Consider the following 72089-nt stretch of genomic DNA (forward strand, 5'->3'; position numbering starts at 1 on the left):
TAGAGTTTGGTTTTTGTTCGTCGAGAGAGGACTTTGCTTCTCAATTTCCTACTACGAAGTAGCACCTGTTGGCAAGGGTTATCCTGCGTTGGATTTCCAGGCTGACGTTGTTGGCGGTTTTAATACTGGTTCCTAAATAGACGAAATTATCTACAACTTCAAAGTTATGACTGTCAACAGTGACGTGAGTGCCAAGTCGCTAGTGCGACGACTGTTTGTTTGATGACAGGAGATATTTCGTCTTGCCTTCGTTCACTGCCAGATCCATTTCTTTTAATTCCTTGTCCAGTCTGGAGAAAGCAGAACTAACGGCGAGGGTGTTGAGGCCGATGATATCAATATCATCGGCATACGCCAGCAGTTGTACACTCTTATAGAAGATGATGCCTTCTCTGTTGATTTCTGCAGCTCGAACTATTTTCTCCAGAAGCAGGTTGAAAAAGTCGCACGATAGGGAATCGCCTTGTCTGAAACCTCGTTTGGTATCGAACGGCTCGGAGAGCTCCTTCCCGATTCTGACGGAGCTTTTCGTGTTGCTCAACGTCAGCTTACACAGCCGTATTAGCTTTGCGGGGATACCAAATTAAGACATCGCGGCATAAAGGCAGCTCCTTTTCGTGCTGTCGAAAGCAGCTTTGAAATCGACGAATAGGTGGCGAGTGTCGATTCTCCTTTCACGGGTATTTTCCAAGATTTGGCCCATGGTGAATATCTGGTCGGTTGTTGATTTACCAGGTCTGAAGCCACACTGATAAGGTCCAATCAGTTTGTTGACGGTGGGCTTTAATCTTTCACATAATACGCTCGATAGAACCTTGTACGCGATGTTGAGAAGGCTAATCCCACGGTAGTTGGCGCAAATTGTGGGGTCTCCTTTTTTATGGATTGGGCAGAGCACACTTAAATTCCAATCGTTGGGCATACTTTCGTCCGACCATATTTTGCAAAGAAGCTGATGCATGCACCTTATCAGCTCTTCGCCGCCGTGTTTGAATAGCTCGGCCGGCAATCCGTCGGCCTCTGCCGCTTTGTTGTTCTTCAGGCGGGCAAATGCTATTCGAACTTCTTCATGGCCGGGTAATGGAACGTCTGCTCCATCGTCATCGATTGGGGAATCGGGTTCGCCTTCTCTTGGTGTTATGCGTTCACTGCCATTCAACAGGCTGGAGAAGTGTTCCCTCCATTATCTAAGTATGCTCTGGGCATCGGTGGCTAGATCACCTTTCTGGGTTCTACGGGAGTGTGCTCCGGTCTTGAAACCTTCTGTAAGCCGCCGCATTTTTTCGTAGAATTTTCGAGCATTACCCTGTCGGCCAGCTTATCAAGCTGTTCATACTCACGCATTTCGGCCTTGAATTGAAATGCCGTCCCACAGTTCCCTTATACCGAGATGTTGACGAGTGCTCTCAGAGAGCAGGAGTGCAAGCCGAGCAGAGAATCGTTCGGCTGTCTGTTGTGATTGCAGCTTCTCGACGTCGATCCTTCCTTGCGTTTGTTGGCGAGCGTTTTTTGTTGCACAGAGGCGGGTGCGAATCTTAGCTGCAACAAGATAGTGTACTTTCAAATTAAGCAAAAAAAAATTTCGATGTTTTTAATCCAAGTTACCAGACTACTACCTTAACTCGGCTATAACCGCTTAAGCGGTTTCTACGCCAGTAAAGAAGAACAAGAATGGTGAATAAACGACTAAGGAACCTGGACGGCAAAGCCCCTAAGATAATGGCATATGCAGACGACTTTGCCTTCTTAATAACGGTCTACAGACCATTAACAGTATTATGACCACCACTCTCAATACAGTCCGGAATTGGACATCGGAAGCGGATCTGGAGTTGAGCGCGAAGAAAACGGATCTGCTTGTCTTAACAAGAAAACACAAAATTCCTTTATGGAGGTTTCCTTCGATATAGGGGTCACTACTCTCTCTCAAGGACAGCACCAAGTACCTTGGGGTAGCGCTGTGGAAGAAAGAGTGAGAAAGGCTAGCAATGCTACCCGTGTAGGCAAATGCTCGGCACAACCTGGTAGCTCTCTCCCTCTCTCATGCACTGGTGCTACATAGCTATTTTAATACCAATTCTGCTCTACGGTGTACGGAAATCCACCTACCGGAAGCCAATAGTAAGGAGCTCGCTACGCTGTGCATAACGGGAGCTTTAAGAACAACTCCAACGGCGGCTCTTGAACTGGTACAAACCTTCAAACATAGCTCAGTAGATAATGGCGGTTTGGCAAACACCGACTACAGGAACCCACTTTTCAACTGGGAAAGAAGGTTTAAAGTAAAGAAAAGCCGAAGCTAATATACCATTTATAAGTGCATTTCTTTTAAGTGTTCAGTTTGTATGGAGGCTATATGCTATAGTTATCCGATCTGCAAAATTTTTCGCAGATTATATTGTTACCTTAAGCAGTAATCCATGCCAAATTTTGTGAAGATACCTCATCAAATGCAAAAGTTTTCCTTACGGGCCCTTGATTCCGATCGTTCGGTTTGTATGGCAGCTACATGCTATAGTGAGTCGATCTGAACAATTTCTTCGGAGATTACATTTTTGCCTTAGAAAATAATCTATACCAAATTTCGTGAATACATCTTGTCAAAAGTTTTCCATACAAGAACTTGATTCCGATCGTTAAGTATGTATGGTGGTCTGATATCGGCAGTTCCGACAAATAAGAAGTTTCTTGAAAAGAAAATGATGTTTGCAAAATTTCGAAAGATATCTTAAAAATTGAGAGATTAGTTCGTATATATAAAAATCTAAATCTACTCAGCTCAACATACTGATCAATTGATATACTTTATAGAGTCTCCGACGCTTCCTTCTGGGTGTTACGAACTTCGTGACAAGCTTAATATACCCTGTTCAGGCTATAAAAAGATGATTGGCGTAAAGGTACGTCAGCTACGCGCAACACTCTAAACAATTATACGGATGGCTCGAAAATAGAGGATAAGTTGGCGCGGAGATATACCGTCCAGAGTTAGGCCTAAAGCAGCCTTTTATGTTACCGGACCACTGCAGTATATTTCAAGCTAAGGTCTTTGCCATTTCGAAAGCCGTGGAGCTGGCCTCTAATGCACCTGATATCAATTCCAGAGTCAACATCTACGTAAACAGCCAAGCAGCAATGAAGGCAGTAACCTCGTATCGCATATCGGTCAGAAGTTTCTAGAGAAGCAGGACAGCAGTGGAAAGTGTTGTCAGCTGGGTGTCAGGTCAGAAAGGCATCGAGGGCAATGAAATAGTAAACGAGATTGATGCACCTCTAACACCCGAAAATGTGATCAACATTGGTGAACCCATGCATAGTCTATACAACGATCTGGATGGAAGAATGGTAAAGAAAATCTAAATGCAATGGAACGGATACAAAACTGTAAACGTTATGTGCAGAACGGTAGATCGGAAGTACACAACTGGGCGTTTTTCTTGAACTGTTTTGTATCTACATTATGATATTTTTGAAAATATTATTTCACTTTGTGTTATACATATATTTCCTAAATACTTCACTCATACTATCGAAATCATATGCCGCAATGAAGATATTTTTTTGCCTTGTATCTGTTTTGTTATACATATCTCGCTTCCAATTGATTGAATAAAAAATATCATTTCAAAAATTTTATAGCAAATTTAATGCTTTATCTATTTGTTTGTATCTGTTTTGTTATACATATCTCGCTTCCAATTGATTGAATAAAAAATATCATTTCAAAGATTTTATGGCAAATTTAATGTTTTACAAAATGGTATCCTACGGTTTTTCCGTGAACTTAACCGTTTAAAATATATCAATATTTGAATCTTGATTTTTTTAAGCAAATTAGTTGCTTCTTTTGGATTTTAAAACTAATTGAAAAACATAATTTAAAATTGCAACGTTCATAGTCCATATTGTACTCTATATATTGTTGCTCTACAATAATGGTCTACATACTTACCACGTTCATTGTCCGTTGAGCCGATGTATGGAGAGGAGGCATGGTTTTTAACAGATTTTATCATTAATCATACTCTCGCAACATGTTGCTATAGAATATAATAGTTTTGTTTGTTCATTTTTTTTAATAGTACCCCCTAGTTGGTTGCTAAGCTTTGATTGCGTGTATTCCGTTGGCCTGTACACTAAATATCACAACTTTATGTAAATATGTATCGTCACCTGAAATGCAAAATAACGTAACATCACTTTTCGTACGTTTACAGGAGAAGAAAAAACCGTATAAAAAGAAACCCACTTGAGATATTGAAACAAAATTTTCAAATCTGAATCAACATGAAACTATAAGTATATTTAAAAAAGAATTTAAAAAATAAAGCAAATTTTATAGTAGGTGTCTTACATTATTTTGAATTTTAATTTGACGTATGATCAATGAATTTATATATAAACTAGCTGACCCCGCAGCCGTTTTCCTGCGTGAAATTACATATATATGTGTTTTGAAATGAAAAGAAAGTTAAATTTATCATTTCTTTTATTTTCAATGTAACGCAGTTTGATAAACAACATTTTTTGGTTTCTGTTCCGGTGCGTAAATGTACAGAGAAGATATTTTTCCAACTCAAGCAGCAGCTCAAAATTTATGCCATACACTTCTAGCGACTATCCTTGCGTCCTGATGATTGTCATCTCAAATGCTATTTTTACTGGAAACGGAATCCGTTTGAACTGAAATGGCAAATCGTGAGAACTCAAACAAATTCGTAGAATCAAGCATTCTGCCCCCTTGTATTCGATAGCTGCGTCACAATCAGTCGGGTTCCATTACACAGTTTCGGCGCTTGTAGATTGCGAAGCATAATAACGACAGATCAAACTTTGAGATGCAAATGATGCGGTGGCATACCAAACAATTGTCCCGGAATTTGAGTTTGAATCTTCCAGTTTAAGTCATCAACATCGGTATTTTGGACAGCTATCATTGCACGTGCACTCACGGAATCGTAGTTAAGATAATTTGGCCAATGTTCGGATAAACATTCGTGATGAGTTCATCTTTCGTGAATCGATAAACGGCAGATGGAATAGATATCAAACCACCGGAAGTATCAACCGGAATTTATCCATATTCAATTTTTAGATGTAAAATGTCTTCGGTAATTTCATTTTTGTTCGTATCCCATAATAGACGCGGATTTGAAGGCTGGTATGTCGAAATGATTATCGTGAAAAGTGTGCGAACTTCATTTGCTTTCCAGTGATTAGCATTTTCCAGCAATTGTAATTGCTGGTTTGCTTCTCAATAAGTTGCACACACCGTATCATTCACAGTACGCAATGACACAAATGATGTTGAACCGCGTACATTTATCAATAGCAACTGAAGGTAGAAATAGTCGTCGTTTTTGGGTGGATTGTGTAAATTCATCTTAATGCATTAGTTGATAACACACCTGGATGTCCATTTACTGGTTGGCCTTGTGTAATTATTTCTTCAACGATGCATTCCATGCATAATACCCAGGTATTTCCGAATCTCCTCGCAAACGGATCACTGACGAAAGTTGAGCAAAAACTCGTAAATGTTAATTTTGTTGCTGGCGTGTTGGCGTGCTGGCGTGGAGTGTTTCCATTGGCTGTACTGTATTCCCTGGGTTGAAATACACTCTTTGGACATTCTCCAAATTAACTGCGAGACGCACAACAGTCGGAAAACGTTCATGAATTGCAAAATAGTGCAGTTAACGTATCAACCGTATCGTTCAAGACCAATAACTACCATGTTGCTTCCTTTGGTGACGTACTTACAAACGTATTTTATTGATTACAGCAAACTGCAACACTCAACATTGATATGCGCTTTACATATGAATTAGACAATAAAATACTTCGATATTCACTCTTCTAAATTAAAAGCTGAATATTCTGCCATTCTCGTCTAGTCAGCAACGCCGATAAAGGGGATATCCATCATTTCTAGTTTGTGTTTCCGAAGCACGTGGATAGTGTTGGTGCATTTATTGTCAGACATACAAATCGAAGTGGGATTGTCCGCAAGGCCCATGAACCATAATGGTTTTCATCACTTCGTATAATACTGGATCTTTCTCTGGATCAGGAATTTCAGCAGAAATGATTTCATCAATTTGATCTGGTGTAACCACCATCCAAAAAGGAATGTGTGCGTGGGGCAAACCTCTCTTTTGCCACTCAACAGAGTACATACATCTAGCATCTAATAGCACCATATATACGTTGCTTCTAGATAAAGTTCATCGAAGCTGTTGCTTGAAAAGTCTTGATGTGACATCGTGACGATCGCTTGCTGATTGACCGCGATCCATAATACCGCACGTATGCCATCGCATCTTGGGAGTACTCGGTCAAGTGCCTTGCGCTGCTAATGTATGTTGATGCCAAAAAGAACTCCGACCGATATTTCAAATTTCAATCTGTAATTGATCACTTTGTGTGCAACACACATAACATTTTCACTGAATAATTTTAAAAAATTTTTGAAGCAAACGACAAATTTGAACGATTCAAATAATTGAAAAACAAAACAAAAAAAATTGAAAAAAAAAATTTGTATGGAAAAAATTAACTTTTTAGAATCGTCCAATTTTCCGACTTTTCCTCACGAAAAGCATTTCGTTTTTTTATTTCTAAACCTTCCCCGTTCCACACAGAGCATTCTCTGAAAATTTCATTAAGATTGGTTCAGTCGTTCCCTTAGCGTTACTAATAAACAAACAATCATTCGTTTGTATAGGAAAAAGAAAAGGGCTGTTTTTAGGGGTTTTCCGGCAATTATTCGGATTTTTCTTGCCGTAAAAACCATTCTTGAGCCCCAACGAACATTTTAAAAAAAGAATTGGCAAAATTGGTTTTTGAGTTATGCGCTTACCAACACATTTTGCGATTCATTTTTATGTATATATGTATGTATGTATAAGATTAAAAATTTGAATATTAATATTTTTTATTTTAATTTTGAATAAAAACAATTGCAAGTTTTTCATATTTCATGATATTTTTATTATTAATGGGTATATAAGTACTAAAAAAATTAAATCATTTAAGCCAAAAAATTAAGATAATATTTAATTATTATTTATTAAAAAATTAATTATTCAAAAGATATATTATCATTAAAGTAAGGACAGTTTGCTGGAATGAAAGCTTTTAGCCCCTGCAGATGTTCCAATTTCTGCTTGGTTATCGTTAAATATCGTTAAACCAAAGAACATTGAACATACCAATAAAAGTAAACATAAACAATAAATCAAGGTTAACTTCGTTATAAAAAAAAAATAACAAAAATAATCTGTTATCTTTACATGAGTGATGATATGTTATTTTGTTAAACGAAATGAAGCACTTGATGACAAGTTTTTTTGAATTTGCAGTATAACTTGGGTTTTTCTAATCTTGAAGCTTAACATTTGGGACACATATGTAATATGATGTGGTGAATCGTAATCAATAAATAATAAATATAATAATTTTGAATTTTTTGATGATACGTTATTTTGCATTTTAGGTGACGTACATACTTTCCATAAGACACCGCATTAATTTGTTTGAGAACACACTAAGCTAAATTTTTAAATTAATTTTAATTTTGTCATTACTGGTACTGCATTGTATTCAGTCGATGAAAAATACGATTAGTTTAAACTTTTGCATTTATATTTACTAGTGATCAGTGGCGAAGTTTAACATACACAGCAATTTTTGAACATTGTAAAAAAGTGGAATGGTCATTGGCTCACATGGATTCCTTAGATAAATAATGTTTTTCTTCGCCCAACCAGTTTGTGGACGCGAAGGCAACGAGGAACGGTGAAGAGATAGGAGGGTCTTTCTCGGGTAGCACGCTTTGTTTTCTTGTTCGTAGCAATTTCTTTCAACCGCAACGGGCTTAGTTCATATATCATTTTATTTAAAAATTAAATAATGAATGTTTTGTGAAACAAAGAAAAAATATAGCGAAAAAGTACGGGTATTTAATACTTATCGAAAGGTTAGGAAATTCCACACAGTTTTGAAGCTGTTTTCTCGCATTCATCAGTTTTGCCATGTTAGTGGAAAAAGGTAATCAAAATATTTTATTTATAATTTTAAACCACAATAGAATACTTTCAGAACTGGAGTGTTTTCGTCCGTGTGTGACGACATGGCTAGCCAGCGTTGCCGTTGTCTCTTAATTCTAACTGAACTGAACTGAACTGAACTTGAACTATATATGCCCATGTCGTCGTATAATTCATATATTTAACTCGTACAGCTCATGCGCAAATGACCACAAATCTTCCGCAGAACTTCTCGAAAACTCGTAACGTCGACTTATCAGATGTTGACATCGTCCATGCATCTGCACCACATAGCAGGATGAGAATATTGAATGACACTTAAAGTTTGGTCTTTTAGTCGAGAGAGGACTTTATTTCTCAATTGCCTACTCAGTCCAAAGTAGCACCTGTTGGAGAGAATTAACCTGCATTGGATTTCGAAGCTGATATTGTTGTTGGTGTTAAAATTGGTTCCAAGATAGACGAAAGTATCTACGACTTCGAAGTTATGATTGTCAACAATGGAATCGAAAAAAACGGGCGTTAGCGATACGAGCGCCGATAAGGGCAAGAGCAAGCGGAATGGTTCGTGGGAAGATGTTTTGTGCGTTGGTTTTCAAGATGAAAAATGTTGAGGTGGAGGCCGCGAAGGGGCTGTCGGAGTTTGCCTCAAAATACGAGACACTCCTAATGGGCTGGAAGCGATTACACCGGTGACGACGAACTCCACGGGTTCTAGACCAGGGGGTCCATACGACGAAAATGTCGTCCTGGAGGGTACGGCTAAAATGATGTCCGCTTCCCTGAGGCAGGTAGGTGCTACATCAAGTGGTTCTCCTTCCGGGTGCAACCGCACAGCCCCATTGCTGGCAGCTTCTGATATATGGGTTTCGACCACAGAGTGGCTGAGTGTAGGGCCAAATCGCATGTCTGTCGGAGGTGCAGTCAGAAAGGCCACAGAGTTGCTGGTGCGTCAATGCACCCCATTGCTGCAACTGGGCATTTAACATTAGACCAGTTGGGCATCTAATGATGTCAGCTGTTCATCCGATCCTGTGACATGATGGGAAGAATTGTTCAGTTAAACTGCCAGAGTTGTTATGCCGTAATGTATAAGTTGGGGAGCCCTACGTCACCAATGTTGTGGTTCGGGATCTTCCCGGATAAGCTAGTATATTTACGCTACGGCAGGATGTAAATGCCTATGCGACCACATTCCCCGCGTTAGCTCCTGAAGCCGTTCCACCATAACACTTTCCAGCAGTTTTCCAAGTACTGGAAGGAGACTGATTCCCAACCCCCGAGGTTCGCTCCTTATCTTATCAGGGCACTTCAAGAGAGAAACAACCCTAGCACTTTTCCACTCGTGTAGAAGAGAGAGAGGGACATCTAGGGGCAAGAAGCTTCTAGATGATAGCATCAGGTATAGATAGCAAGACCTTTGGGACAATATGAGTACATTCGGGATGTTGAGGTTGTTGACGATAACCCAGACTTCAGATTATGCCTGAGTGTGGGTTTTCTGCTTACGGGGCATGGGCCTCTGAAAGCATTTTTGCAAGAAAGGCACCTAACTGACAGGTCGGGTTGTTTTTGTGGGTGTGTGTGAGGACTGGGTGCATATAGTTGCAGAATGGCCGATGCACTCGGATATTAGGGCTCTGGGTGGTATGGGGATTAGCTGGATTAATGGAAATTTAGATGTGAGCGGTGTAGTGACCACTAGTCGGAATGTCGAACAGTTAGGGTCGTTTGTACGAGAGTCATTTAAGCGGTGAAGGCTTAAAAGGGAATTATGGTCAGAAGTAACTAAAAATGCCTGGCATTTTCAGGGTGCTGAACAACCATTTTCTTGAAAGTGCTTCGTAGTCGAACATCTTTTGTTAGATTTCTGGTGTTTTGAAACACCCACATAGACGATTGTTATTTACTCTAAGGCTTGTACACGTAAATTCACTATTCAGCATATTTCACGATTTCATAATCGTATTTCGATGCACTGTTAAAGTATTGTATTATCGACACGAGCCTTTTTTTGAGCGAATGACAAACTGCGTGGGGCTCAACATAAACAATTATTTACAGGCAAATGTGCGTACATGATTGATTGTATGTTGGTACAAATCCTATAGTTGTCGCTATCGCTTGACAGGTTACATGACGATCTTGCAATATTAGTTCGCGCACAGGATCAATAGTTTGTGGAACAACACGACCTTCACTAAATTCGTCTTGGAGTGATCTAGGACCTCGATTGAATTGACCATATCATCGATAAATACTGGCCCTTGATGCAGCTTTAAAAATTGAATTAAGTTCAACTATGTTCACCAATTTTTGACCGAGATGAATATTTTGAGTTACTGTAAACGAAATATAAAAGGCAATCTACTTAATGACTTATTTTAGTATTAGTAGTTAAATGGCGAGTAAGTTAAACCTTCGCCCAACTTGACCGATTTTGACCGTCCACGTACTGCTCTAAAAAATTAACTTTTTGTTAAATCTTCTGAGCTTATTTATTTTTTAAAACCCAACAGAAAAACAATTAAATTTCTATGTAAAAAATTATTGTCGGAGTTGCGAGGTACGTAGCGTTTGAACTTGTGAGTTGTTTATAGTTTCTGTATTAAAAAAAGTCATCAAAGTAGAAAAAATCACTGCAAGTCAAGAGAGTTGAGATTTTAAGAAAAATCGATGAAGGTATTTATGGAAATCGATTGGCATTCCATTATACGAGTAATGTTTCTTAGACGGCCATCTAAAAATTAAAGAAAAAACGTCATACAATTTTGGAGGCAGTGCCAAACACACATGAATTTGCAATTAAGAAAACTTTTCCCGTTCTTCGGCACCTGGCCCGAAAAATAGCTATGAATAGAATCATATTTATGTTGTGTGCAAACGCAGCTGGTTTGCTAAGTTGCAACATTGATAATTGGTAATTTCGTCAATTCACGTTGCTTCAAGGGGTGCAAAAACGCATTGGAATATGCAAACTCGCAAAAATCTTGGATAAATTCAGGGCTATTCATCCGCTGGTTCCAACATTCGTTTATTAAGTAGATAAATTTGCTCTCCATCCATGGATATAAATCCATGTTTGGTGTGGGATTCGTGGTGGCAGAGAAACTCCGTCGCCGAGTACTATCATTCACTCCGGTGAATGAACATCTAGCCACAATCCACATCAAAGCGAGGTTCTTCAACATATCGCTGATTTGCGCCCACGCCCCGACAGAATAGAAGGACGATGTGACCAAAGATGCCTTTTATGAGTGCTTGGAGCGCACTTATTAGAGCTGCCCCCGCCACGATGTCAAAATCGTGCTTGGCGACTTTAACGCCAGGGTGGGCAAAGAAGGTATCTTTGGCACTGCGGTCGGTAAATTCAGCCTCAACGAGAAACATCCCCAAATGGGTTCAGGCCGATCGACTTCGCCGGGGCCCGAAATATGGTTTTCTGTAGTACTAGATTCCAGCATAAGAAGATTCATCAAGCTACCTGGCTGTCTTGGGATCGTAAAACTACCGACCAGATCGATCATGTGCACAAACTGATTGGACCTTGTCAGTGTGGCCTTAGACTTGGCAAATCAACAATCGACCAGATATTCACCATGCGCCAAATCTTGGAAAAGACCAGTCAAAGGAGAATCGATACACACCACCTCTTCGTCGATTTCAAAGCTGCTTTCGACAGCACGAAAAGGATCTGCCTTTATGCCGCGATGTCTGATTTTGGTATCCCCGCAAAACTAATACGGCTATGTAAGCTGACGTTGAGTAACACCAAAAGCTCCATCAGAATCGGGAAGGACCTCTCCGAGCGATTCCCTATCATGCGACTTCTTCAACCTGCTTCTGGAGAAAATAGTTCGAGCTGCAGAACTAAATAGAGAAGGTACCATCTTCTATAAGAGTGTACAGCTGCTGACGTATGCCGATAATATTAATATCTTCGACCTCAACACCCGCGCTGTTAATTCTGCTTTCTCCAGACTGGACAAGGAAGCAAAACAAATGGGTCTGGCAGTGAACGAGGGCAAGACGAAATATTTACTGTCATCAAAAAAACAGTCGTCGCACTCGCGACTTGGCACTCACGTTACTGTTGACTGTCATAACTTTGAAGTTGTAAAGAATTTCGTCTATCTTGGAACCAGCGTAAACACCACCAACAATGTCAGCTTAAAATCCGCAGGAAACTTTTGCCAACAGGTGCTACTTCGGACTGAGTAAACAATTGAGAAGCAAAGTTCTCTCCCGACAAACAAAAACCAAACTATAAGTAACTCATAATTCCCGTCCTGCTATATGGTGTAGAGGCTTGGGCGATGTCAACAACTGATGAGTCGACGTTGCGAGTTTTCGAGAGAAAAGTTCTGCGAACGATTTATGGTCCTTTGCGCGTTTGCTACGGCGAATATCGCATTCGATGGAACGATGAGCTGTATGAGATATACGACGACATTGACATAAGAAGTTCAGCGAATTAAAAGACAGCGGCTACGCTGGATAGGTCATGTTGGCCGAATGGACGAAAACACTCCAGCTCTGAATATATTCGACGCAGTACCCGTCGGGGGAAGCAGAGCAAGAGGAAGACCTCCACTCCGTTGGAAGAACCAGGTGGAGAAGGGGCTACGCTTGGAATATCCAATTGGTGCTACGTAGCGAAAAGAAGAAACGACTGGCGCGCTGTTGTTAACTCGGCGCCAATTAAGAAGAAGAAAAGGAAGAAGAAAAGGGGAAACTGGGGTACCTTTGACTTTGGGGCACATTTGACTATGGCCTTTTCGAAGTCAAGCCAGTAAAATCAATCGCATTTATAAATTGGGAATGGTGAAGTAATTCATTTTATTCAATATGTTGAAGTTTACCAGTTAGTGTTTATACATTTTGGTGAAGCAAAAGTCAAATGTACCCCGTCTCTTTTGACTATGTAATGAATGCACTTTATGCAATTTAGTGTTGATATTCAGCAGGAAAATGGTACGCAATTACAAAAAAAGACTAATCGGTGTGCCATAAATGAAGATAATATTAGAAAGGCAATCGGATATCAGAAATGGGACTGAAACGCAAACTACAGCTGCCATCAAATACGGATTAAATAAAACAACTCTAATCATGCGTTTAAAACATAAGGCACCTTCTGGCAATCTTTCAGATTCGGGCAATGATAGCAGCTCTGATGATTATTTTAAATTTCAATCGAATTCACATCTCGCCAGACATTTAATAAGCAACAAGAAACCGATATTTGTGATTACGTCAAGAAATGTGCTTTTTATTCTTACGGCTTAACTTATCAAACTTTAAAAAAGTTTGCATATGATTACGCTAAAGCTAAAAATTTGGTTACTCCAACTGCCTGGGAAAAATCTAAAGAAACTGGAGACGATTGGCTTTACGGATTTCTTAAAAGAAAGTTTGGCAAAATTACGCGGTTTTACTAAATCAGCAGTGGAAAGTTTTTTCAAAAACCTTACTACGTTGTTTGACAAGTACTCATTTCAGCCAAAAGATATCTATAATTTGGACGAAACTGGTTTAACTACCGTGATGGAGCCTATTAAGTAAGATAGGCTTATACATTTAGTCGTATTTTTAGCCTGGTTGGAAATACACGTTAATGACTTTAAATAACATATTTCTTCTCTAGATTTGTGCTGCAAAAGGACAACGTTCTGTTTCTCAAGCATCTTCCGCTGAGCGCGGCAGCTTGGTTACAATCGTTGGCATATTTAACGCTTGCGGAAATCGTTATATATTTCCTCGTGTACGTTTCAGTGAAAGATTCGGAAGTGGATATACCCCGTGACAGGAGCACATTTGACAAAATGTTTTTTTTTTTTTTAAACTGTAAATTAAAGTGTAAAAGGGAGTCGCTGAAAAAAAAACTCCGGCAATATTATAAAGCTGAATAATTGCTCTAAAGCAGGTAACAACTTATTTTATGATAATTCAAACACATTTCGAGAAATTTTATTTCAAAAACAAGGTGTCAGTTTCCCCTAAATCCCTCAAGTTAGGATACCGGGCTAAACTGTTATTGAACATTATATCACAAGAAAACGTTCCGGTTGAGAATAATTTGAAATTACATTCAATTCGTGATGCCATATTGCTGATTAAATTAGTTTGGAATAAATTGCCAAGAACTGTGCTTTTAAAAGCTTGGAAAATATAAAACAGTGAGACGATGATCAATACGACAGCGAAGATGAAATTTAATTGCTTAATTTGATTGCAAGGAAACACTTCGAGAGGTACAATCGTTATTGTCCAAGGTGGGTGGCGTTGACGATAGCAGTGAAGAAATCGAAATTGGAATCGCCATCGAAATACGAAAGATGATGAAGATTTCGATGTGTCTGACAATGGAGTTGAAGAAACAGTTATCGAGGAAGATATGCAACAAGAGAAAGTGAGTTTTTCGGAAACAGTTGAATGCATCAATGTCTTGATAAAGGGGTATGAAAACAATAATGATGGAAATCAGAAGCTATTACACAAAAAAAAAAAGAAACAAACAAGTCTCGACCGCTTCTTTAAACCATCCCTTACAAATTAATATCTTCATTTGTATGTACATATGTACATACATACATATATTATGTTTAAAAGTACAAAATAAATTCAAGTTTTTGTTTTGTTACGAATAAAAGGGAGTTCTGCAAATAAATTGAACGTATTATATCACCAAATTATGCTTATTTTCGTGTTTTTTTTTTTTCAAAATCGAAAACTCTATGGAAAAGTTAATACTTTAGAAAAGTAAAACACCTTTAGGACTTTTTGGTTAACTTTTCATAAAATTTAACTGTGTAATAAAATTTACGTAAAAACATAAATACATACATATAAATTCACATTTATTTCAATGTTATAAAAAATATCTAAAATAATTATGTGGCAGTGCACACCCTGACCCTTACTTGCCTGCGATCGTTCAACTTTCTTCTTTCTAGCCGTTCTCACAGAAAACAAAAAGTAAAAAACGAAAGATATTGTTTGATTGTCAGATTTGTGTAAATATGCATAGATAAGGGAACATTTAATAAATATATAGTATATTCTTCTGAAATATATTAATTATCTCTGTAAGTAACACTAAATTGGCTTATTTAATTCCGCTGGTTTTAACAATAATCATCCTTTTTAATTCAAGAGATCAATTTTAAATATAAATTATGATTTCTCTGTCATACCATACAAATTGAAAACGCAAATCTAAATAGTCATGCGCATCCATAATTTATTTAATAACATTCGCTGTGTTTGTCTATAGCCTTTTCCCCATTTTGTTCATTGCGTGCGGTGTTTTCTTTTCGAAGAAATATTTATTTATGTTCCGTCTTAATTTTGTCTTATGAAAACTACAAATTAGTACTCAAAAAATTTTGGTTTAACATTTGCGCCTCTTCTATTCATTACTATTCTGTGCCTAATTACGCAGAGCTTGGTTGGTGTTTTTGATTTGTTTTTTGCGTCATCTGTCGGTTAATAGCCCTGTATTCGAGAATTTTTATATACTCTGGCAACATGTGGCATACGTTTTTAAAACAAATACTCTTTTTTTTATACTTTGGCAACATTTTGGACAAGTTGTTTTCTCTCACGGTTGTTAGTATCATCTATAACTCATTGAGACATATACAAATGCACTAGGTGAAAGGAAGACTTTAATTCCGGATGACTGTTATTGTTGTAACGGCAGAAAACATTCCTAAAGCAATTTCGAGGATTGGTGCCGAGCCGACAGTCCTTGTTACGACTGGTCCGTCCCTGTTACTTTGACCTGGCGCCATGGGAACGGTGACTGCATGCCCGTCCTCCGTTAGACAAAAACCTATAAAAAGGGTAACATGACAAAAATTGTTAACTTGTTAATTTTATATAGCTTATATCGGCAAATTTGTGAATTATTTTAATAAAATTTGAGAGCATATTTTTCTCATAACGGTGTGTAAAATGGATAAAATCGGATGAAAAGTTTGCCTACAACTAATATCAGCATTTTCACACAACTAGTTGACTATACTTCTTAATATATGTGTATATTGATGATGGTGAGGTATCTTAATATAGGATAAAGATGTTATTTTTTCTGTTAATAATATGTATCAATTTTAAAGATAGATAAAACCGGGTCAATACTATGCCTATCTCTCGCGGCTTTATATCGTTTATATTGGTCCATAAGTAAGATATCTTAGCAAAATTAACTGGACGCATAATATTGGATATGCTATAGTTTAATGCCGAAAGTATGTGAAATTGGTCCACAGTATGTGAAATTGGTCCACAAATATAACTACCAGGGTGATTTTGAAAACGTCAAATCCATTGGTAGTCAATGCGCAGTAACAGAAAAAAACGCGTTTCACAAATATGCTTGGCGTAGTCAGTTTGATACATTTTATTATTAATTTATACTAAACTTTGCATTAAATTCAAAGATTTTAACAAAAAAAAAATAATAATAATTATGATGACAAGAATATAATATATTTTCATTATTACTTGAATGAAATTTGAGTCGTGCCTTCGGTTCCCTTGTATTTGATAGCTGTGTCACAATCAGTCGGGTTCCATTAAACAGTTTCGGCGCATGAAGATTACGAAACATAATAATGGCAGATCCAGCTATGAGACGCACATGAGGCAGCATACCAAGCCTCTCCAAAGAATTTAGAAATTCCACTTGATAATTCACGGCTTCGTCTTCATTGTCAAGACGATCGATCGATTTGTATGAGCGCAAACCTCCCGCAATTTGGAAGCTAAAATTTCCATAAGTTACGATAATTTAGCCAATGTTTGGATAAACACTCGTGAAGAGTTTATCTCTCGTTGAAATGAATTGACAAAAGGCTGGTGGAATTAATATCAAACCACTGGAAGTATCAACCAAAATTTTCCCATTTCCAATTCTTAGCGAATAGCAATGTAATCGCTGGCATACTTCTAAAAAAGTCGAACACTCCTTACGTAAGTTGAGAAAAAACTCGTCCAAATGATCTGCGAGATGCGGAAAACGTTCATGAACTGCAAAAGTAAATATCTTTCAAACCGCTTCGTTGCAGCTCACACATCGATCTCATCTCAGTCAAGGCCAATAACCACCATATTGGTTTTCACCACTTCGTATAATTCTGAATCTATCTCTGGATCAAGAATTTCCGCAGAAATGATTTCATCAATTTCATTCACCATCCACCAACCAAAGAAGAATGTGTGCGTGCGGCAAACCTCTTTTTTGCCACTCAACAGAGTACATCCATCATCTAACAGCAACACATATACCTACATTACTCCATGATAAAGCCCATCAAACATGATAGCTGTTGTTTGAAAAATCGTGCTGTGACAAGGTGACGATCGCTTGCTAACTGACCGCGATCCATAATTCCGCACATATGACATCGCATTCTGTGAGTACTCGTGCATGTGCTTTGAGCTGCCAATATTAGCGCGATCTCCTCGTGGCATCGTAACAAATTTAACTCAGTAAACACACATAAAGTTTTCACTGAATAATTTTCAATAATTTACCTTTTCAAAAACCGAAATAAAGAAAGCAAACGACCAAAAGTGACAAATATTTCACAAATAACTAAATTGGAAAACAAAACAAAAAAAAAATTTTAAATCTGTATGCAAAAAAGTCATTTTTTGGAATTTTCCGATTTTTTTTGATGAAGAATATAAGGGATTTTTATTTCTAAACCTTCCCAGATCCACAACGAATAATCTCTAAAAATTTCATCAAGATTGGTTCAGCCTTAGCGTTACTAATAAACAAACATTCAATTTCATATACAAACGTTTGTATGGAAAAAAGAAAAAGTCTGTTTTTAGGGGTTTTCGGGCAATTATTCCAATTTTTTTAAACATTTTAAAAACATTTTAAAAAAGAATTGGCCAAATTGGTCCAGGCGTTGTTGAGTTATGCGCTTAGCAAGACATTTTGCGATTCATTTTTATGTTATAGATGAATTTATTTGATTCTAATTTCATCAAATTTTATCCTTATATGTTCTGAAAACAACAGTGATATAATTGTCGAAAAGGGTAAAAGTACGCAAAATATTATTATAACGCGAACACCATTGCCACAAAAAGAATATTTTGTATTTCAATTGCCAGTTCACTCACCGAATTTGCTTTCAGATCTTTCATCTTTTTATATATTTTTATTTAAGATTGTTTTTAACGGCTTTCCAGTTGTCTGCTTGTGATATGTTAGTCACAACTTTTTTTGCCTCTCCCTTTTTTGCCTTTCAGAATACCATTCTAATAAATTTTTTAACACACTTCCCAGTGACGTCCCATTAACTTACTCTAACAGCTCCATGTTGTAAACCTGGTTTTGATCGTCTTACATATTTTTTCTTTCGTCGAATCGTTTTTGTCTTTTATTTCTTTCGTAAGCTACTGCACTTTGACTTTTCTTTCCGTTTTTTTTTAGTGATTACACGGTGATTTTTTTAATTATTTATTGGAGAGTCTGGTCAGCTTCTGTTGTACAAGGATTACCGATTGCGCCAATTACGTGTCACGTCGCGGCAAGCGGGTAAAAATATTTGGTTGCAGCGAAGTAACGCTGAAGGTGGCTAAAACCATACTACTTTATTTTCATAATTTAATTTATAACGAAGCTTATTATAAAATTGCTTATTCATGTACATACATATAACGCATATATAAACTATTTTGATTATTTTTTTATATAATTGTATACTTCTGCATGTTTATGTAAATCGGAAGTGGTGTTACTTGTATGTTGCAATTTGCTTTAATTGCGTCTGTTATCAAGTAGCGACGAATAATCACGTAGCTATGTAAATATTTGTTCCTTATTTCTACTCTAATTTTTCTGTTCTTAGTTCTGGATTAACAGATTTCCTTTGTTTTTTGCTTAATCTACCAATTTTTCACCTGTATGAATTATGTATTTTAAGTTTTAATGTTCAATAAAATGCCATATGAACATACAATTTGTATTGCATGAAATTTTTTAGTTTTCAACATTTTTACACGGGATTTCTCTTTTTTACACAGATTTCTGAAGAACGTATGTATCTACCGTGTGAAAAAAGAGTTGGGTGTATGTACCTCACGCGTTCCTTATGAACGAATTTATGGTTTTTGTAATTCAAAATATTTAGAAAATATGGCGCAAGCTTGGATATTATTGGTCGATGATGATGCGTTTGCGCCTTTTTTGCCGGTAGCGCGAACGCCTGATTTTTACAAATGGCATGTTGAGGGACGTACATACATATGTATGTATGTATATGTATGGCTTGCCAAATAAATTTGGTATGCGCATGATGGAAGGCAATTGCAAAAATATTCATATACAAATTAATCATTCCAAACAAGTTAAAAATGTTTCAGACATTAGACTCTTTAAATTTGATGTTATCAGTGTTGCTGATTGTAATGCACAAATCCTTATTTCAAATTAACATTAAATCTTCAATTCATTTTATTTTTGTTATTCTAACTTTACTTTATATTCAGAGATACTTGTCAAAAAACATCTGCGCATACATACATATATTATCGGCGAAAATTTGCTCCATTATAATAATTTACATTTTAGAACAGCTAACATTTGCGCTTTCTTTATTTATTAACATTCTCTGGTTTTATTGTTATCCTTTGACCATTCAGATAAAGTTTCCGGAACGTACATAAATGTGTTTAAAAATTTATCTAGTATTATATGCTTATTTAATTGAAATTAGATTTTACCAATAATTCGCTTTGTTAATTTCAAATATTGTTAGTAATTACAAAAACAACAATTTATTGCAAATGTAAATCGGCATGCGCTTCGATAATTCATATATGTAAGAAGATTTTTTGTGTTTTATATTTTACAGTCTTTTCCCCGCTTTCGCTCATTTCGGGGTGTATTTCTTTTCGAAGTTGTATTGTAAATTAGAAATTCGTATTTTTGAAATTAGCGCCTCTTTATTAATTAACATTCTCGGGCCGTAACTCAAAAACACGATTTTAAATTGAGTATGCAGAAATGTGTGCAATGACATTGTCCATATTATTTAAAAAAATAAAAATTGTTTCTGATGTGTAGAAAATAAACGATGGAGATAAAAATGTGGCGTTATTTTGTCAAGTTTAGTTTTTTTCAGAAAGAAATAGATATTTTGTGTTAAATTGACATTCTCATAGAGGTAAGTTAATTTTTTATTAGAAAGAATGAGATATTCAGAAAGAAATAGATATTTTGTGTTAAATTGACATTCTCATAGAGGTAAGTTTATTTTTTATTAGAAAGAATGAGATATTTTGTGTTACAACATCTTATATGACTTTTTCTCAGCAAAACGACATATTTATATCATTACGAAATTGTTATGTATTTTTATTCACAAATATCTCATGTCAAAATTAAAAGTTGAAAACGTTTATGACCATGTTAAAGCTTTAGTGCACAATATTGTATATATAATATATTATATGCCACTAGTTTATTCAATAAACTTATGGTATTTTTCTATATTTGCTAAATAATTTAAAACTTTGTTTAAATGACCAAAGCTTCACCCTTCCACACCACTCTACTCGGAAGAAACTGGCGCACCCTAGTACAATACACCACACCTGTAAACACCATCAGCAAGCTGCCATTGAACGACTGCATCACACAACATTACATTTACAAAAACAAAGTGATCATCGCTTAGACTACGTTCGTTTTCGAAACCTATTCTGCGCGCTACAATTGGCTTCGAATGTGGCAGCTATCGCAAACATATGAGTTCAACTAAGGTTGTGCTGATCCCACAACCATAAATTTCGTAACTATATAAATATAAGTAATTTTAAATTATAGGGACAGTTTTTAAGCAACAATCAAAAGATAAGCTGTAAATTACTTCATAAGAAAATTTAAAAAATAAAACTTTGTTCGGCTTAATTATACGAAAGTGGAGCAGTCGATAATGTATGTATACAAAACTACGTCAGTATATTAACATTAATCGATAGATTAATAAGTCTAAAACCACGTTGGAAAACCAAAAATTAATCTAAAGATTAATAAATTAACAAGTGAACCAAGCGATTAAAAACTAAAAATGAATGAGACATGACATCTAAATCCAATCAACCCACTCATTTAACGGGTTCGGAACTGATAAAGGAGGCAGCCAGAATAAAGTAATACAATGGCACCAAAACTAAGACTTGTCATCATTCATAAAGGAGGTAGAACTAATCATCCCCGTCAAGATCCAAGGACCCGCCCTTCATGCAATAAGGACACTAGGTCAAGAATTCACATAGACAATATAATAAAGCTGAGCTAATTAAAAACTTCGGTGTAAAGCAAACCTATAACAATTTGTACCACCAAGAAATAAACCTAAAATAAAAGCAATTATTTTTCCAATCTCAGATATATTTTAGACAAATTAAACACCATATATGAACAAGACAATAATAAACCTTCAATAAATGAATCACTAATTTTAAAAGCATTACTATTCATAGTAGAAATATAAAGTGTCTTAGAAGCACATATTATTATTTATTGGAAGAAACTGGCATGTTAAAAATATAAGACCGTAGACCAAAAAGGTTTATACCAAGCAATAGTCACAATACTTATACAAAACAATAGGTAGGTAGGTAGGAGAGCAGCCCTATCGGGCTCAATCAGCACTTTATGTGCCATTTTGATATACTGTTCGTTGGACCTCCTGTGTCTGCTATTACGTTTCACCTTCTCTCTCAAACCATTTTGAGGTTTCGATGAAACTACTTATGTCCGATATGCTTTTAGTAGAAATCCATTCAAGGTTTGGTGCTAGATGCATTCCAAGTGTTTTGTGTCGGATCTGTGCTAGAGCTGGGCATTCGCAGAGAAAGTGGAAGATTGTTTCCTTGTTCCATGCTACTCCGCAGCCGCGGCAAATGTCGTTGTAGGGCATATCCATTTTGGATGCGTGTTCCCCAAATGGCCAGTGCCCTGTTGTGGAAGCTGTTACTCTGTAAATACTTTTCCTTGACCTATTTAATAAATCGTTGGCCACCTGTTATCTGCAACTTGCTGAAATTGTCTATTGATCTCTCCTTTGGTCGATCCTAGCGGGCTTGGTATTAGCTCCGCCTCGGATTCGTTGAGGAAAGCTCCTGCCTTTGCCAACTCGTCTGCTTTTTCGTTATCGAAAATGTTCCTGTGGCCGGGAACGCAGATCAAGTTTAGTTGGAGCTTGTCTTTTATTGAGGTTAGTGCTCTCTTGCAGTTGCGAACTATGCTGGAGTTTGTCATGGGTGAAGACAAGGCTAGGAGCGCCGCACATAGGTTTCTGCTAGTGCATACTGCGGCTAAAAATATAAGGAGTTGTCGCAGGACAATGACATTTGGTACATCATTGTTTTGGATTCCAATCAAGAAAAAAATGAAAAAATTTTTTTAAAAAATTTTTTTTATGCCCACCTCCCATATAAGGTGAATCTTAATTTTTGACCTACAGCACTGATTTTTGGTACATAGCATTTTTATGACATTATATATGTTGGTGTTAAATTTCAATAATATCCGCCCACTTTTACGCCCACCTCCCATACAACTAAATTCTCTTTTATCAAGTCTCTTTTAGCAACTTTTTTACATCTTCGTGACATTCTGACATTGTTTTTTTTTGGGGGGCAGCTGAATTTTTTTTTATCGTTTAGCTGAGACTTCAGGCTTTAATTCGGTATATGTACATATGTCGACAGCGGTAGACAGCGCTAAAAAGATGCACCACTTTGAATTTGAAGAACATTGAAATTTTGACGTCCAAATTATGTTGCTCCACAAAATTTTTTATGCATTATTTTTTTCAATGGATTTTGATGCAAAATTTTTCTTTGATATATATTAAAAATCAAAAATAATAACAAAGTTGAATTTCAATAGTTGTTTTATTGTATCAATGATTTGACTTTTGAGTAAATTTTTTGCTAATTTTGATGTTCTCTACATTCACCAACTTTGGGTATTTCTGGATAAAAAACTAATGCAGATAGAATCCTAATACTTTGGGAAAATAATGTATAGATAGTTGGTAACAAACTGTGAAATTTTCATTCAAATCAGACAACATGAAATTTTTGAATTTCGGCCACAGATATCCCAATGTGCGCCGCCTGGCTATCCGTAAATATAGTTGCTTTATTTATATTCCCGCGGTTTACTAAAAGAGCTTCGCAGGCCTTTTCTATACCTAGTACTTCTGCTTGGAAGATGCTAGCCGAGTGCGGTAGACATATACAGAGAGATATGCCAAGATCAGAGGAGAATACCCCCGTGCCTACTCCGCAGTCCATTTTAGACCCGTCGGTATAGACTGAGATGGTATCCTCTCCTGAAAGTGTCTATTGAAGTCCAGCTTTGGGAGAATGTAGTCTGATTTATTAATGGTGAGCTTGTTTAGGATTACACTATGTCCGTAGTTCTGCTGATTCCAACCTCCCAATTCTTTTATTCTTATCGCCGCAATAGCTGCTGTTTTTTGAATAAAAATGTCCATTGGTAGTTGATGCAGGATCACGTTGAGCGCATCAGTCCGGCATGTCCTGATTGCACCAGCAACGCCCGCACATGCTGCTCTTTGTATACCATTTAATTTTGTAATGTTGTATTGTTTGTTTAGCGCCGGCCACCATACCAGAGCTCCATATGGAAGTATAGGTCTTATGACCGCCGTATACATCCACATAACTATACTTGGTTTGAGGCCCCAATTCTTGTTGACAATTCTCTTACAAGTATAGTAGGCCATGTATGCTTTGTTTATTCTTTTTTCTATATTTATTTTCCAGGACAGTTTGGTGTCAATCTCCACCCCCAAGTATTTAGCTGTGGGGGATAGAGTGAGTGTTGTACCGTTTAGTAGCGGAAGCTGAAACTGAGGTATTTTGGTTCTGCTTGTAAATAGCATCAGTTCTGTTTTGTTCGGGTTAACTCCTAGTCGATTGTTTTTAGCCCATAGGTTTAACCTTCGAAGTGCTCTTTCCATAATCTCGCTGACTGTTGAAGGAAACATGCCTGATACCAACAACACTATATCGTCTGCATACGCTACTGCTTTCACTCCTCCACCGTTTAGTTGGAGGAGTATTTCGTTCAGCGCTACAACGCATAGGAGCGGAGAGAGGACCCCTCCTTGAGGCGTCCTCTACTCACATAACTTGTTTGTGTTGCAGCGCGGTTTAAAGCTATAATCTTCCTATTCTCAAGCATCGATAGTATCCATCTGCACACAGTGTTATATATGCCACCATGTGCCAGAGAATTAATTATCGCATTTACTTCTATGTTATTGAAGGCGCCCTCTATGTCTAGAAAAGCAGCCATGGTGTATTGTTTGTGGTGTAGTGATTTTTCAATTACACTTATCACCTCGTGAAGGGCAGTTTCGATTGATCAGCCCTTTATGTACGCATGTTGGGACTTCGATAATTTCTCCGCCATTATTGTTCTTACGTGTAGATCTACCTTCAGCATAAAGGAGGTAAGGCTTATAAGTCTAAAGTCCTTCAGCATAGCAATCTTTGTAGTTGCTGGAGAGTTGCCACTACGTTGCTGAGTCCAGTAGCGGAGCAATGCTGTGGCGCTTTTGGACGACGCCTGGTTGGTACAACGTAGTGCGGACGCCATTGATGGGGATCAGGCCGGGTTGCAGTGGTTCGACGTCGTACCGTCCGGCTTGCTTGCCTAGATCTACCCGTGCTTGAGGCAGCTGGCCGACCTACATCGCGTCGTGGGGTCCTGTGCAGCAGCGTGTGATGTGGTCTGCCACACGTATGGCATAAATCGTCGGAAGCACACTCCTGCGTTACATATGTGTGCCGATGGCGTTGATGGGGCTACTCGTGAGCCACTACCAGAAGCGGCAGTCGATATCGTAGCATTGGTTGAGCGGGGCGGAGGAGTAGGCCCAATACGTGCCCCGTTGGTGGCCGACCGAACAGTTGGTGTTGGGATTGTAGGCATGTCCACGTCCATCTTGAACTCTGTAAGAAATTGTATTTGAATATACATGGTAGTATATAAATAGAATGTGTGATTGGGCCACGTTATGTGGCATGACTGGGTCGTCGTATTGACCGACCATTCTTTTGTTATTTTTATTGTTATTGTTAACGGTTGGTTGTGGGTTGCGATTTTATTGATTTATTTTCATTTGCGTTACGGCATTATGTTCGGATTGTTTAGTATCGGATTTTCGTTATTATCCGCGGTTGGTAGAAAGCATAATTTAACCAGCGGTCTGGTGAGTATTCCGCTTTGAGTACGGAGCTCAACGACGCGAATGTGACCGTCTGAGCCATAATGGAGATTTTCTATACGGTCAAGTCGCCACTCGGTAGGTGGCAGACAATCGTCGTTAATAAGTACACAATCTCCAAGCTTTGGCGCATTTTCTGATGTTTTCCATCGATACCTCTTGTGGAGGTCCTTTAAATAGTCTTCTTTCCATCTGCGACTGAAATTATGATGGAGAATTTTAATTATCTCCCACCGATTTAATAAGGATAGCGAATCCACGCCTGGCTTAGGTGTGGCCAGAATAGGTGCTCCTTTGAGAAAGTGTCCTGGTGTTAGGGCTGTGGGATCTGAGGGATCTTGCGAGAGTGTTGTTAGTGGCCGTGAATTGAGAACGGCTTCAATGCGAATTAATAGAGTTGTAAATTCTTCGTAATTAAATTTGTAGTTTCCAGCTACCTTTTTTAAGTGGGATTTGAAGCTTTTTACAGCTGATTCCCATAAACCACCCATATGAGGAGCTCTTGGGGGGATGAATTGCCAATTAATGCCTTGGGGGCGTACTTTTGTGCAATCTCAGGGGAGACTTGTTTAATAAAGTCCACAAACTGTTTTTCTGTGGCTCTTTGAGCTCCGCTAAAGGTTTTTCCATTGTCGCTCATAAGTGGAAAACCGCGTCGTCCGACGAAGCGAGCAAATGCCGCGAGAAAAGCCTCTTTTGTCAGATTAGTACATAGCTCGAGGTGCACTGCTTTTGTAGTAAAACAGACAAAGACAGCCACGTAGCCTTTCATTAGGGTAGGAGACCTTAGCATGGACGCCTTTATCTGAAAAGGCCCAGCAAACTCAACACTTGTGATAGTGAAAGGCAGAGCGAAGTTGCAGCGTTCCGGTGGAAGTGCTGCCATAATCTGCGTCCTCATCTTCTGTTTATGCATAGTGCAGATCTTGCACATGAAAATGCACTTTTTTATTTGAGGCTTAAGTCGGGGAATATAGAACTCTTGGCGGATTATATATTGCATTAGGCGATGTTCCGCGTGCAACATTAGTATATGTATATACGTGATTAGCAATGTTGCAAGTCGAGACTTCTCTGGTATTATTAGAGGATGGTGTTCGTTATATGTCAGGATTGAGTTAGCAAGCCGACCATTAGCACGAAGCAGACCTTTCGTATCCAGAAATGGATTTAGTACTAAGAGTGAGCTTTTTTTGTCAATCGGCTTCTATTCTCTTAGTAGTGACATCTCGCAGCTGAAGTGGCGCGACTGAGTATAAGTGATAAGAGCGACCTTTGCCTTTTCTAGGTCTAGGTGCGTCAATGTATCGCCTTGGGGATATACTGTGCGCATTCCCTTAATTCTAAGTTTGAGTCGCTCTATGAAGTTGAGCATGTAAGCGATTACCCTGAGGGCTCGAGGGTATGATGAAAATCGCTCAAGGATGTCAGTATCATCCAATTTCGTGTGAAAAGAGTCGATTTTTCGACTTTCGGGGGCAATTATATTGCGTATGGGCGATCGTGGCCAAGAATCGGAGGACTCTATTAACAATCGAGGGCCATTCCACCAACGAGTGGTGGTTGCAAGGTGCTGAGGCTTGCACCCCCTTGTACCTAGGTCAGCAGGATTGTCAGCACTGGCCACGTGTCGCCAAGTGGCTGATCCCACTAGGTCAAGGATTTGAGACGTTCGATTGGAAATATACGTCTTCCATGCATGTGGAGGTTTTTCCAACCAGGCTAATACAATTTCGGAATCAGACCAGAGATACAATTTATATTTGGTCATATTTAGATGCGTTTGCACCATGGATACTAGTTTGGCTAGTAGTAGCGCACCACATAGTTCCAGTCGTGGCAGACTTATTGTTTTTAGCGGAGCCACCTTTGCTTTGGCTACCAGTAGGTGACTGGTGGTCGCTCAGTCAGATTGTGTGCGCACATAGATGGTGGCACAATATGCCTTTTCAGAGGCATCACAGAAGCCATGTAGTTCGACTTTGTGCTCTGGGGCATAATTTATCCATCGTGGGATTTGTATCTGTGAGATATCATTCAGATTACCCGCGAACTGGGACCACTTTTCTAAACGAAGTGGTTTCACTTGTTCATCCCAGTCAGTTCCGTCTAGCCACAATTCTTGTATTAGAATCTTTGCTTGTATCATAATTGGCGAAAGCCATCCTGCGGGGTCGAAAAGTTTTGCCACCGAGGATAAAATCTGCCTCTTTGTTATAGCTGATAGTGCGGATATTGACTCATTAGTGTATGAAAACTGGTCAGATATCGCATTCCCCAAAGTTTTTGTTGTGCTTTCCTTTTCGAATTTAAGGAAATTAGTGTCTAATAGATTTTCTTTAGGTATGTCCTTTAAAATATTAGGGTGGTTCGCCGTTATCTTTTTCAACGGAAACCCTGCTGTATTGAGCGCTTGTGTCACTTGTGCTAGTGACTCGTATGCCTGTGGAAGATTGTGGCTTCCGGACAGAATGTCGTCTACATACGTTTGTGTTTTCAACTCTTGTGTTGCCAGAGGAAATTCTGACTTTGTGTCTTCTGCCAGGTCGTGGAGTGTACGAATGGCGAGGTATGTCGCACAGTTTACGCCAAAGGTAACTGTTTTTAATTTAAAGTCGCGTAGTGGACTATTGGGAGATTTTCAGAAATTAATTCGCTGAAAATCTTGATCATCATCATGTACGACTATTTGTCGATACATTTTCTCAACATCCCCATTGAAAACGTATTTGTATATACGCCAAATTAATATGAGGAGCATTAAATCTGGCTGAAGCGTGGGTCCCGTAAATAAAATGTCATTAGGGAATTCCCCGAACTTGATGATTTTGATGCATTAAAGACAACTCTTACCTTTGTGGTTTTTTTGTCTGGCTTTATTACTGCATGATGTGGCAGGTAAAAAGAATTGTATTTACTTTTTATAATTTTTTCGCCAGGGCTGACTTCCTCCATGTGGTTTAAATGGAGGTATTCTTCTAAAACCCTATCGTATTCTGGTTTTAGCTCGCCTTTTTTAAGTAGGTTTTTTTCATACTTAAAAACTGTTGGATAGCAGAGGTACGAGAATGACCTAAGGCGAGTGTGTGGGGAAATTCTGGCTTTAGTGATAGTCGTACGACGTACCGGCCATTATCTAATCGAGTAGTTGTGGATTTGTAAAAATCCTCACAATATCGATCTTCTGGGGTTGTGATTGATATGGGGGAAGTTCTTCTAACTCCCAAAATTTCTTTAGTTGAGTATTGAGGTACTCGTTTGAGATTTCCTCAACTTGAGATCGCTGCCTAATAGAATATCTATTTGAGCGGGAGTGTTGCAGTTGGGGTCTGCTAACTTAAGGTGTGAAACCTTTTGCCAATGCTTGCTATTTATATGATAGCTTGGAAGCATGTTTGTTAGTTGCGGTAAGACAATAGCTTCTTCTTATCCGCTTGGGGGGAAATAAGGGTAATGGGGCAGATTTTGTTTGAGTTTTGTACTACTCTTCCGCCCATTAACGTAATTTCAAAATTAGCTAGTTTTGTTGACAGTTGCAGCCTACTTTGTGCCCTTGACGCTATAAAAGATCGTTGAGATCCTTGGTCTATTAAGGCCCTAAGTTTAAACAGTTCTCCTCGGTGCTCGATGGAGACCACTGCTGCGGGTAATAATACACTGCTTTGGTTTTCGCTGTGTAGCGTCTGAGTTTTTAAAGCCTTTGAGCAGCATGGTGCTTCTTGGCAATTTTCTGAATTTTGTAAGTCGGGATTTGCTGTTGCAACTAATCCCGCAGCTCTTTTAACATTAGCGTTATTTTGAGCGAAGCTGGAAAAATTTGTAATGTGAAGCATTGAGTTATGTCGTTTATGGCAATAAACGCAATTAAATTTGCTTTCGCAATCTTTGAGCGCATGCGCATGAGACAAACAATTGGTACAAAGTTTTTTTGTTCTTACGAAATTGTTTCTTTCGTTAATGTTTAGTTTTTTTAAATTTCTCGCAAGCTTTCAGCCTGTGTCTTCCTTTACACAGTTCGCATGACGTATGTTTATTTTGTTCGGATGTGAACGCTTGTGTTTTGAAAAAACTACGATTTAAGTTGTTGTTGTTACTCGCTTGGGGCTAATGAAGCTTCGATTTAGGTCGTGTTGAACGTTTTTAGTTCTGACCATTTTTTTATCTACCCTTTCCGCAATTTCATATTGGGTAGTTAGGAAATCGTTCATTTGTTGCCACGTTGGGCACTTTCTTCGTGATGAGAGCGATTGCTCCCACAAAAGTAACGATTTTTCTGGTAATGCGGATGTGCATATATTTACCAGAATGGGGTCCCAATTGTCTGTGGGAATATTCTGTGTCGCTAGAACCGACAAGCAATTTGAAACAGTGGATTAAAGTTTTATAAATTCTTCACTTGTTTTTTTCTGAATTTTTGGTAAATTCATTAATATCATGACTTGTTTGTCTACTAATATTCTTTCGTTCTCGTAACGAGCTTTTAGAGCTTCCCAAGCATAATTGAAATTTTCGTCATTAAGAGCGAACTGTTTGACTAATACCCCTGCTTGACCTTTTGTTTTGTATCGGAGGTGATACATTTTTTGTGCATTAGATAACTTTGGGTGGTATATGTAAACGGCTGTGAACATGTCCCGGAAGGACGGCCATTGTTCATAACCACCATGAAAAATTTCAGTGTCACATGCGGGCACCTTGAGGTGGATGCCTGAACTCGCCTCTTGGCTTTGAACTTGTGGCAGCTCTACTCTCGGTTGTGGAGTAGGTGCAATTGCTTTAATTAATCTCAATTGATCGGAGATCATAGCTCTCGTTTCTTCGTACTGGTCTAAGCAGTTTTCATATTTGGAGTATGCTGAAGATTTGAAATTTTCAGGTAGACCTGATTCGTCAGATTCTACAATTGCGTCATACGCAGCTTGGAGACGTGTCCAGAAATTGCTTAGATTTTCTTTTTTGATTTCTAATACCGATTCAGAATTATCTTGAATCGGTGAAGATGAAAATCGAGTGCAGTATCGAATTAGACTGTCACTCTCAGCAATAAACTTAGTATATGAAATATCTTTCATCTTTTTTTGCTTTGTAGCACCTTGCTTTGAGCGTGTAGCATCAGCAGGTGACAATGGGCTCTTTTCTTGAGCTTGAAATATATATATGAGAAAAGAAAAATTCTCTCAGTGTACTTTTGATAACAATAAGTACGCGTGAAATCTTTAAGATAAAAAGTTTTTTTTTTTTGGTTGTATACGCAATGTATCAAATAACGAACGCGTATTTCGCGCGTTTTACTTCTTCCCGGTGCTTATGTATTTAGCTACTAGTTTGTTCTTGTTTTTTATTTTATTTAACGTTTCGTACTCGTTAGCAAATACTTGCGTATACGAGCGATAATGCAAAAGGGAGAAAAAGGTTGATGAGCTTTGTATATAAGTATGCACAATATGTGCGTGTTTATGTGCATACGTAAGATGCTAAAAATTTATTTTTTTGTTTTGTTTGCAATCCTGCTTGCTTGTGCTTTAACAAGAACAAGGGGTATTGCTGGACAGGTGCCGATTTGGTCTTTGAATATAAGTATGTGTGTATTTGCTTTTCCTTTCTACCAACTCTTAAAATTTTTTTTGTTTTATTTTGACCGTAATTAATTTTTTTTTTAAATAACGAATTTTAAAATTTTTAATAAATTAAAATTTCGCATTTACCGCTTTATTTTTTCGGAATTTTGTAAAATTTTAATTTAATTTTGTACCCTATGTACGTTGTATATACCGACATGGGCAAATTGTATGCCGTATGTATGTATGTATATAATATTTGCCATACGGATAACGCGGGAATAGAAATTCGGTGAAGTGCAGGTATGCACTTTTGGTTAATACGTAAAATTTTTGTTATGCTGTTTATACATACATGTGGGTGTATGTCGCATTAATTTTTTTTCTCACTTTGTTTCGGTATGTAAGGTATGTACATATGAAAGTGGTGACTATATATATCTTAATATATAAAAATCACGTGTCACATTGTTTGTTTGCGATGGACTCCTAAACTACTGAACCGATTTTAATGAAATTTTTAACACTGTATGCAGTTTGGTCCAACTTGAAAGATAGGATAGTTTATAATTCTCCTTATAGTCGCATTATTTATTTATTGCAAATTATTTGTTTATTATTAGCAAAGAGCTATCCACCAGTTGGTGGTGCTAACAGCGGTATTGAGTACGGTATGTTACAGTAGATGGCGCTACAAACATTAAAAACATTAAATGAAAATGCGTTGTTTGAAGTTTATATTATTTGTGGTAAAGTTATACGAGTCTATGACTTCCAAAAAAAATAAAAATTGGGCGGGGCGAAGTTCGCCGGGTCAGCTAGTATATATATATATATATATATATATATATATATATTATACCATATACTGTTCATACATATATTTATATATTTGGATGTACATATGTAATGTACCAAACTGTTTTCGGTTTCCCGGAAACAACCGTAAGTTCGGACAGTTTGGTAGCAACCGTTCTATTAAAATTTACAGGACCGTATACAGTTTTTAGAGAGATCAACTGTAAATTTCAACATACATATATGCAAATAAGTATAAATTATTTAAAATAATAGATGGAGTTGATACACTCACTTTGTGCCGCTTCAAGGGACTTTGAGGGCTTTATACGGTTTTGAATAGGGGGGGCTAGTTTATGCCACTTCGTCCAAACTGCTTCCTGTCCGTTTCCTTTCCTGTTTGGTGTTCCTTGTTCCGTTTTTGTTAATTTCCTTTTGTTGGTTGGCTTTCCTTCGTTGGGTTGACTTTCCTACGTTGGTTGGCCTTTTAGGTTGTTATTATTTTTATTATTATTATTATTTTTTGTGTTTTTAATTTTTTGTTTCACGTTTATAAATCTTTAATTTTCACCAATACTATATTTTGGTCATTAAGCTTCGCGCCCGTGTGGATGTTTTTTTTTTTGTTAAATAATATTTCGCGCCCGCTTTTTGATATTATTATTATTAATTTTTTGCTTTTGGTTGAAAACACTGTATTTTATGTACACGTATTAATATGTTGCTGTGTTTTTTTTCTTCATAACTGCACAAACGGAGTTACTTTTTTGTTATTATTGTATTATTATTTTATTTTTTTTTTTTGATTTTGCTACTACCACACGGAACCGCTTCGTGTCCGTTTTTCAAACTGTTTTTTTTTTTTTTTTATATATGTACTATGTATATGTATACCGCAACTTTATTTTATTATATATATTTTTTGAAAAAGAAAACACTCTTGTTTGTATATTTAAATGTATATGTATATGCCACCGCACCTTTTATTTTTTGTATATCTTATCTCATTTAGCCATAGGCATACTTGATTTTGCTTTTGTCTACTATTTGGCTTTGATAGTCAGCTGCGTTCAAGGATGGTTCTTGTTGAACCCTCGTTGAAGGCGTTTGCTGACTCCCGGGGAAGTGTGTTGTAAGTAGTACCTCCCGAGACTCTTTTGCCGAGGAGGTCCAATCACTTCCCTCCGTCCTAATATAGGCAGTGTTAATAGCATTTTGCTTAGCTTAGCGGTTTCTCTGCAACTTTCTATCGATGTGCAGAGAGATCGCCAAGAGTCGTTTTTAGCTTTCCTGACTGCTTTTTTGTATTCTTTCATAATATCTTTATATGGCTGCCATAGTTTGGTTCTAAAACTCTCATTGATTAGTTGTGTTCTCAAATTCTTGAGTTCACTGTTCCACCAAGGGAGAGACTTCTTCTTTTTCCAAACTGTTAGCGGAGTAGATTTATTGAAAGTTGTGGCTAAGATTTTTTCCAACTTTTCTACTTCTGAATTTAGTTCTTGAGGATTTCTGATACTCTTATTGCCTCCGCCTTTTCGAGGCATTTTGTTGCTATTCTGGTATATTTTTCCCATGCTGTTCTTCTAGGGTTCCGGTATGTGAGAGGAGCACTGTATTTCTCGCGGATGCTGACGAGTATCCAGGAGTGATCCGACATGGAAGGCTAATCGGATACCCTCCAGTTATCCACAACGAGACTGTTTGTGTCTGTTGATAGCGTGAGGTCAAACACTTCCTCCCACCCCGGAAACCTATCAGAGCTTGGAAAAATAAAAGTTGGCTTATCGCCTTTGTTACATATACTTAGATTACTATTTAGAATATACTGCAAGAGTGACTCACCTCTGGTGTTTATGCTGGAGCTACCCCATACTGTGTGCCTTGCGTTTGCATCACACCCTATTAGAACATCTTCTTTCCTGTTCTCCTCTACTAGTCTGGTGAGCGGGGTCGGTGGTATGTCTTCGTCATCGGCCAAGTAGGCCAAGACGAAGTAAAGGGCTTTTCCTTCTGTTCCACCTTTACCACTATGATTTCTGCTGTGCTGTAATTAGGACAAAGAAATGCATTTATACTTTTATTGATAAGAATGCATGCCCTAGGTTTACCTTTGTTCCGTGTGTAAAACAGGTTATGGTTGCTGCTGTTTAGCCCTTTAATGGTGTCTTCTTTGACCCAGGGCTCCTGTACTAGGCTGATGTCGATGCCCCCCTCGTTCATAAGGGTTGTCATATTCGCTTCGAGTGCTGCAGGTTTATCTGTACCCATCTAAGGTTGTTATTGGGCATCTCAGGTTTCTTCGATGCCCACATTCCTTAACAACTGGCTAGTTTCGTCGACCTCTTCCGTGTCGTCTTCGTCAGCCGCTTTGTCGCCTTGAAAGATTTTTAACCTGACCTTGCGAATTCCGAAGCTGTTTTTGTAGTCAGTCTTCTTGAGAGCCTCAATGCACTCATCGCAAATGGCCACAAGTATTGCTCTGTGCGCTTTATTTGGATTTTCCTCCTTTATCAGCTGCCATTCATCTATACCAGTATAGATTTGTTTTGCAGCTTAATACACCTCAGGAATTTTCTCCTGGCTCCTCTAGTGGGGGTAACCAAATGCGAGCACGAGGTCTGGAATGTCCCTGGCGGATATAAGCCTCAATTGGAGGCCTACAAAGGCGTTGCTGATCTTAGCAACACTACCCGTCAGGAAATCTAGCGAGGCCTGGTCCGCGCATTTGATGACCCTGTAGCCCCTGAGGGTCTCAGAGGAGTCAAACTCCGGGTGAGGACCCGCTGGATTGTCGAGTACGTAGCTTAGCACCATACTTGACAATCTGACGTCGATCTGCACCCATCTTTCCTGTACCGTGCTCGGTGAGGAGGAATTCCCACCTCTGATGGCCACTTGCAGGCTATCCCTGGCTACATCACAGAAATGCCTTGCCGCTGTTGCGCTGCTGTGTTCGCCTTCACTCCGCCTCGGTTTTTTAGGCAGAGTTTCTGGTGTTTCTATGGTAGAGCGATTCCTTCTTTGTGAATTGCTCTCCTGTTTGTTCTCTACTAGAGGTTCTGATTGCTTCCTTTTCAGGTAGCTTTCATATTCCTCCACAATTGCTTTGAGGCGCTTTGTTTCTGCCTCATCAACTGGGGTACCGGCTGACTGGTCTTTGGCTATCTTCCCTAGATTGAAGACTGCCCTCTGGTACCAGTTTTTCCTCAGCTGATTCTGGGATTTTTTGCGCTTCTTTTTGATTTCTCCTTTAGCCGCCAGTGCATTTTGGTTGGTGCTCACGGCAGCTTTGGAGGTGGACGCTTCCTCCCTTACGTTCGCTGTTATCACTGCTGTATCTGCCGGTATACTTAGGTTGGTATGTCCGGCAGTACTCTTACTCGTCTCCTGGCTGGAGGCGAGTAATTCGTGTTCCTCGGATTCCGTAATGGGAATCCTGTAATTCATGTCCTTAGTCGACAAATTGGTTGTTGTTGTTGTTTTGTTGTATTCGTTAATTTTTGGTCCCACGAGTTGTCCGCAAAGGGTTGTTCACTCGTCCGCAGAGCCGGTATGCGGAGAGAAGGCTTTTATACCTCCGACCTCGCCCGGGCATTGAAGGGAACCGTTCGCGATCAGCTATTTGTTACCCACCGCTGACCATTCAGCCCTCGGCACGGGTACCTCGATACCTTGGCTTAGGGTCTCAAAACAATAATTTACAAACATTTGCAGTTAACAATAGCAATAATTTCGGACATTTACCTAAAATAGTAATATCCTAAATATCCAAACCGATTATACAAACAGCACATTCTTGAAAACCAATCATATAGCGTAAAATCAGCCGGATGTTCCTGATATTAGTTATATAGGAGCTACGTCAAGTTTTCACTCAAATTTATCTATTTTAGGCACAGAGATACGTTGTTATGAGTAAAACACGCTGTGTTATTTTTATTGAGATAGCTGAAATATTCGCCGATATAAGCTGTTTAAAGCCACCCTGAAGTTCGAAATCTTTATATTAGGTTTATGGGGTCTCAGGAAAGTATTGAGCATATTCAACCTATTTTTGATACAAAGAATGGGAAGAACTTAGTATACCGTCCCAGGATTTCGGGAATAAAATGGGTATGGTCGGATAGAGAAGATTCTCCAGATCACGAATATATATGGTTATAGCAGGAAGCTTATAGTTTTTGAGATATTCGCGTTTAAAGTTGAAAATTTGTAATATTTTAATTACATATTTTCTATATATAAAATTTATTTAGCTCTTATATTTTTCAATTTTATATACATTAACACATCATTCATTTGTACACATTTATTTTATATAATATAGTGCAAAAATAGCTTTTAATATGCATTTGAATTATTATTGAATTATGATTATTTAAGATTAACAAATGAATTACAAACTGTCAAATAATCTCTGTTACCTTATCGGCGTCATATGTAAAATAACTAAATGAAATAGAGTGAACAGAGTAAACCCCAAATACGAGAATCAACAACCTATAAAAAAATAACAGTCCAACACCGGGGAGTATCAAATTTTTTTCGCGTAGAACTCCTTTTTGTGTGGGAGGCCTTCGGCCGCGCTTCAAAAAAAAAATAACCCTGGTCGGCCAATACCGGGGTGTATCAAATTTTTTTCGCGTAGAACTCCTTTTTGCGTGGGAGGCATTCGGCCGCGCTTCAGAAAAAATAACCCTGGTCGGTCCAACACCGGGGTGTATCAAATTTTTTTTGCGTAGAACTCCTTTTTGCGTGGGAGGCATTCGGCCGCGCTTAAAAAAAACTAACACTGGTCGGTTCAACACCGGGGTGTATCAAATTTTTTTAGCGCAAAATTCCTTTTTGCGTAGGCGGCGTTCGGCCGCGCTTAAAAAAAGTAACCCTGGTCGGACAAATACGGGGGTGTATCAAACTTTTTTCGCATAGAATTCCTTTTTGCGTGGGCGGCCTTTGGCCGCGTTTCAAAAAAAAAAATAACCCTGGGCGGAAACACAAATTATTTTCGCGTTGAACTTCTTTTTTCGTAGGCGGGCTTCGGCAGTGCTTCAAAAAAATTACCCTTGTCGATCCAACACCGGGTGTATACATTTTTTTTCTCCCGTAGAACTCATTTTTACATTGGCGGCCTTCAGACCGCTTAATTTTTTATAAGTATATTTTTTATTGTTTATCAACGATTATGTTTCCTGTATTTAGGGTATAATATTTCTTTATATTTTTTTTATTTTAGTTTGTAAAATATTTTAGTATGGTAAGCAGTGGCGGATCCACGGGGGGGTTTTTGGTGTTAAATCACCTCCTAAACTCAGAGAAAAATTTATGTTTGTTGATATGGGTTTGGAATGAGGTTATTGATGAAAAAGATCACATCAAATTATAAGCAATTATAATAAGTTACAAGATTTTTGTTGTTATTCATGTAATTCGAACTTTCTCTACATTTGTACAAGCAGTATCGCTGAAGCTCAGTGATTAACTGAGGTTTACACGGCATCTCACATTCCATGTTACATTTTCCTTGGATTTTGAAAGAATTCTTCTAGTATTTCATAAACTGACAGATCAATATCCCTATGAATATTCATTGATGCTAGACCATTAAGCCTATCATGACCTGTCGTATTTCGTAAATAGGTTTTAATTCTTGAAAAGTTCTTTCCGGTAATGCTATTGAAACAGCCAATAACGCCAATATGCGTAAAGTCTTGAAAACATTACCAAAAGACGTTTTGTTCACTGCTTCTAAAGCTTCGAGAGCATTCCGGAAATGCTTGCCTGAAGTTCGCTGTTTCCACATTTTCACCTCCGCAAGAAAGTTTTGTTCTGAACAGTTGATCACCCTTTCATAAAAAGAAAATATTTCTCGAGCTTTTGTAGCGTCTAATTCGTACTTTGGGAAAAATACACAAAAATTTTCTAACACTGATCTGTGGTCAAGAAAGCGGCTCCTGCACACCATTTTACGTAGTACATGGTCAACTTTACAAGTTCCTCATTATCACGTGCATAATTATTTATCAAGTTGCATAATTAACTCATTCTTTTCAATAGTATAATATGATTTTTCGCAATTCAACTATCCTTATACCCATTTTTGGGCACAAGACAAAACGTGTCCTATAATAACTGAATTTTCGCGAGGAACTGCTACATTAAAAATACGTTGAGTAATAAAACTTTTCGTAAAACCCGCCCAAAAATTTCTGGATCCGCCACTGATGGTAACACTGATTATTTGACAAATTTACACATTTATTTTTACAAATGATGTCGAAAAGGTATTTGACAGTTTGTAATTAATTTTTTTTTTTATAATACGAACGAGCAGAATTAGCCGAGTCATAAAAGGCAAGAGAGTTTTAACCGTTGCGATCTTAAGCTGCTCAGCTACAGAAACAACAAATTTTTAAATGTTACTTGTTGAGAATAGATAAGATAATTTTTTTAATGGTAAAGAGTGAGTCTATTAGATCAAATGTGCTGGAATGAGAATTGAAATCATAACATACATATACGGCGGAATGGTTCGTTTAACTCAAAATTTGTTCTAGAAAATTTTAAAAGTAAGGGTCTAAACTGCCTGGTAGAGCGTGCGGGGACGTTAAAATTAATATCCGATAAGATAGATGGGCTATAGACTGACCCATTCATGAGTTTTACAAGAAATCTCCCTACGACTAGCGAATGTCGGGAGATTTATAAGTTTTAAGCGGTTAGTGTAAGGGGGAAGATTTAAACTGGAATCCCAATGCAAATGATTTAAGGCAAAAAGTAAAAATTGGTTTTTGAACGGACTCTAACTTTTCTGAATGGACTTGGTAACTAGGGTTCCAAACTACAGAAGCATACTCACCAGACATGTAAAAAGAATTTTTGTGGTAAACGGATCTCTAAATTCTTTAGAATTCTTAAATAATCATAATTCAACAATAATTTAAATGTATATTAAAAGCTATTTTTGCACTACATTATATAAAATAAATGTGTACAAATGAATAAGTGTATAATAATGTATATGAAAATGAAAAACATAAGTGCAAATTTAATTTTATATATAGAAAATATGTAATTAAAATATTGCAAATTTTCAACTTTAAACGCGAATATCTCGAAAACTATCTGGAGAATCTTCTCTATCCAACCATACCCATTTTATTCCCGAAATCCTGGGACGGTATACTAAAGCCGACCCACCGTTTGTACGTATCACCTAAAACTAAGTGAGATAGATATAGGGTTATGTATATATAAATGTTCAGGATGGCGATAAAAGTTGAAATCCGCTTGACTTGCTGTCTGTCCGTCCGTGCAACCTGTAACTTGATTAAAACTTAAGATATCTCGACAAAACTTGGTATAAGGGTTCCTTAGTACAAAACAAAGTTCGAGTTCGTAGATGGGCGTAATCGGAAAACTGCCAAGCCCACAAATCGCCATGGACCGAAAACTCATAATGTGCCATAAATAAGATCTAAATTAAGATATAAAACTGTAATTTCAAAAAGTGGGCGTGGCCCCGCCCTCTAACAAGTTTAATGTACATATTTATGTACCTCCTAAGCCACGTAAGCTACAACAACCAAATTTGTAAAGTTCAAATCTTATAAGAACTTCTACCGACAGTCTGAAACTGGAAATCGGAGGATAACCTCCCTCACTCCCCATACAACAGTACTGTTAAAAAGTACTAATCGCTGTATAAATAACTAAATAGGCCAGAGTATCTTTGTGACCAAAATAGATAAATTTGAGCGAAAAGTTGGCCTGGCCCCTATATAACTAATATCAGGATTACATTATTCCATCACTTTTCTGGTTTCTCGGCGAAGAACTGTGTCAAGTAAATTACACAGGCTTCTGTTGAAGTCAACTTTACTCCATTTAGGGAGTTCTGCATTGACCGAAACAAATGGTAGTTCGATGGTGCAAAGTCAGAGCTATACGGTGGATGCATCATAACTTCCCAGCCAAGCTCTCCTAGTTTTTGTCAAAGTCAGATGTGTGTGGTCTGATGAAAGACGAAGCCCTTTCTATTGATCACTTATGGCCGTTGTTTTCGATTGCTTGCTTCAATCTGATCAGTTTTTGACAGTAAAATGTACAATTTGTCGATCGACCAGGCTGGAGCAGCTCATATTGGATGATTCCTTTCCAATGCCACCAAACACTTAGTATAATCTTGGAGGCTTTGCGACCATTTTTTGAGGTTCACCACATTTTGACCATGATCTTTTTCGCACATTATTGTCGTATTTGATCCAGTTTTCGTTTCCTATTACGATTCACTTCAGAAATGGTTCGATTTCATTTCGTTTCAGTAAAGAATCGCAGATGTTAATTCGGTCCATTAAATCTTTCACTGGCACTTGGTACCCAAACATCGATCTTCTTTTTGTACCCAGCTTTTTTAAATGGCTCAAAACTGTTTGATGATGAATGTAAGTTCCTTAGCGATGTCATGCCTGCTTATGTGACAATCCTGGTCAATCTTTTCCACAATTTCATCGACTTTTTCAACGATAGGTTGACCAGAGCGATGTACGAGTACATCTTTAGCATCGAAATTTCGATAACGGAAGCGAGCGAACCATGGCTGTGCTACACGAACTGATACAGCATAAAACTGAAACTTCAAATTTCATTGGTGGCTTGCATGGTATTCTTCCCTTTTTTATACAAAAATTTCAAAATATAGCGAAATTCTTCATTATTTTCACTCATTTTAAAACAGCTGTAACTTTTTTTCAACTTCATATTTTTTTTTGGTTAAATGAAGCTTGAAATCTCTCCTTTCCAACACAATGTAATCGGTAACACTGGAGATATATGACTGCAGCAACTTCTATTGACAATATACAAAAAGACTTATCTTGGCCGATATTTTCGATAAAAAGTCAACTTTAAGTAATGAAGAACCAAGTGGAATTTAAAATTGTGCTATAAGTATGTCGTCGATGTCGTCCATATCATTATGCAAAGTTATGCGTAAAACATGCTCTGTTATTTTTATTGACATAACTCAAATATTGGCCGATATATCCAGCATACAGTCACCTAGATGTTCGAAAATCTTTATATTGGGTATATGGAGGCTCAGGGAAGTATTGACTTAATTTAAGCCATTTTTAACATACAGACATACATACCATTGTCAGAGGAGTACGATCCCTGAATTTCAATTATTGACCGAAATAGGCACTGGCATCCAAATATTGGAATCAAGGGGCTTGAACAGTTTTTGTTGGACTTGAACCATTTTTGATCACAAGGTGACATCCACTAAAGTCATTATTCGTGCAAAGTTTAATCTCGTTATATTAATTGCTTCTTGATTTGGGTAATAAAAGAATCAAGTGGAATTAAAAAAAAAAAATTGTCACATTTCGCTCTTTTTCACAACGTGATATATGTAGATGTATGAAAAAAAAATTTTTGTAATCGGTCAGTCGGGTATCGAGTTATGGGATTTCACCAAAAAGAAGGCAGTGCCACGCCTATCATCCAATAAATCCTTATCATACCATATCGGTGGAGAATATATGTGTTTCTTGGGCATTTCGATATTTATTTATCGCGCTTTTAGTAGTTTTAAACAGTACCGTTATATGGGGAGTGAACGGGATTTTCATCCGATTTCATCCATTTTCGGACTATAGGTAGGAGTTCTTGTATAAAGTATTCGTGCTAAGCGAATTTGGTTGTTGTAGCTGAAGCGTTTCAGGAGATATGCACATTAAACTTATTAGAGGGCAGGGCCACGCCCACTTTTCTAAATTTTACCATATAGATGCTTTCTATATGTTGCAACGACTTCTAATTGACACATCATTTCCGTCACTCCGATTTTAAGAAAAATTTTAAATTATGCAGTTATATGCAAGACCATAAAGGAAAGATATGAATCCCAGGTTGCAACTAAGTGAAAAGGATATTAACATAGGATATACATATACATATATTAAAGGAAAAGAGAATACATTGGCCGATTGTCTTAGTCGATTAAATGCAGACGCTGGGGAATCTGAAAATATAGAAATCATTGGTACAGGACAAAATGAAGTAGACAATATGAGTACAGGTGCAATTATACATTCTCAACAAGAGGAAAATAATGGCCACTTTGTTATTTAAAACACAGTCGTCTATCATGTTCATACACAAATACTTTTAACTGAAAGTAAAATCAGAGAAATCAAAATAATAAAGATGCACATATCATGCAAATGAAAAATTTAGATATATTCAAAAATAACACAAACAAGAAGCAGGGCATTGTGAGATTAATATAAATTATCAAGGACTAAAAAATTTAAGTTACTGACATGGGTGGTCACTGTGAAAAGTAATAAGCGCGTTTGCCGGCTTGTGGCACTAACCAGGAGTAAAGACGATTACCACTACTAAGCAGTCGTTTCTTTGATGGACAAGTTACCAGTGTTCAATACATTCCTAAGAAGTATAAAATGATTGCTGTATTGTGTACTTTGCAGCATGACAATAACATTAAAACCGTCCCAAGAAGTTGCCGGAAATAATTGATGTTTATAATTGTACAAAAGCTGGAGTAGACACAATTCATCAATTAGTAGAAACATACATATGCAAGAGACAAATTAATCGTTGTCCCGTAGCTATTTTATGAATATTGTGGACGTCTCAGCGCTAAATCTCTAAGTTTTATGGACAGAAGTCCACCACGCGTCAAAAACATATAAGCGTAGGCTTTTTCTCGAAAATCTTGGTCTAGACCTTGTTCAGAGTTAAATAACACGTAGAAAACGCTTACAAAAAATCAATTGTCAGCTGACATTATCCGAAATATACGGACAGAAGCAGAACTGCCATGCATTTTTGCGGGTGTTGTCCCAAAAAAGAGAAAAGCAGTCGTAAAACCTGTGTGCCTTCATCATCGTACAACGGTAGCAGTTTCTAACACACATTACAGCAAATACATAGGCTGCTATATATATTTCTGGACTAGGCAACACTAAGTGTTGCCAGGTGCAATCTGACATTTCCATTGGAAAGTTTGACATTTTTTAGCATAACATCACTCAGAACGTTTTGTCATTTAATCGTGAATTGTTTTATTTACAGGGAATTAAAAAATTCATCTCGGCAAAAAATGGAATTAACTCGTGAACATTTTCGTGCGATCATTTTTCACAACTTTCGACGTGGATTATCACTACAGGAGTGCATCGATGAACTAAAATCTTTGTATGGCTATGAAGCACCATCCTATAGCACTGTGAAAAACTGGTACAATGAATTCAATCGTGGCCGACGCTCGCTCAAAGACGAATTCCGTGAAGGTCGTCCAAAAATAGCCATTGTGCCAGAAAACATCGATGCCGTACGTGCACTGATAATGCAAGACCGTCATGTAACATACCGTCAGATAGAGGCATGCCTATGCATTTCTCCCACCAGCATACATTCGATATTGCATGAACACCTGACCGTAAAAAAGGTTTGTTCTCGTTGGATCCCGCACAATTTGACAATCACTCAAAAAAATGCTCGTCTGGATTGGTGTAAAGAAATGCTGAAAAAATACGATCGCGGTGCTTCAAAAGACGTTTATAAGATCGTCACAGGTGACGAATCATGGATCTATGCGTATGAGCCCGAAACAAAACAGCAATCGACCGTGTGGATCTTCCAAGACGAGCCAAATCCCACGAAAAAAAACCATTTTCGTTGATAAATATACAAATTTTCATTATTAGGCCAGAAATATATATAGCAGCCCTCGTATACAGGAAGTTATCATCATTTATAATCAAAAAATCTAAGAAATGTTAACAAAATAAAAGTATCAATAAAACTATGAAATGTTAAAATTAAACTCAATTTATAGTCAGTAAAATTAAGAAATACTAGAAAAAAACTAAAATCATAAGGTTTTTTAGGATACACTTACAAAACACTGACTAGGTCAGTCGGCGACCTTAAAATCACGTGTGACACTTTTTAAGATTTATGATCCTTTGTGCATTGGCAACTGTGAATATCGCTTTTGATGGAATGCTGAGCTGAACGAGTTATACAACGTAGTCCAGTCATTTAAGCTTAAGTTAGGTAAGAATCTCGGAATTCGATATACCCATTTATATGTCTGTAAATACTTGTATATTGACACCCTGAAGTTGTCTTAAAACCTACATATGGTAGGGTATACCGAGGTGAACTTACTATAATGACTGGACTAACGACATTGACATAGTTAAGTGAATTTAGAGACAGCTGTGATGCTGGCTAGATCATGTAGTCCGAATGGTTGAAAACAGTCCAGGTCTGAAAGTATTCGACACAGTACTTGCCGGAGGAAACAAAGGAAGAGGAAGACCAATTCGTTGGAAAGACCAGGAGGAGAAGGACCTGGCTACGCTTGGAATATCCAATTCGCGCCACGTAGCGAAAAGAAGAAACGACTGGCGCGCTGTTAACTATAATCGCGTAAGCGGTGTCTACGTTAATTAAGAAGAATCTCGGGTTGTAAAACAGTTATCTGTCGTTATATTCCGTCCTTCATACCCACTTACTAGATCCAATACTACCCATTGGTCTTGGTTTCTCTCTGTTAGCGTATCTGCAAAATCTTTTCCCAAATATATTTGAAAATTTTGACAAAATTCCGCAGCTATCCATGCCTTTTTCCTGCATTTACTTGATTTACTTGTTATGTAAATAAAGAATGGCCATCTGCCTTTGAAAGGAATAAAACTTTCATTGGCTGTTACATTTTCATACGGAACAAAGAGTAGCGGCAAGTTAGCGGCCCATTTTTCATCACTCTCCGGGCTCTGCGATTGTCTCTGTTATCGAACCTCAGGCATATGTTAGTGACATTACAGCGCGAAATATTGGTCGACCATGAACTTCATCCCAAAGACTGTGGAGACTTTCTCCTTGCGACCGATATACGCAAGTTTAGTTGTATGTATGTATCTATGTAGATTCTAAATTATATGTATATACTTTAACAAGTACATATAAATGTACCATTTGAAGTACGTTCTAATTGGTTTATTATTCTCTCCAATTTTTTTAGCGCCCTGAATGTTGGTGAACTCTGAAATAACTTTTTTTATTTGAAAAAAAAATAAAAAAACACAATCAAACTATTCGTTTGTGTTTGATATTCGGTGAACTGCATAAACTGTATCCCCGGGGTGTCGTCGTATTATATTTTCTGTTCTGGCTCTAGTGTTATTGGTTGCAGTCGGCTCTGTTGACCACTAAACGTCATTGTCCTTTGAAAGGCACATGGTTACTTACATCAGCCTCAGCAAATATTTTCAATTCTTCTAATACATTCCCATCGTCCTCAACATCACTACACTCATAAATGTCCACGTCTTCCATTATTGTTTGCTGTTTTTGGCTTTCTGCCATACGACAACTCTGCTAAATCAGATAATAGTCCGAGCTTGGTTTCGTTGCATTTTAAAAAATATATGTACAATGTCTGTCGTTTTACAAAATTAATTGGCGAAAATGCCGCAAAACTTCCATTTGACACTTTAAACAGCTGATACGTTAGTTTTTATTGTGCCAACTTTTTACAAAATGATAAAAAATATTTTGGTCTTTTTCGAAGCAATTTCTCTAAATGCAGGAATTTCATAAAAGGAAATCTGAAATTTTTGTGTCTTTTATGAAGTATAAGCAAAAATAACATAAAAGGTCACGAGATGACTTTAAGGTAATAGAAGAGTTAATGAGTGACTTATAGAATTTGGTCTTTGTTCTTTGAGAGAGGACTTTACAAGATAAACATAATTATCGACGACTATCGAAGTTATGACTGTCAACAGTGATGTGAGAGCCAAGTCGCTAGTGCGACGACTATTTGTTTGATGACATTTCATCTCCCCTCCCTCCTCGTTCACTACCAGACACATTTGCTTCGCTTATCCAGTCTGGAGAAAGCCGAACTAACGGCACGGTTGCTGAGGCTAATGATATCAATATTAATGGCGTACGCCATCAGCTGTACACTCTTATAGAAGGTGGTACTTCTCTATTTAGTTCTGCAGCTCGAATTATTTTCTTCAGATTGAAGAAATCGCACGGTAGAGAGTCGCCATGTCAGTTTACACAGCCGTATTAGTTTTGAGGGGATACTTAATTCAGACATAGCGGTATAAAGGCAGCTCCTTTTAGTGCTGTTAAAAGCAGCTTTGAAATAGACGAAGAGGAGGTGATTGACGATTCTTTTTCCACAGGTCTTTTCCAAGATTTCGTGCATGGTGAATATCTGGCCAGTTGTTGATGTTCCAGACCTAAAGCCACACTGATAAGGTCCCATCAGTTGGTTGACTATGGGTTTTCATCTTTCACACACTGCGGTCAATAGAACTATATATCCGATGTTGAGGAGGCTTATTCCACGGTAGTCGGCGCAGATTGTGGGGTTTCTCTTTTTGTGGATTGGATAGAGCATACTTAAATTCCAATTGTCAGGCATGCTTTCATTCGATCATATCTTAGTGTTATGCTCTCACTGCCATTCAGTATGCTGGAGAAGTGTTCCTCCATAACGTGAGTATGCTTTGGGTAACAGCAGTTCTACAAAAGTATGCTCCGGTATTGAAACCTTTTGCTAGTCGCCGAATCTTTTCGTAGAATTTTCGAACAATACCCCTGTCGGCCAGCTTGTCAATCTCCTCGTACTCACGCATTTCGGCATCTCTCTCTCTTGACTGCAAATACGTCTCTTTAACTTTCTGTATCTATCCTACCGCTCCAAAAATAATAATACCGCTCGACGTTTAAACGCGTTTTTCTCAAAACACACTTTTTTAAACTGGAGGACATAATTTCGGTCGAACTACTCAACCGATTTGCTTAATTTTTTTTTAATGTTCACATGTTATAATTTACTGGCAGTGTTATGCCAAAATTTATGTAAAATAAACATATCCGCCAGTGAAAAAACGCATCTAATTCACGCAGCCATTTCTCCGACAAATGTCATCAAAAAATTCCGAAAAAAATTGTTTACACACCCCATGAAATACCTCATGAAATGTGAAAAAAGTTCTATTATAGAATAAAAATTTCTATAAAAAAAATGTAAAAAACAGGCCAGATTACGCTACTGACCCCTTAAAACAGTAAAAGAAAAGCAAATCCAAAAGATTAACACTAGAAAATCACCAACACACCGACAGAGAGGAATATGAAGATGTTATTACAAATCACTAAAGTTACTGTATCTCTTGAACACAATATCAACAAATCACAGACAATGAGGAAAACCATTTTTTAACATTTACAACAACTAAATAAGTTAAATCGAAATTAATAACTATTAGCCCACTCAGACACCGAAGAGGACCAATTAATATCATTGGATCGGGTGTAAAATCTTCAAATAATAAATAAAAACAACCATGTGGCTAAATGAGTTAAGCTTCCCGCCATCATACACCACTATACCACACAACACACCACTCACAAAGCAACACTGGCACACTCACCACACTTGGAGACAACACACATCAACTGGAAGCAGCAGTATACACCCAACACACACCAATACATGCTTTACACCAACCCACCAGCCCAACGAGCAAAAACCCTCGTCCTGGAAGCGGACGAACCTTTTCGATCACGACTTGCGAGTAATCAATATCAGCGGGCGTTTTACGTCTCTTTTCGGCGCGCAGCAGCTCAATAAATTTTTATTTTCGAGTGTCCTTTTTTTCTACTTTTTATACATATGTATGTATATCCATACAACCTCCATTGGTATCCGACCAGGGAGTCCATCAATTTGCACATTTTATCATACATAAACTATCACTCCACTGGTATTCGACCAGGGAAATTTTTACTTTAACGTTTTATAATATTAAGATCCCATTGTGAACAATTTCGAAGTAAAAGAAAACCTTTTGTTATAGAAGCAAAAAAAGGTTGTCTTTCCGGAGTGGGTGCTAAAGTGTAGATGGTAAAATATCTATGGTTCTTCGAACTTAAAAGGTTTTAACTCAAAATATAACAACGAAAAAGTTAAAATATTAAAGAAAAAAACTGGTGACAAAAAAATAAATAATAACAAGTAAGGAAGGGCTAAGTTCGGGTGTCACCGAACATTTTATACTCTCGCATGATAAAGTGATAATCGAGATTTCATTATCCGTCATTTACATATTTTTTTATTTTGCTGTAAAATTAATTACAAATAAATTCTGGGAGATTTACCGATATTTTCGGTGAAAAATTAGGTTAGGTTAGGTTAGGCACTGAGTTCTTCGTGTTCGATATCAGGGACCTTGAAAAGTTATAGTCCGATCACGACAATTTTTCCACAAGGGATACCTCAGCTCAAATACCGTATTTATGTAAAGTTTTATTATATTGGAAGAAGGCGTGGTTGTGAACCGATTTCACCCATATTTCGTACATGTCATCAGGGTGTTAAGGAAATATTATATACCGAATTTCATTGAAATCGGTCGAGTAGTTCCTGAGATATGCTTTTTGGTCCATAAGTGGGCGACGCCACGCCCATTTTCAATTTTAAAAAAAAAGTCTGGGTGCACCTTCCTTCTGTCATTTCTTCCGTAAAATTTTGTGTTTCTGACGTTTTTTGTTAGTCGGTTGACGCACTTTTAGTGATTTTCAACATAACCTTTGTATGGGAGGTGGGCGTGGTTAATATCCGATTTCTTCCATTTTTGAACTGTATATGGAAATGCCTGAAGGAAACGACTCTATAGAGTTTGGTTGACATAGCTATAGTAGTTTCCGAGATATGTACAAAAACCTTAGTAGGGGGCGGGGCCACGCCCACTTCCCAAAAAAATTACGTCCAAATATGCCCCTCCCTAATGCAATCCTTTGTGCCAAATTTCACTTTAATATCTTTATTTATGGCTTAGTTATGACACTTTATAGGTTTTCGGTTTCCGCCATTTTGTGGGCGTGGCAGTGGACCGATTTTGCCCATCTTCGAACTTAACCTTCTTATGGAGCCAAGAAATGCGTGTACCAAGTTTCATTATCTCAATTTTTACTCAAGTTACAGCTTGCACGGACGGACGGACAGACGGACGGACGGACGGACGGACAGACAGACATCCGGATTTCAACTCTACTCGTCACCCTGACCTGATTGGTATATATAACCCTATATCTGACTCTTTTAGTTTTAGGACGTACAAACAACCGTTATGTGAACAAAACTATAATACTCTCTTTAGCAACTTTGTTGCGAGAGTATAAAAAAGTACGCAAGTGTGATCACATACATACATTTAAACCCAAGTGCAGTGAAACAGAAAATACATAAAAATATACAGTGCACGAAAACTAAAAAGAGAAGAGTGGAAAAACATATGTATATGTGTATAATGTAAGTGCCCAGAAGAGGTACAAGAGTACATAACCCAAGGATCATACCTGCGTGGCACTGAGTTCTTCGTGTTCGATATCAGGGACCTTGAAAAGTTATAGTTCGATCACGACAATTTTTCCACAAGGGATACCTCAGCTCAAATACCCAAATACCGTATTTGTGTAAAGTTTTATTCCGCTATCATCATTGGTTCCTAATGTATACATTATACAGAGAAGGCATTAGATGGAATTCAAAATAGCGTTATATTGGAAGAAGGCGTGGTTGTAAACCGATTTCACCCATATTTCGTACATGTCATCAGGGTGTGAAGAAAATATTATATACCGAATTTCATTGAAATCGGTAAAGTAGTTCCTGAGATATGGTTTTTGGTCCATAAGTGGGCGACGCCACGCCCATTTTCAATTTTTAAAAAAAGCTTGGGTGCATCTTCCTTCTGCCATTTCTTCCGTAAAATTTAGTGTTTCTGACGTTTTTTGTTAGTCGGTTAACGCACTTTTAGTGATTTTCAACATAACCTTTATAAAGTTCACTACAGTACCTTACACTCATGGGTATCAAACTCGCGGACTCACCCGTTAAATTGGAGACGAAAGCGAAGGAGGAAGATTCAAATCGACAAGCTGGCAAAACGATGCGTATATGCGCGCGGATCGTAATTGAAAGAGAGTGGCGCCTAGTCCGTCGGTCCCTTTTGTTATTTTTTGTGCGGTGTCCTCATGTGTGTTGAATTCGTGATGCGTTGGTGTGTGTGGGATGAAATGATGACGTGTGGAGTTGGTGTGTGTGCGATGAGAGGATGATGTGTGGAGTTGGTGTGTGTGCGATGAGAAGATGATGTGTTGAGTATGGTGTGTATTGTGGGGTGTAGATGTATTATTTTGAGAGGGGGTCAGGTGCTCATTTAGCCATCCCGGCCCCCCTAAACGACTGTTTAGCCCAAAAGGCGCTGCAGCTGTTGCAGCATTGCCACAACGCTGCTCAGACCCGTAGATCGGCGAGGTGGTGGCCCACGCTGTCGACGCCGCAACGAGGGTCCGTCGCGCTGGTGTGCGCCACGAGCTGCGGGCTGGAGTCGGGGCATGCGGCCGCGATGGAGGGGTGACCGATTCACTTCGCGAGCCGCGCTACGATGTAGCAGCGTGTGATGCGGCCTGTGGCATATTTGGCACCGCCCTCGTGACTCACACTCCGGAGTCAGATGTCTATGTGACAGGCAGTTGTGGCAGTGTCCGTGTGCTTGTGCAACTTGTTGCCGTTGCACGGGTCGCATACCCCTAAATATCCCACAATGATGCAGGCGATGTGGACGCCGACAGATGGGACACCTTAGGGTCTCCGAAGTTCGTGCTACAGACGCAGTTGCCGGTACATGTGCCGGCGTTGTTGCCGGTGCAGTTGCCGGTGCAATTGCCGGCGTCGTTGCCACCAAAGTTCGGGGCGCTGGAGTAGGCCCGGTGCGTGGCGCATTGGTAGCCCGAGGTGTTGACGTGGTTGCGACTGGTGTATCAACATCCATGGTGATCTGTGTAGGGAAGATTATCGATTATAAATCTATCAGACGATTAAATATGGACCATCGTGCCACGATATGTGGCATGAATGGGTTGTCGTAATGATTGACCAATTTGTGTTAGTTTTCTTCGTTCGACGGTTTGTTATTTTTTGGTGATCGGTTATATTTTGACGGTTTGTTATTTGCGTACTTTCTCGCGTTTTATTGGTTTCATTTATTGTGTAGCGATAATACCGGTTGATTTTTGAGGTTTTCGGATTCGCAATCATCGGAAGTTGGCAGAAAGCATAGCTTCACGAGCGGTCGGGTTAGTGTTCCGTTTTGCGTACGGAGATCCACGACTCGTATGTGACCGTCGGAGCCATAATGTAGCTTTTCAATGCGGCCAAGCCGCCACTCGGTTGGGGGTAGACAATCATCGTGAACGAGGACACAGTCTCCAAGTTTAGGCGCCTGTTCAGGAGTCTTCCAGCGGTATCTTTTGTGGAGATCCTTTATATATTCGTCCTTCCATCGGCGGCTGAAATCGTGATGGAGAATTTTAATTCGTTCCTATCAATTTAATAGAGATAGCGACTCCACGCCTGGCTCAGGAATGGCCAGGATGGGTGCTCCTTTTAGAAAATGCCCTGGAGTTAAGGCGGTGAAATCTGAGGGTTCTTGCGATAGTACTGTGAGTGGCCGTGAATTGAGAACGGCTTCAATTCGATTTAATAGCGTCGTGAACTCTTCGTAATTGAATTTATAATTTCCAGCTAACCGTTTGAAATGGGTTTTGAAGCTTTTTACAGCTGATTCCCATAAACCGCCCATATGAGGAGCGCTTGGGGGTATAAATTGCCAATTGATACCTTGCGGGGCGTACCTTTGTACGATGTCGGGTGACACTTGTTTTAAAAAATCCACAAATTGCTTTTCTGTGGCTCGTTGAGCTCCGATAAAGGTTTTGCCATTATCGCTCATGATTTTTGATGGGTAGCCATGTCGAGCGACGAAGCGAGCAAATGCCGCGAGAAAAGCCTCCGTCGTCAGATTACTACACAGCTCAAGGTGTACTGCCTTTGTCGTGAAACATACAAAGACAGCCACATAGCCTTTCATGAGAGTGGGAGACCTTAACATGGACGCCTTTACCTGGAAAGGCCCAGCAAAATCAACACCTGTTGTGGTGAAAGGCAGAGCGAAATTGCAGCGTTCCGGTGGAAGTGCTGCCATAATCTGCGTTCGCATCTTCTGCTTGTGCATAGTGCAAATCTTGCACGTGAAGATGCACTTCTTGATTTGCGGCTTAAGACGGGGGATATAATACTCCTGGCGTACCATCTGTTGCATGAGACGATGCTCGGCGTGTAGCATTAAGGTGTGGATGTAGTGGAGGAATAATGTGGCAAATGGTGACCTCTCTGGAATTATTATGGGGTGGCGTTCATTGTATGTTAGGCTCGAATTAGCGAGCCGCCCATTGGCACGAAGCAGACCTTTCGTGACCAGAAATGGGTTTAGAACTAAGAGTGAGCTCTTTTTATCAATCGGCTTTGATTCTCTTAGTACGGATATATCTCGGCTGAAGTAGCGCGCTTGTGTGTATGCTATTAGTGCGACCTTTGCCTTCTGTAACTCTAGGTGCGTCACTGTGTTGCATGGGGAATTATGTGATCCCTTGATTTTGCTTTTGAGTTGCTCTATAAATTTGAACATATAAGCAACTACTCTGAGAACTCTTGGAAACGATGAAAATCGTTCAAGGATGTCGGTATCACCCAATAATGTATGAAAGGAGGCGATTTTTCGACCTTCTGGGGCGATAATGTTGCGCATGGGGGATTGAGGCCAAGAATCAGGAGATTCTATCAACCATAGGGGGCCATTCCACAAGAGAGTGGTAGTGGCAAGGTGCAGTGGCTTGCACCCTCTTGTGCCTAGATCGGCAGGATTGTCAGCACTGGCTACGTGACGCCAAGTGGCTGATCCGACTAGGTCAAGAATTTGAGACGTTCGGTTAGAAATGTACGTCTTCCATGCATGTGGTGGTTTTTCCAACCAGGCTAGTACAATTTCTGAATCGGACCACATATATAGTTTGCATTTTGCCATATTTAAATGCATTTTCGCCATGGCCACTAATTTTGAAAGTAGTAGTGCGCCACATAACTCAAGTCGTGGGAGACTTATAGTTTTTAAAGGTGCCACCTTTGCTTTTGCTACTAATAAGTGGCTTGAGGTCGTGGTATCACTTTGCGTGCGCACATAGATAGTAGCGCAGTATGCCTTTTCTGAGGCGTCACAAAAGCCATGTAATTCGACTTTGTTTTCGGGGGAGTAGTTTACCCATCGTGGAATTTGTATCTGGGAAATGTCATTCAGATTTTTTGCGAACTGGGACCATATTTTCTAAGCGAAGAGGTTTCACTTGTTCGTCCCAGTCGGTTCCATCTAGCCATAATTCTTGTATTAAGATTTTCGCTTGGATCATAATTGGCGAAAGCCATCCTGCGGGGTCGAAAAGTTTTGCCACCGAGGATAAAATCTGTTTTTTCGTTATGGCTGATAATGCGGATATGGACTCTGTCGTGTATGAGAACTGGTCCGATATCGCATTCCATTGGATGCCTAGCGTTTTTGTTGTACTTTCCTTTTCGAATATAAGGAAATTAGTGTCCAACAAATTTTCGTTTGGAATATTTTTGAGTATATTCGGGTGATTTGCCGTAATCTTTTTTAATGGAAACCCTGCGGATTTGAGGGCTTTAATTACCTGTGATAAGGCTTCGTATGCTTTAGGAAGAGTATGACTTCCAGACAAAATATCGTCTACATACGTTTGAGTTTTCAACACTTCAGTTGCCAGAGAAAACTCTGACTTTGTGTTGTCTGCCAATTCGTGGAGAGTACGAATGGCTAAATATGGTGCACAGTTAACGCCAAATGTAACTGTTTTTAATTTGAAGTCGCGTAAAGGACTGGTGGGGGATCTTCGGAACATGATACGTTGAAAATCTTGGTCGTCTTTATGTACGCCTATTTGCCGATACATTTTTTCAACGTCCCCATTGAATACGTATTTGAATATACGCCAGTTTAATATCAGAAGCATTAAATCTGGTTGGAGTGTGGGTCCCGTAAATAGGATATCATTTAGGGAATTCCCTGAACTAGTGGTTTTCGAGGCATTAAAAACAACTCTTACTTTTGTTGTTTTTTTTGTCTGGCTTTACTACTGCGTGATGTGGCAGGTAAAAGGAGTAGTATTTGCCGTTGACGATTTTCTCCCCTGGGTTTACTTCCTCCATGTGATTTAAATGGAGGTATTCTTCTAACACACCATCATATTCAGATTTGAGTTCGCCCTTTTGAAGCAGGTTTCTTTCCATACTTAGAAACTGCTGTATTGCAGAGGTGCGAGAGTGACCTAAGGCGAGTGTGTTAGGAAATTGTTGCTTAAGTGGTAGTCGTACGACGTACCGACCATTTTCTGATCTAGTAGTTGTGGCTTTGTAAAAATCCTCACAATACTGATCTTCAGGGGTTGTGACTGATATGGGGGGGAGTTCTTCTAGTTCCCAAAACTTTCTCAATTGCGAATTGAGGTACTCATTTGAGACTTTCTCAACTTGAGTTGTCAATGTTGTAACTGGTTCCGCAACTAGTCCGCTTAGGACCCATCCGAAAATGGTATTTTGCGCCAGAAGTGTTTTGGTAATTTTCTCAATACCTTCGAGAATAATTTGTGGTATGAGATCGCTGCCTAATAGTAGATCTATTTGAGCGGGGGTGTTGCAGTTTGGGTCTGCTAGCTTTAGGTGTGAAACCTTTTGCCAATGCTTGCTGTTTATATGATAGCTTGGTAGCATGTTGGTTAATTGCGGTAAGACAATAGCTTCTGCTTGTATGCGCTTATCCGCTTTGGGGGAAAAGAGGGTAAAGGGGCAGATTTTATTTGAGTTTTGAACAACTCTTCCGCCCATTCCCGTGACTTCAAAGTTGGCCAGTTTTGTTGGTAACTGTAGCCTGTTTTGTGCCCTAGACGCTATAAATGATCGTTGTGATCCTTGGTCTATTAAGGCTCTGAGTTTAAACAGTTCTCCTCGGTGTTCGATGGAGACCACTGCTGTGGATAATAGTACCCTACTGTGATTTTCGCTATGTAGCGTTTGGGTTTTCAACGCCTTTGAGCAGCATGGTGCTTCTTGGCAGTTTTCAGAATTTGTTGTGGCAACTAATCCTGTTGCTCGTTTTACGTTCGCATTGTTCGGGGGTGAGCTGGAAAAATTTGTTATATGTAACATTGAATGATGTCTTTAATGGCAGTAAACGCAATTAAATTTGCTTTCGCAATCTTTAAGCGTATGCGCATGTGACAGACAGTTGGTACATAATTTTTTCGTTCTTACGAAATTGTTTCTATCGCTAACATTCATTTTTTTGAATTTTTCGCATAATTTTAGTTTGTGACCTCCTCTACACAGTTCGCATGACGTTTGCTTATATTGTTCGGATGTGAACGATTGATTTTTAAAAGAGCTTCTATTTAAATTATTGTGGCTACTTGCTTGGGGTCTATTGAAGCTTCTATTGAGGTCGTTTTGAACGTTTTTCGTTCTGACTAGTTTTTTATCTACCCTTTCTGCAATTTCGTATTGGGTAGTAAGAAATTCCTTCATTTGCTGCCACGTTGGGCACTTTCTTCGCGATGAGAGCGATTGCTCCCACAAAAGTACCGATTTTTCTGGTAATGCAGCGGTGCATATATTTACCAGAATGGGGTCCCAATTATCTGTGGGAATACAGTACTTTTCGGATATAAGCCTCCCGGTTAAAAGATTTCCCCGCTTATAAGGAAATAAAAGCAGGTCACAAAAAATTGCACATAAGCAATATACAGAAAAATCCCCGGTTAATGTGTTCCCCGTTTAAAAGGTTTACCCGCTTATAACATTGAAAATGTGCGAGCCCTTTAAAGAAATACGTACAAAAATCCCCGGATATAAAAAAGAAAAATCTGGCTACACTTATTTGATTTTTTCTTTTTTTGCGGTATGGCAATCTGTAAAAACATATGTTTGTTGATTAATGGCGGCAAATGTAAAATTTTTGGCAAAAGTGTAAGTGAAATAATTTTTAAGTTTGCAAAATTTAGTAGCGTTTATTTTTTTACAGGATGGCTGGTAACAAAAGAAAGACGCTTTCCATAAAGGAGAAACTTAAAGTTATCGCTGAAAGTAAAACCATATCAAAACCTGAACTGTGTTCCAAATATGGGTGCTCTTCAAGTACACTAAATAAAATTTTAAGAAACGCAGGCGAAATTGCTAACAAATCGTCCACGCGCAAATTGTCTGCAAAAAGAATGAGGCAAGGTAAAGAAGCCCAGGTGGAGCAGGCGTTAATGATATGGTTTAATCAACTGAGATCCTCTGGAGCAGTAATCTCTTCAAACTTAATGCTGGAAAAAGCCAAGCAGCTTGCAGTGAAGCTAAAAAAAGATTTTACGCCAACGCAAGGATGGCTCTGGCGATTACAGAAGCGCAATGGCATTCAGTTAAGAAATATTCACGGCGAAGAACGCTCCACTGATAAGGAAAATGCAGAAATATTTCTGAGCACAACTCTTCCACATATTATAGCGAACTATGATCAGGTGAATATTTTCAATGCAGACGAAAGTGCCTTGTTCTTTAAAGCATTGCCGCAAAAAACGCTTACACATAAGGGACAAACAGTGAAAGGGTTCAAGACCTCTAAGGACCGGCTAACGCTTCTTTTTATTTGCAATGCCACGGGAGAATTTAAGGAAGTCATTGTCATTGGAAAGTCAAAGAGTCCGCGATGCTTTAAAAATAAAGTTTTGCCATTAAAGTATTACTCTAACAAGAAAGCGTGGATGACGCAGGAGATTTGGGGTAAAGTTTTAAATAAGTTGGATACACAAATGAGAGAACAGAATCGAAAAATTGTTCTGCTGGTTGACAATGCGGCTTGTCATAAGATTTCTGACACTTTGACAAACATTAACCTTCAGTTTTTGCCACCAAATACAACTGCAATAACTCAGCCTCTGGATCAAGGAATTATCCACTGTTTTAAGGCGTACTATAGGCAAAGTATTATTCGGAAACAGGTTGCTGCAATTGAACGCGGACAAACAGTGGCTGAATTTGAAAAATCACTCAATATATTTCAAGTTATTCATATGATTAAACATAGCTTTTGGATGGTGAAACCTGAATCAATTCAAAACTGTTTCAAAAAGGTACGTTCGTTAAAATTTCACAATTTTTGCTTATTATATTCATTAATTTTTTTTTATTATTTTTTTGATAGGCAAAATTTATAACTACACCCACTGATCAGCAATTTGAAGATACAAGTGCTGAAGTAGAAAAAATCGTTAAGAGCCTGGCAGGTGCAAATACACAAAGCTCATTTGAAACATATATTGTATGTGATGACGACATTGTGTGCTATGGCAATTGGACTGATGAGGAAATTGTCAGTTCCATTGTTGATACAGAAGCAGATCCACTGCAAATTGATAACGACGGGTCTGAAGATGAAGAGGAGACTGAGGAAGTGTTAAAAACAGCGTCACTTGCAGAAGTTCTGCATTGTATTCACAGCCTCAGAGCCCACTTCCTGCCAAAAAATAAATACATTGCTGAATTAGAAAGCATGGAAGGAGACATTCTCCATAATGAGATGTCTTTCCAAACTAAAATAACAAATTGGTTTTTTAAACGTAATTTTTAAGACTTCTTTTTTCAAAATAATGTAATTTTTTAAGACTTCGTTCTGTGCAAAATTTTTTCAAGCATGGTCGACAAAGATCTCATTTGCTCCTTACATTTTTATGTTTTGTTTTTTACATGAATATTACTTTTGTTTTTTTCTTTTCACTATGTAGTGATGAATACATACACATGTATGTATACTAAAGTACTTTTAAAAAGTATCTAATAAATATTTACATATTCGTAGCTTAAAAAAGTAGTTGTTTCATATGTGCATTTTTATATAAGCTTCAAAAGGTACATAAAGCGGGACTTTCATATAAGCCCCAAAAGTGCTTTTAACCGGGGTTTTCATATAAGACTTCCCCGGATAAAGTGTTCCAATTTTGAGCATTTCGCTCGGCTCTTATATCCGAAAAATACTGTATTCTGTGTCGATAAAATCGACAAACAATTTGAAACCGTGGATTGAAGCTTTATGAATTCTTCACTGGTTTCTTTCTGAATTTTTGGTAAATTCATTAATATCGTCACCTGTTTATCGACCAATATTCTTTCGTTTTCATAACGTGCTTTTAGAGCTTCCCAAGCAAAATTAAAATTTTCGTCATTCAAAGCGAACTGTTTGACTATTACGCCTGCCTGACCTTTGTCTGTGCTTGTGATAATTTAGGATGGTTTATGTACACAGCTGTAAACATGTCCCGGAAGGACGGCCATTGTTCATAACCACCATGAAATATATCTGTATCGCATATTGGCACTTTGAGGTGAATGCCTGAACTTGCCTCTTGGGCTTGTCTTTGTGGCAGCTCTACTCTCGGTTGTGGAGTAGGTGCAATTGCTCTTAATAGCTTGAGTTGATCAGAAATCATTGCTTTTGTGTCTTCGAACTGGTCTAGGCAGTGTTCATACTTGGTGTAAGCTGATGATTTAAAATTTTCGGGTAGATCTGAGTCAGAATCTACGATTGCGTCATATGCCGCTTGGAGACGTGACCAAAAATTGTCTAAATTGTCTTTTTTAATTTCTAAGACCGATTCAGAATTGTCTTGAATCGGTGAAGATGAAAATCGAGTGCAGTACCGTATCAAACTGTCACTCTCAGCAATGAATTTTGTATAAGTAATGTCTTTACCCCTCTTTAGTTTTGTAGCACTTTGCTTTGAGCGTGTAGCTTCTGCCGGTGTACACGGACTTTTTTCGTCTGAAATCATTTTTGGAACTTTTAGCAACTGAGTTGTTTTAGATTCCTTTGAGTCTGAGCTCATTTAAAAGATGTACAGAATATCAAAAAGTCTTAGTGAAAACTAGACTTGTAGATGTTTAGAAAAGTTTCGTATAAATTGTTCAATAGAGGACTCTTTTGTATGCAAGAGTTTCAAAAAAATCAATAAAACCAATGGCTTTTAGATAAACCGAGATTTTAAAAAATATTTTCGTTTATATATATTGTTACGAATTTACTGTTTGCTAGTTTACTTTGTTAGGTTCGTATCTCTGGATTGACAAATAAAATCAACACTGTTTAATTTAATTCAACAACTCTTTATTTCACAACTCGTCTACACTATAGCAGTTTACTCTTAGCACTGAACTATTACGTTGGCGCTGCCACGGCTTATATAGCCACGCACTTCTCGCTGATGCCGACGTGTCCTTCTAGAATATTGCGTCTGGAAATTACCAGAACATAATGCTATACGGCGCCAGACGCAAGCAGACAGTCGCGGCGCCAGACTCAGCAATTGTTTAACTAGACAAGCAGACATTGCGGCGCCAGATGTCTATTGTTTCGACAAGCAGACAGCCGTGGCGCCAGATGTCTACAACAAGACAAATGCTATTCCATATACCTACAGCTATTGTTCATAATCAGGGATGCATATAGTAATACAAATACAACTTAATACTACTTTTGTAACACTGCCCTCCCCTAAAGCCTAATCGTCCCGATTAGGCACAAATCCTCTTGAACCAAATGGGGCTCGCCTCTCCAAATGTACTACTTTCATTTTACATCGTGCTTTTCCATTTCTTTGTATGCGGTATACCACGTCATTAAGTCGTTTCATCACCATATAGGGTCCTTCCCAGGCTGTCTGCAGTTTCGGGGACAAGCCTTTCTTTCGAAGTGGATTGTACAACAGGACCAGATCACCTTCTTCAAAACCTTTTGAATTTGCCGCTTGATCGAACCGGTCCTTCATCTTATTGCTCATCAGATGCGTATGCTGTCTTACCATTAGATGCAATTCATTCATTTCTTCCTTTAAGGCAGAACAATAATCTCCATCATTTCTTACAGCTGTAGGATTCGTTCCAAACTTAAGATCAGCAGGGAGTCGCAAATCAGATCCGAAAATAATCTTTGCTGGCGCGTAACCAGTTGTCTCGTGCTTCGCTGAACGATACGCAAACAGGAACATCTGGATGCACTTGTCCCAATTCCGTTGATCTTTATCAACGATTTTCCGCAGATGTTCTTCGAGCGTTCGGTTGAATCTCTCTACCATCCCATCTGATTTTGGGTGTAACGCTGTTGTCCGTGTCGTGGATGCCCAATAATGTACAGACTTCTTGGAAAATGGAAGATTCGAAATTTCTGCCTTGATCTGAGTGTAATTCGACGGGCACTCCGAACCTTGTTATCCAATTTTCTACAAACGCTTCGGCTACTGTCTTCGCTTCTTGGTTTGGTAAGGCATATACTTCTGGCCATTTACTGAAATAGTCCATGACAACCAGTAGATATTTGTTTCCGGCCGTACTGGTTGGGAACGGACCTGCAACATCCATTGCGACTCGTTCAAATGGTGATCCCACGTTGTACTGTTGTAGCCTACCGCGACTTTTGGCTTTAGGGCCTTTAGCTGCCATGCACTCTACGCAATTACTTATCCATTCTGCTATGGAATCTCGACAACCGATCCAGTAGAACCGTTGTTTAATCTTCTCTATAGTTTTTGTAATTCCAAGGTGGCCTCCACTAGGTCCATTGTGATATTCTTTCAATACTTTCGGGATCATGGACTTCGGTACTATGATCAGCAGACGAGACTGTTTGCCATCTTCGCTTTCCCAGGTACGATGAAGGTATCCATTAACGAGGTTTATGCTGTTCCATTGGGCCCAATATGCTTTTGCCGTTGGACTCTCGCTACTTATTTGTTCCTTTGGTGGTCGTACCCCATTTTCTTTGGCCATTACCAGCTTTGCAAGATCAGGGTCCTCCAGCTGATTGATTCTGATGCGGTGAGGAGTCCAATCATCTTCAGGTTCTATATTCAGTAATCGCACGTCGATTATACCTTCTTTTCCCTCTGATTTGGAGCAATGCTTACATTCCAGTGGACAAGGGCGACGTGATAATGCATCCGCATATTTATGGTGAATCCCCTTTCGGTGTTCTGTTGGTTGTTTCCATTTTGATGGGTTTACTTTTATCTTGCAATTTCGGGCAAAGTGACCCGCTTTTCCACAGTTGAAACATCTTCCTGTTGTATTTACTCGCGGTGCAGCAATTGTCTTCAGAGTCTTCAATATTTCTTCCATCAGCGCCGGTTGTTCCATTTCAACCCTTTGTACTTTGTGTGCTGGTTTACTTAGTAGGGAAGCTGATTCCTGTGTGAGGGCGTGCGAAACCGTTTCAGGAAACGTTCTTTTTGGCAATGCATATGTGGCGCGTTTGGTGTCCACATCACGAATTCCATTTATGAAACATTGAATTTTTACCCTCTCAATGTAATCCACAGGTGCATCTGCATTTGCCAAATGAGCCAGTCGTTCGATTTCAGTTGCGAACTCTTGCAATGACTCGTTCATCTTCTGACCCCTATTTTGCAGTTCGATCTGGTATATTTGTTTCCGGTGCTCACTACCATATCGTCTTTCTATCGCACTCATCAATGCCTCATAGTTGTCCCGTTCACAGTCTGGAATAGTCTGAAGGATTTCTGCCGCAGGTCCTTTCAATGATACAAACAAGGACGCCACTTTGTCCGCTGCATTCCAATTATTGGCCATTGCTGTCTTTTCAAACTGAAGTTTGAAAATTTGAAATGGAATACTTCCATCGAATGTGGGTGCCTTCAATCTTTGGATATTTGTGGATGGTGCAAGGCCATGCAGTTGCAGTTCTCGCACACGATTACTTAATTGAAGAACTTCTGATTTTAAATTTTCTTCGTCATTTTTTAAAGTGCTTAATTCGTCTTCAAATTTTGAAAATTTCTCTTGCACTTGTGTATTATTCTCTGTAATCTGTTGTGTAAGGCGAGACTCTAACTGTGATGTATTTTCAGCTATTTGCGTCATTTGCTGTGCCAGACGATTTTCTGTTTGCACTGCATTTTCTGCTATTTGCCTAATAGCCACTAATGACATGTTAGTGTCTACGCTTGATGATGTTCGTTGTTCTTCTAATTCTTTCTACCTTTGTAGAAGTCCTGGCCCATCAAATTCGAACTCGTCCACATTAATTCCATCCGTTTCCATTGCTTCACGTAGTCGTGCCTGCAGATCCGCCTTTTGTCCGCTTATCGGCAAATTACGCTCCTCCAGTTCCTTTTTTAATTGCTGAATTCTCAATTCTCCGAATTTAACCATCTTGAATTTGGATTATTTGACAATCCCACTTCTGACACCAATTGTTACGAATTTACTGTTTGCTAGTTTACTTTGTTAGGTTCGTATCTCTGGATTGACAAATAAAATCAACACTGTTTAATTTAATTCAACAACTCTTTATTTCACAACTCGTCTACACTATAGCAGTTTACTCTTAGCACTGAACTATTACGTTGGCGCTGCCACGGCTTATATAGCCACGCACTTCTCGCTGATGCCGACGTGTCCTTCTAGAATATTGCGTCTGGAAATTACCAGAACATAATGCTATACGGCGCCAGACGCAAGCAGACAGTCGCGGCGCCAGACTCAGCAATTGTTTAACTAGACAAGCAGACAGTGCGGCGCCAGATGTCTATTGTTTCGACAAGCAGACAGCCGTGGCGCCAGATGTCTACAACAAGACAAATGCTATTCCATATACCTACAGCTATTGTTCATAATCAGGGATGCATATAGTAATACAAATACAACTTATAGCGGGATTCTGTAACCAGTCTCTAGTCTCTATTTGAGACATTTTGAGGCAAAGTCTCAATTTGAGACTAGTTACTATTCACTAAACAGTCTCTTGCGTTAGTCTCAAAATATTGAGACCTGGTAGTTAGACGGTCACAAAACTAAAAAGAGCTCTTGTCTGCCATTTTGAATATACTGAACAGAGATCATCATAGATATTAATCGATTGTCGTATTTTTATATTTTGTAAGCAACTCAAACACGAAAAAGTTAAAAATAAATAAATTTTACATAAATTTCGTAAATATTATGAAACAAAGTCAACATATTTTTTCATTTTTATTGATAATTATGTTTTTTGACGATGTTATAGAAAATTTAATATTTGTTATCGACATATTTATTTCCATTCAAGTGTAAAAACATCTCTGAATGATGAAATGTAATAGATTTTGTGACTGGCACTTACAGAATAGCAAAATCGTCTCAAGTCTCAAAAATTGTCTCTAACTCAAAATCTCAAATTTAGAGACTTGAGACTGTCTCACGTTACAGAATCCCACGGTTAATACTACTTTTGTAACAATATATATTTGATGTATGATCAGACGAGAACTCTTTTAAGTAAAATAAGAGTTTTTAATTAAATTAATAAACCAAAAACGCTTTTTGTTGCCGCGTATAATCGTGTTTATGAGTAACCGAAAACTCTTTTAGGTTAAATAAGAGTTGTGTTATTTTTGCTTCGAATTCAATTTAATTGTATTTAATTATTTGTTATTAATCCGCAAAACCAATAATTCCTTGTATATATTTGTATATGTATGTTCGTATATATATTTATGTATCTTTATTTTGTTATGTGCAAATGAGCGCTCGCTTTAGAGATCACTGCACTTTAGTCATAAGCATGTATGTACATATGTATGTATTACGCTTTGGTTTTTTACACAATCCTGCTTGTTTTTGTTGCTCAAAAATCAAGGGGTATTGCGGGAAATATGCTAATGTGGACTTTGAATATATTTTATACGCGATTCTGCTTGGTTTTGTTAGCCAAAACCCAAGGGGTATCGCGGAATATATGCCAATGTGGACTTAGAAGCAGTAAGCGTATCTACATATGTATGTGACAATACTTATGTAAATTTTTAAGTATGTTATACAAATTTTTATATTATATTTATTATTGTCTTTAAATTGTACCCGATGTCGACAGGGTATATTTTTAGGAGGAGTATATATCTGTATGCGCCCGTGTGTATTTATATACATATATATGTACATATATATACGGATATATGTATGTTTGTTCGCGGTACGAAGAAATCACGAAAAGAGAATTAACCGACCGCAGGTAATTTTCGCAAATTCACTTGTTGTTAAGTATATAATTTGTGGAGCTGCGCAGCATATATGTACATATGTATATATATGTACATATATTCGCAGTGAGAAGAGGCCGTGAACAGAATATTTAATTGTATTCCGAATTGAGAATTTATGTTTGTATATGTACTAGTAAATGAGCAAGTTCCCAGCAGATTGAAAAGCGAGATCTCCTGAAAGGAGGAATGAAGGAGTCCTCCTATTGACCTCTTTTAGGAGCAGTAAGGGAGATTTTTTAATTTTGTTCTTATATTGCGTTTTTTTTTTTTTATATTTTATTTTAGTGTTGACCTCCTTTTGTCCTTTTTTAGGAGCAAAAAAGGAGATTTTTTAATTTTTCGTAGCTTAAAAATCGTACTTTTGGTTCGAAAATTACAATTTAACGGGAAATAATAACTGTTAATTTTTGTCTTGAAGCAATTATTCATTTCAACTGCGTTTTTTAAAGCGTGCAGACGTAAGTAAGTTTTATATCTATTGAGTACTCGTATTAAATATTTTAAATTGATAATAAAATGTACTCTAAAAGGCATTTAAAACGCCTAGTGAATAAAAAATTAAATAATTTATATAAAAAAAAACAAAATAATAATACACAAAATGAAAATGATGTGGAAAGTGTTAATGAAATTGAAAGTGATACAGGCGCTAAAGAAGTTTTTGAAGAAGTTGAAAGTGGTACAGGCTCAAAAGAAGTGATAGTTGAATAATCGCATTACAGAGCGAAATTTTATTCCTAGGAAGAAAAAAAAATTGTCCACTGGGCAAAAAATAATATCTGAAGCAAAAATTTTCAAAGAGACCCCTATCAAAAATTTTGCGGAGTCCCTGCTCTTAAAAGTGAATTGGGATGGAGCCAAAAAAAAAGTTGCATTGAAGAATTATGCACTTTTCAATAAATTTCTTTACGGTAATACATAATTTCAATTCATGTCATCTATTTTTTTAACAAGTTTAATTTTTAGAGGCCTTAAAAGATGATTACTCATACCCTGATTTTGAGGCAAAGATTAAAAAGGCGTTTCTCAAATGTAAGGCTCAGTTCTACAGGAACACTTATAATATAAAAAAAAAGATTTTATGTACATTAATTTAATTAAAAAACTTTAATAAAAAATAAAATTATAAAAATTTGTTTTTGTTAAAATAACTGCAGGTTGAAAGTAATATAGGATTTATCATAGAGATCTCCTATAATAGTAATCATAGAGATCTCCTTTAGGATTAATCATAGAGATCTCCTATAGTAGTAATCATAGAGATCTCCTATAGCAGTAATCATAGAGATCTCCATTAGGAGGTTAAAAGGAGTACTCGCGTTCCAATGACATGCATTGTTAGAAAAGAGTATACAATTTTACGTGTATTTACACACGAGTATTAGGAGTAATAGGGAGTATAGGATATCTCCTAAAGGATTAATCCAGGAGGTCTCAAACGATCATCCTAAAATCTGCTGGGTTATGCTCTTGTTATATTATGGAAATATATGTGACATATATGTATGTATGTATGTATGATTTAATTTGCACATATGCTTTTTTTTCCTGGTGATTGCCGTAGCTTACTTTAAACAATCCTGCTTATACTTGATTAAGTAACTATAAGGGGTGTTGCGGGAAATCTCTGGAAGTAAATACTTGAAATTTTTTGTTTTTATTGCTTTGGGATGAATTTTGTGTTATAACACAACGATAAGCATTTACCGGCAATCACTAGTCCGCTATATACAGTACCAAACTGCACTCTTTGTCACCACACTTTTGTTTTTTGTAGCCGCACTTTTTCATATGCGCGTGAAATTTTATTTTTAATATATTCTTTTTTTTCAATTTTGTCACCGCTCAGGTATGTACCATATATATGTACGTATCGTCCACACTATATATATATATATGTATATATGTATATACAATATATATATTTTTTGTTTTTGTTGTTGCCGGTTTTTTGCTTTACTGTGCACCACCGGCTTTTTTTTTGTTTTCTTTTCACAACGGCTTATTTTTGTAACTGCTTAACTGTGTCACTTCACCAAATTGGTTTCCCACAATTTTAATCACCGGCTTTTATTTATTTTTTTTTTTCAATATTCACTAATGGTTTTTTTTTCAAATTTTTATAACAGTTTTCTCAACTGTATCATAAACGCTGTTTTTTTTTTTATGTTACACCGGTTTTTTTTCCAAATTTTTTTTCTTTTATTTCTTTTTTTTTTGCACTTTTATTTGGTTAACGCGCCACCGTGACCGATAATTTTTTTTTTTTTTTCCCAAATTTTTTCTCACTTTTATCGCGTCACCGTGACCGATATATCATTTTGTGCTACCAATAGCGCCGTCCGGTACGGCTCAAAGGACCATATAAAGTTCACTACAGTACCATACACTCATGGGTATCAAACCCGCGGACTCACCCGTTAAATTGGAGACGAAAGCGAAGGAGGAAGATTCAAATCGACAAGCTGGCAAAACGATGCGTATATGCGCGCGGATCGTAATTGAAAGAGAGTGGCGCCTAGTCCGTCGGTCCCTTTTGTTATTTTTTGTGCGGTGTCCTCATGTGTGTTGAATTCGTGATGCGTTGGTGTGTGTGGGATGAAATGATAACGTGTGGAGTTGGTGTGTGTGCGATGAGAGGATGATGTGTGGAGTTGGTGTGTGTGCGATGAGAAGATGATGTGTTGAGTATGGTGTGTATGCGATGAGAAGATGATGTGTTGAGTATGGTGTGTATTATGGGGTGTAGATGTATTATTTTGAGAGGGGGGTCAGGTGCTCATTTAGCCCACCTTTGTATGGGAGGTGGGCGTGGTTATTATCGGATTTCTTCCATTCTTGAACTGTATATGGAAATGCCTGAAGGAAACGACTCCATAGAGTTTGGTTAACATAGCTATAGTAGTTTCCGAGATATGTACAAAAAACTTAGTAGGGGGCGGGGCCACGCCCATTTTTCCAAAAAAATTACGTCCAAATATGCCCCTCCCTAATGTGATCCTTTGTGCCAAATTTCACTTTAACATCTTTTTTTGTGAGTTAGTTATGACACTTTATAGGTTTTCGGTTTTCGCCATTTTGTGGGCGTGGCAGTAGGCCGATTTTGCCCATCTTCGAACTTAACCTTCTTATGGAGCCAAGAAATACGTGTACCAAGTTTCATCATGATATCTCAATTTTTACTCAAGTTACAGCTTGCATGGACGGACAGACAGACATCCGGATTTCAACTCTACCCATAACCCTATATCTGACTCTTTTAGTTTTAGGACTTACAAACAACCGTTATGTGAACAAAACTATAATACTCGCCTTAGCAACTTTGTTGCGAGAGTATAAATATACGAGTATACATACATACATACACTTGTGCTCGCACAATTAAGCCACATAAACGTTATGGTGTCAAATTCATAAATGTTGAATTTTATTGATAAATCGAAAAAAAATCACAAAATTAAAAGCAATTACTTAAGCTTTATTGTATTCATAGTTTTAAAGCTAAATTTTAATGTAAAAGCAAAAATCTGTTTTCTTCTTGATTGGTATGTAATTTTCATGCTCATATAATTAAGCCATCTGCAAATTTAAACTGTCAGATAAAAGTGTTTATGCGACATCCGATCGTGCGATATTTCATCCTCGCAACACTCATCCCACAACGCAACTTTCATCCCGCAACACGACATTCATCATACACAACATACAGCATCACACCACGCAACCCCACGCACCGAACACCACCATACCACAACATACATCGTTCTCACAACCAAACTGAGTAAAAAAGGATTGGCCAGATCGGGGCGGCGCCCAGTCGATTTTTACGCCCGAAGACTTAGCACGCGTCTCGCCAGCTCTTGTTTCCTTTTTCGTCGAAATTGTGCAAAAACTCCACAGAAATTCAGTTCGGTCGTGTGTGGTTGTGCTGTGGCAGCAATAGCAGTGAAGAACAAAAATTACAATAAAACATATGCATATATTGTACATACATATGTACGTAGTTAATAAGAAATACAAACATTGTGAATACTAAAGTGCCAACCTGGTGAAGTTTCCCCCGAAACGAAAAATATACGGGAATTGAATTGTTATACCCTTTATCTTTAAATTATAAATTTTTTTGCAATTAAGCGCGAACAAAAAGGGATATATAATCCAAGGCACACGTAAGTATACCCTGTAAAACTAAGTGCAGTGAACAAATGGTCCTTCGAGCCTTTCCGAAAGGCACCTAAGTTAAACACCACAAACAAAAAAAAAAAAAAAAAAATTTGCGGGCATACATATTTTTAAATACATAAACGGGCGCGTTATAACACTAAACAAAGGTCAATAACCTCAATTATACCAAAATACATAAACGGGCGCGATATAAGTAATACAAATAACTAACTAAAGAAAGTAAAAACTAAAGTGCGAAATTGTGACATACTGGCTACAAGTGTAAGAATAAAATACTAAAAAGTGCTGTGGAAAGAAAACGAAGTACACATGTACATATAAATATAAAACACATAGCACATATATAACTAGAGTGCAGTGCAGTGAAAAAAAAAAAAAAAAAAAAAAAAAAAAAAAACAAACAACGAAAATTTCGTACATACATACATATGTACGTGCAAAAACCCAAACACATTTGGCGGAGCAGACAAGGATTTCAAGCAACGTGGGAATAGAGGAGAATACAAACTCAACACAAAAGACATCAGAGAAGAAATAACAACCAAAAAGAGGAAAACGACATAGAGAGAACTCATAAGTATTGCCCAAAACCCTTGACGGAAGAAAAAGTGAGTCCATTCCAATTTGATTTTTATAAAATTATGTATGCGCATATGTATGCTTGAGATACAGTTGAAGCTGTAAGACGGCATACAGCTATTTAGAAATAACCCAACTGTTCTATACGAAAAATCGGTTAGACAGTTCGGTATATATGTACACATGTATGTATAGGTACCGAAATAAATGAAAAAATTGCGGTACCTGCCTATCGCTTATTTTGTGTTTGCAAACACACTGTAATTTTCCAAAATCAAAAAAAAAAAAAAAAAAAAAAATTTGCTTTCATAGTCAAGTATTATTACTTGCATGTTCTGGTGATACCCCTTGTGCTAACAAAGCAACAAGCAGGATCGCTTTAAAAATAAGCAAAGGCGAGCAAAAAAGAACATGCAAATACATACATATGTACAAAAATAAGTAAAGGTACTCGATCGCGTAAGAGATACATACATTTATATGGGCATATACATACATACAAAAATTTATGGGCAATCGAACTTTACGCGCCAAATTTTATATGCCGTAATTAATATACATATATTCATGGACATATGGTACATACATAAATCAACCGTAAAAATTTTTTGAAAAACTGTTGTTACATAACTAACGGGTGATTTTTTTGAGGTTAGGATTTTCATGCATTAGTATTTGACAGATCACGTGGGATTTCAGACATGGTGTCAAAGAGAAAGATGCTCAGTATGCTTTGACATTTCATCATGAATAGACTTACTAACGAGCAACGCTTGCAAATCATTGAATTTTATTACCAAAATCAGTGTTCGGTTTTTTTTTTTTTCGGACAAATTTTGTTCAGCGATGAGGCTCATTTCTGGTTGAATGGCTACGTAAATAAGCAAAATTGCCGCATTTGGGGTGAAGAGCAACCAGAAGCCGTTCAAGAACTGCCCATGCATCCCGAAAAATGCACTGTTTGGTGTGGTTTGTACGCTGGTGGAATCATTGGACCGTATTTTTTCAAAGATGCTGTTGGACGCAACGTTACGGTGAATGGCGATCGCTATCGTTCGATGCTAACAAACTTTTTGTTGCCAAAAATGGAAGAACTGAACTTGGTTGACATGTGGTTTCAACAAGATGGCGCTACATGCCACACAGCTCGCGATTCTATGGCCATTTTGAGGGAAAACTTCGGACAACAATTCATCTCAAGAAATGGACCCGTAAGTTGGCCACCAAGATCATGCGATTTAACGCCTTTAGACTATTTTTTGTGGGGCTACGTCAAGTCTAAAGTCTACAGAAATAAGCCAGCAACTATTCCAGCTTTGGAAGACAACATTTCCGAAGAAATTCGGGCCATTCCGGCCGAAATGCTCGAAAAAGTTGCCCAAAATTGGACTTTCCGAATGGACCACCTAAGACGCAGCCGCGGTCAACATTTAAATGAAATTATCTTCAAAAAGTAAATGTCATGAACCAATCTAACGTTTCAAATAAAGAACCGATGAGATTTTGCAAATTTTATGCGTTTTTTTTTTAAAAAAAGTTATCAAGCTCTTAAAAAATCACCCTTTACCTGCCTTCCAGCTTACTTCGTGTCTCCAAACACACTACAAAAAAAAAAAACTAAAATTTTTTCAAAGTCAAGTATTATTACTTGCATGTTCTGGTGATACCCCTTGTGCTAACAAAGCAACAAGCAGGATCGCTTTAAAAATAAGCAAAGGCAGAAGAAAAAAAAAATATAACAACAACATAACAGTGGATATTTGTGTATGTACATATGTATACATATGTATATCGCGATCTAACTACATATTTCTCGGTTATCTCTCTTACGTTTTCTCTCGGCCTTAATATATACCAACATACCAATATAAAGGCTACAAATACATACGTACGTACACACAAGTAATAATATATAGAATATATTTATTACGAAGGTCAACGAACTTAAACAAAAAAAAAAGGGGAAAGGAACAAAACGGAATCGAAATCAATGTACATGGAGGATATCCATGTCAACAATTAAAATTAACTAACATACATATTTATGTATGCGCATTCTTATCGAATATTTATCGCAATTTCCTTTTCGCGTGCTTTTTGAGCAAACGTATACTCATATATTTAACATTTACATATAATATTAATATATAAAAAATTGTATACTTGTTTTCCGTGCATTTCGTTATATTGCATATACGTATTACATACATACATATGTACGTATATGACCATTGTGCGGACTATAAGGGAAACAAGAGAACAAAAACATTAAGCATAACTATATGCATATAAATTTACATACATACATACGTATATTTTTGCGTCATTTTTATTTTTTTTTTATTATTGCGTTCTTATATCAAATATATAAGTACTAATGAATAATATAAAAATTAATCGCGAGTATATCGCAGATACGTTTAAATAATACACGGTAAAAAAAAAAAAAAAAAAAAAAATCAAATAAAAAATAGATATAAAAAGAAGAATTATAATTATATACAAACATTTTTTGATTTTGACAATTTGAATACGTGTTCGTAAATTTATATTATATCATTTAATAATACTTTTAATAACAAAAGTTTCAAATCTATTTTTCTTTTCATTTACACATTTGTCCATATTACCAATTTTTTATTGTATTTCAAAGCAAAATATTTCAAAGCTCAAAGCTTACAATTTAATTTTATAAATGCAATCGGAAAAATCAAAAGAGGTTAAACCAAGAACACCTCAATTATTAGAAATTCCGAAAATGGCTGATGATGACAAATCACAAAGCACACCTGCAGAAGCTACACGCTCAAAGCAGGGTGCCAAACAAAAAAGAACCAAAGATAATTTAGTATCAAGGTTCATAACTGAAAGTGACAGTTTTGTTAGATACTGCACAAGATTTACTGCCTCCCCAATTAATGATAACACAGAATCGGTTCTAAATTTAAAAATTCAAAGCATAGATAGCATATGGGCACGCCTTCTGGCAGCATACGATACAGTACTAGATACTGACGATGCTGAGCTCCCAGAAAACATAAAAGCTTCGGCGTCAGCTAAGTATGAAAACTGCCTCGAACAATATGAAATTACGAAGGCAATGATATTGGACCAAATAAATTTATTAAGGCCATGTAGAGCCACTACTCCTCCTCCGAGAGTAGGTACGACTCAAAAAGAAGAAATAGATACAGGTATATTCTTGAAAGTGCCAGCTTGTGATACTGAAGTTTTTCACGGAGGTTATGAGCAGTGGCCGTCCTTCCGGGACATGTTCACTGCCGTATACATTAACCATCCCAAACTTTCACGAGCTCAAAAGCTGTACCATCTCAGATATAAAACAAAAGGGGAAGCTGGCAGTATCGTCAAGCGTTTCGCTCTAAATGACGAAAACTTTAATTGGGCTTGGGAAGCACTGGTCGAAAGATACGAAAATGAAAGAGTATTGGTAGACAACCAAATAACAATTTTAATGAATTTACCAAAAATTCAACAAGAAACCAGCCAAG

At 37.9% G+C, this 72089-nt stretch overlaps 2 protein-coding genes and 1 long non-coding RNA gene across 5 annotated transcripts in view; 2 read left to right on the top strand and 1 right to left on the bottom strand.

Moving 5' to 3' along the window:
• Positions 1-3549, top strand: part of LOC105232840 (uncharacterized) — a 23037-nt gene extending 19488 nt beyond the window's left edge. For all 3 annotated transcript variants that reach the window (XM_049448030.1, XM_049448032.1, XM_049448031.1), the window contains one exon: positions 1-3549. This exon is cut by the window's left edge and continues 2437 nt beyond it. The gene's annotated coding sequence lies outside the window, so the exon portion shown is untranslated.
• A 10273-nt stretch (positions 3550-13822) lies between these two features.
• LOC125776400 (uncharacterized) lies at positions 13823-37803 on the bottom strand. The gene is made up of 3 exons (XR_007421673.1): positions 33822-37803; positions 33556-33757; positions 13823-15888 (listed from the first exon to the last, which is right to left on the bottom strand). It is a non-coding gene; the product is annotated as an uncharacterized LOC125776400 (long non-coding RNA).
• A 17815-nt stretch (positions 37804-55618) lies between these two features.
• On the top strand, positions 55619-57356 carry LOC125776108 (tigger transposable element-derived protein 6-like). The gene is made up of 3 exons (XM_049446991.1): positions 55619-55711; positions 55767-56859; positions 56931-57356. The coding sequence occupies exons 1-3, from the start codon at positions 55680-55682 to the stop codon at positions 57354-57356; spliced, it is 1551 nt and encodes a 516-aa protein (XP_049302948.1). The 5' UTR covers positions 55619-55679.
• The last annotated feature ends 14733 nt before the right edge of the window (positions 57357-72089 follow it).

This window comes from Bactrocera dorsalis, chromosome 2 (genome assembly GCF_023373825.1).
Source record: "Bactrocera dorsalis isolate Fly_Bdor chromosome 2, ASM2337382v1, whole genome shotgun sequence".
NCBI lineage: Eukaryota > Metazoa > Arthropoda > Insecta > Diptera > Tephritidae > Bactrocera > Bactrocera dorsalis.

What these genes read in the sequence shown, in the direction of transcription:
- LOC125776108 (XM_049446991.1), top strand. Translation starts at nt 55,680, where the DNA reads ATGGCGGCAAATGTAAAATTTTTGGCAAAAGT. An exon ending in GTAAAATTTTTGGCAAAAGT is followed by an intron (nt 55,712 to 55,766) that starts GTAAGTGAAATA and finishes ATTTTTTTACAG; the next exon opens with GATGGCTGGTAACAAAAGAA. An exon ending in TTCAAAACTGTTTCAAAAAG is followed by an intron (nt 56,860 to 56,930) that starts GTACGTTCGTTA and finishes TTTTTTTGATAG; the next exon opens with GCAAAATTTATAACTACACC.